Consider the following 62,693-nt stretch of genomic DNA (forward strand, 5'->3'; position numbering starts at 1 on the left):
TTCAACAGGTATTAGTAAGTCAACCTCTATCCACTCTTAGCCACCCTTTTCTATGCCATTACAGACATCACCTATATATATATATTAAAATAAAAATGAAAGCATTGCATCCAATGTGGACTTAAAGTGAAGTCTATTACGTATAATAGTAAATCATGTATATCAATTAACATAGTCCTCACATAATAATATATACGTATAATATTTTTTCTTGTCAAGATTGTTGCAAAATTGAAGAACTGAAGAGAAACCAGTGATGGTTCCAAGAGTGAAACTGAGAGAATTAGAAAGAATAGAGTGATACTGCATAGAACTCTTTATATTTAGTGATTGTACATTAGTGAATGTTGTCCTTAGAGATTTTGATACACTAATACTATTTATAATAGCTACCTAGAGTTAATAATAAAATTTTGTTATGAGTAGAGAGTAGTTATAACATAATTCAATACTTGTTATTTTGATTTCTTAGAGTCCAAGCTATCATTATCCTTCACATCTATCTCCCTTCAAACTAAGCGAGGACCTTAGAGCCACTCAAAGTTTGTCACAAAACTTCTAGAACCGATTGATAGAGTGCTTTGATGAATATGTCTGCTAATTGATCTTGTGCTGGGATGTTATTTACATAAGGCTTTTGAGTAGTGACTTATTCTCCCATAAAATAGAGATATAATTCAAAGTATTTTGACTTGTTATGCAGTATTGGATTGGTTTCCAATAAGCAAACACTTTGATTGTCACAATATATGGTGGGAGAGATGAAAAGTAAAATGTGTAACTCACGTAAAAGATTTTGGACCCATATCAATTCTGCTTGAGCTGCTGTTAATGCTCGAAAATTGACCTCTATGCTAGACCTACTCACAACATGTTTTTTTTTTTTTGCTTTTCCATGTTATCAAATTGGTTCCCAAATACACACAGTATCATATTACAAATTTTCTATCATCATAATCTACTCCCGAATCTGCATTTGCAAGAAAAGTATAAAGTCAGTACATTTAGTAAAAACATTAGTCCTTGATTCCTGGTACTTTTGATATGTTGAAGGATTCTCTTCATGGAAAGATAGTGATTGAGAGTTGAATTATGCATATACAGGCAGGCCCTACTAATAGGATAAGTGAGGTCTGGTCTTATAAGTGTTAAGTATTCGAGAGCTCCTACTATGGACCTGTATAACTTAGGATCGGTCATTCATACTTAATTTAGAAGAAGAAATGTTGAGTTAAGAAATTAACTAAATTAATTAATGATGACAAACATTATTTTTGAGCAAAATAAATAATTAATGTTGATCAATTATATCTACTAATTAACTAATTGTTTATTGTTGCAGGCCAAATGGTAATAGCCCAAATGGAATAAAAGGCATTCAACAAAGAATATTGGGCTGAAAGCAAAATAAAAAGCCCAAGCAAAAGCAAAGGAAGAAGCCAAAGAAATCAGATGGGCCAAACGGGTTACATGATCCAAACCCGAATTGATTTTCATTTCCCACCATAATGCTCCAACCAAAGCAACGTTCTTCTTCCTTCTAATCAAGTCACATCAAGATTTCAGAAAAAGCAAGAAAGAGAAAGAGAAGAAAAGCTTCTTCCATAAGCCATTAACCAAAGAAGCAAGAGAGAGAGAGTTGAAGCTTGAAGCACAGAAGCTAAAACAGAAATCCCAAGCTAAATCAAGCTTAAGAAAGGTAAACCATATCATCTTGCATGAATCAGATCTTCATCCTTTTCTTCCCTACTCTCTGCTCTATCCGAAAATGGCTGTGAAGGAAAAATTGCTATCTGCCCTATTCTGCTGTGCATCTACGGTCTTAATCAAGACTTGGGGACCAAGTTGGTATTCAAGGGTTCAGATTTTAGTTGACTATTGGAAAACAAGTTCAGTTACATATTCATGGCTTTCGGTCAAGTTGAAAAAGTCAGAAGGAAAGGTTCCAATTTGATGATTGAAAAGAAAAAGTGAATCTGTGGTTGGTGAAGCTCAAGGCTCAAGATGTTGACCTTGGAGGAAGAACCAAGGAACATGCAGGGAGATAAAAGAAGAGCTTGCTGTTCATTCAAGGTAAGGAGAGAAAACCAGAGTTTGAGAAGTTGAGTTCTGTGAAGTATTCCCTGTGAAGTTCCTCTACTTGGACAATGCTCTCTATCAAAGAAGCATTCTGCCAACACTGAAGAACAAATTCAGAGGTTTGCAAAGCTGGTTTTTCACATAGCTTAGAGGCTGTTGATGAAGTCAATCTCCTTCATGTTTTTCTGATTGTAATGTACTTTTCTAAGCTTATCTTTCTGTAATTTCTTGAGAGAAAAGGCAAAGTGAGAAAGCTTAAGAAAAAAGCCATGAGTGAAAAGGTTGAGAGATACACTTGAGAGAAAAGCCTAGAGTTAATTTTCAGATTTCTGTAGGTTGGTTAATTGTCTTGTATCTTGTACTTGTTTGGTTTCCCTTTCTTAGTTGGGTTAGCACTAAGAGAAGATAGTTAGGTGTTAGCATAGCCAATGTCAAGTTAGGCTAGAACTTGAGTGTGAAATTGGTGTATGTAATACTGATAACTATAGTGAAATTCTTCCATATTTGTGGAGGAGACTGGATGTAGGTTGCATAGCACAAAGCAACCGAACCAGGATATATGCTGGTGTTAGCTTCCTCTCTCTGTCATGTTCTGTTTTCTGTTTTTCATGAGACAAAAATAAATTGTCTCATAAATTTCCGCTGCTGAGTTCAAACAGAATCAGATTCGTAGCTCTGCTTAAAAGGGGTCAAAACAGCAACTGTAAAAGGAAGGCATAGATTCAACCCCCCTTCTCTAAGCCTATCACAACCTTCAATTGGTATCAAGAGCTAAGGTCTCAAGAATCAAGCTTAACCGCTTGGAGCAAAGATCCAATGGCGAATAACTTGGGCACAACCACAGTTGCCTACACCCTCACTGAAGGTCAGTCAAACAACCGACCACCTTTCTTCAACGGGAAGAACTATTCCTACTGGAAAGAAAGGATAAGGATCTTCATCCAATCCATTGACTACAACCTATGGAAGATCGTTGTGAGCGGTCCAAAGATCCCAACAAAAACAAGTGCTGATGGAGTGGTGACTCCAAAAGAAGAAGCTGAATGGAATGAAGATGATAAGAAGAAGATAGAGCTGAACGCTAAAGCAATCAACCTTCTTCACTGTGCTATCAGCTTTGAAGAGTACCGGAAGGTGTCTAGATGCAAGACAGCCAAAGAAATCTGGGAAAAACTTCAGGTTACACATGAAGGCACCAAACAAGTCAAAGAAACGAGGATTGATATGCTGCGAAAAGAGTACGAGATGTTTAGCATGAAGGATGGAGAAAGCATTGATGAAGCGTTTGAGAGATTCTCAATCATAATCAACAACCTTGATGCTATGGGTACAAACTATGCAGAACAAACCTTAGTGAGAAAACTCCTTAGAAGCCTCACAAAAGAGTGGGAAAACACTGCCACTGTCCTAACCGAGAGTAACAACATAAGTCCCGTAACCTATGATGAGCTGAGAGGAAAACTCCTTGCCTATGAAGCCACACACACAAACACAGACTCAAAGAAAAAGGGAATAGCCCTCAAGTCACAAATAGAACCGAAAGAGAGTGAGTCTAGTGATGATATTTCAGATGACGAACTTTTGTTTTTTGCTAGGAGATTTAGAAGGATGATGAAGAACAAGAGCAAATACAAAGGTTCAAGTTCAAAAGAGCACAAGATGGACTTGAGCAAAGTGACGTGCCATCATTGCAAGGAGGCTGGACACTTCAAATCAAACTGTCCAAAGCTCAAAAAGGAAGACAAAGGGAAGAAGGAAAGGAAGAGAGTACTCATGGCAGCTTGGGAAGATCTTGAGAATGACTCAAATGAAGAAGAAGAATTTGAAGGAGATGACAAAGACTGTTTCATGGCTGGAAACAACAATCTTGATGAGGTAAATTATTATGATTTGACCATTGAAGACTTGCATGTTATTATTGATGATCTCACTTTAAATACCTCAAAACTGCTTGATAAATACAATAGTTGCAGATCTGAAAGAGATGTGTTAAGAGCTGAAAATGATTTCTTAAAAGAAAAAGTAAAGGAAACTGAATGTGCTTTGGACATCATTGAAGAAAACAGATTTTTAAAATCAGAACTTGAAAAATTAAAAGGAAAGCACATTATGGATCCTTCTCATGAGTTAATTGCTGAAAATGAGAGATTAAATGATAGGATTAAAAGACTGAATGGTGACTTGGCAAAATTTGCACAAGGTTCTAGTAACTTGGACAAATTGCTTGCAAGTCAAAGACCATTGTTTGAAAAATCTGGTTTAGGCTACATAGCCAAGGAAGATGCCGTTTCCAACACTTCCTCTATAAAATTTGTGGCCTCTTCATCAAATACCAAATCAGTACCAAATAAATCAGGTATCGGACATGTTTCCACTTGTGAAGAAAAATCTGATGAAGAATACACAAATGAAACTGAAATTTCACCAAGAACTGGTCCGAGTTCAAACCGACCAGGTTTGGGCTATGTTTCAAAAAATGAGGTTATTTTCAAGAAACCACCATTTTACAACAAAACCTCATATTCGAAAGGCAATAATGTTCAAAAAAATTCTGGTGAAAATACTTTTGCAAAGAGGAATAACTTTAATAAAAATCAGTTTGTTAAAAGAAATGCATCTCCTCCAAAAACCAGAAAATTTCAAAGCTTTAATCATTTCAAGCAATATAACTCACCTCAATTTCAGCGGCACACATCAGAAAATCATTGTGTTAATTGCAAGAAATTTGGTCACTCATATGCACAATGCTTCATTGAAAAGAGAGTTGTAGGAAACAAAGTTTACAATGTTGTTTGTGATTTCAATGCTCTTGGGCAGCCAAGATGGATTAACTTCAAAGGATCCAAATTAGTTTGGATACCTAAAGCTACTTGAAACTCTTCATGCAGATTTGCCTAGCATCCAAGAACAAAAAGGACATGTGGTACATGGATAGTGGATGTTCAAGGCACATGACTGGAAGGTCAACTTACTTTATCAAACTGAATAAGTATGATGGAGGTTTTGTGACTTTTGGAGATGATGGTAAAGGTAAAATCATTGCTGTTGGAAAAGTAGGTAATGAGCAATCTACTTTCATTGATGATGTGCTTTTGGTATGTGGCTTAAAACACAATCTTTTGAGCATAAGTCAGCTGTGTGATTTAGGATATTTAGTTGTTTTCAAAAGGCTTGAATGCTGTGTTGTAAATGAAAAGACAAATGAAGTGATGTTTGTTGCCAAGCGTTTCAATAATATGTATGGACTTACTCTTGATGAACTAAAAGATCAAAATGTAGCTTGTCTCCACTCTAAAGATTCTGAAAAGTGGTTATGGCACAAAAGATTGGGCCATGCAAGTATGTTTCAAATAAACAAACTTGTAAAGAAAGAATTAGTAAGAGGTCTTCCTTTGATAAAGTTTGACAAAGACATCACTTGTGATGCTTGCCAAATGGGAAAACAAACAAAAAGCTCTTTTAAACCAAAGGAAGACATCTCTACTAAAAGACCACTTGAGTTGCTACACATTGATTTATTCGGTCCAACAAGAACTCAAAGCCTAGGTGGTAAACACTATGGTTTAGTAATTGTGGATGACTATACTAGGTTTGGTTGGGTTTTATTTCTTGCACACAAAAATGAAGCCTTTTCGGCCTTTGAACCTTTTTGCAAGAAAATTCAAAATGAAAAGGATTTAAAAATCTCTTCTATAAGAAGCGATCATGGAACTGAATTTGAAAATAATTTGTTTGAATCCTTTTGTGAGGAATATGGAATATCTCACAACTTCTCTTGTCCAAGGACACCACAACAAAATGGTGTTGTTGAAAGAAGAAATAGAAGCATACAAGAGATGACAAGAGCTATACTTTGTGAGAGTAATGTTCCAAAATTCCTTTGGGCTGAAGCGGTTAACACGGCTTGCCACATTTTGAATAGAACAATCATAAGGAATTTTTTGAAGAAAACCCCTTATGAACTTTGGAAAGGCTACCCACCAAACTTGGATTACTTGCACATCTTTGGATGCAAATGTTTTGTTTTAAATAACAAAGAAAATTTGGGAAAATTTGATCCAAAGGCTTATGAATGCTTGTTTGTAGGATATTCCACAACTAGTAAAGCATATAGGGTTTATCATCAAGATGCTAGAATTATTGAAGAATCCATACATGTTACATTTTGTGATACTAACTTGGTGCAAAGCTTTTTGGAAGATGGTGATGCAGAAAATCAAGCTCAAAAGGAGGATGAAACTGATCAGAATCATGGAAAAGAAAATTCTGAACAAGCTGAACCAGAAACAGCAAATGCTGAAAATTCAAGAGACAATTCCATTTGTCTCATGAATCTGAAGGAAATTCTGCAGACAGCAGCATACAGATTCCATTGGTGACCGAATCTGCCTCCAGGTCCACTAGACCTCGTGAATGGAGGTTCTTAAAGAATTATCCTGAGGAATTTGTCATTGGGGACGTCTCTCATGGAGTGCAAACTAGGTCTTTCACTAGAAAGGCAAATGAAGGATCAAACATTGCCCTTCTTTCACAAATGGAGCCTCAAAACGTCAAGGAAGCCCTTAATGACCCATCTTGGATTAAGGCTATGGAGGATGAGCTTCTTGAGTTTGAAAAGAACCAAGTATGGACGTTGGTTCCAAGGCCAAGCGGAAAGAAAGTGACCGGCACCAAGTGGATATTCCGGAACAAGTTGGGAGAAGATGGTAGCATTGCAAGGAACAAAGCTAGGCTAGTGGCACAAGGATATGACCAAGAAGAAGGAATCGACTTTGATGAATCCTTTGCCCCTGTTGCCCGAATGGAAGCCATAAGACTTCTCTTGGCTTATGCTGCATTTTGTGGTTTTAAATTATACCAAATGGATGTGAAATGTGCATTTTTAAATGGTGTGATAGATAGAGAAGTATATGTGGAGCAGCCTCCGGGTTTTGAAAATAAAGAGCATTCTAATCATGTTTTTAAATTGTCTAAAGCTCTCTATGGTTTAAGACAAGCTCCTAGAGCTTGGTATGAGAGACTTAGCTCTTTTCTTTTGAAAAATGGTTTTCAAAGAGGCACCACTGATACAACTCTATTTATCAAGAAGTCTAATGATTCTTTTATTTTAGTCCAAATATATGTTGATGACATTATTTTTGGATCAGCAAATGAATCCCTTTGTACTGAATTTGGAAAACTCATGACAAGTGAATTTGACATGAGTATGATGGGTGAACTTAATTTTTTCCTTGGGCTGCAAATTACACAAACTGAAAAGGGCATTTTCATTCATCAAGAGAAGTATGCCAAGGAATTAGTTAAGAAATTTGGTATGGAAAATGCCAAACCCATGGGAACTCCCATGCATCCAAATTCCAAATTAGATAAGGGAGAAACTGAGAAAGATGTTGATGAGACTAGGTATAGAGGAATGATTGGATCTCTTATGTACTTGACTTCCTCTAGACCCGATATTGTGCAAAGTGTTGGATTGTGTTCTAGGTTCCAATCCAAACCAAAAGAGTCACATCTTTCTGCAGTTAAAAGGATCATTAGATATGTTCATGGCACATCCAATTTTGGTCTTTGGTATCCTAAGATTGATGATTTTTCTGTAGTTGGGTATTGTGATGCAGATTTTGCTGGTGATAGAGTTGATAGAAGGAGCACTTCTGGTTTATGTTGCTTCCTTGGGAAGTCCTTAAATGTATGGTCAAGTAAGAAGCAACCAACAGTGGCCCTTTCCACTGCAGAGGCTGAGTATATAGCTGCTTCTTCTTGTTGTTCTCAGCTTTTATGGTTAAAAACACAGCTTGCTGATTACAAGTTAAATGCTGAAAATATTCCCTTAATGTGTGATAATATGAGTGCCATCAATATTTCTAAAAATCCAGTTTTGCACTCTAGGACTAAGCATATTGAAGTGAAATTTCACTCAATAAGAGAACATGTCCAAAAGGGGGATATTTGCATTCAATTTGTTAAATCAGAAGAGCAATTAGCAGATATTTTTACAAAACCATTGGCTGAGGATAGATTTTGCATGCTTAGGACTTGTCTAGGAATTTTGAGTTATGACTCCTTGTTTGAAAAACACTGATGTATTTGCTGGAGCTTTTTGTCTCATAAACAGGCATGAGACAATTCTGGGCAGGTGATGAACGTTTCCATCTAGTCCGTGTGATCTGGGCTTGTTTCAAGTGAATCTCAATCTGGGCCAACCTCATTACTCAGATCAAACGTAGTCCAAGTGTACTTCATTGAATTCATACCACCTCAAGGCCCAAATGTGAATGTTACAATCTTGTTTGTTTTTTCTTTTGTGTTTCATAAAAGGCTTTCACTAAATGTTTTGTGGCCCAAAAGGTTTTCAAGAAAATTTAATTTTGGCCGAAAAAGGTTTCAGGTTATTTTTGTTGTTTTCAAATTTTTTAAAAAATCAAACAAAATCTTTCTTTTATGAGGTCATGTCTTGTCAAGTCTTTTCAAATGGTGATGCAGTTGCATGGTTTTGGAAACTTGCTTTTGGGTACGGTTACCAACACTCCCTCTCTTCCCTCCATAACTTCTCCTCAACCCTTCGGTTTCTTCCCTCTCACACCACTATGAGGAAGAAAGTCATTGCAAAAAGGGCTCCTCGTGAAAAGATATACAAACTGCCCACAAAACCTTCCACTCGCTCTCAAGACCGAACCTTCACACCTTCTCCTTCTCCTCCAACCTCTCCTCCTAGGTGTGACCCCATGGCACGAACCAAGACTACTCCAAGGTTCCCTGCCTCTGCCAAACCTACTCCACCACCAAAGGCAACGCCTTCCAAACCTGCCTCCTCAAAACCTGGCTCTTCAAAGCCACCCTCATCCAAAGGGAAGCGTCCGGCGACGGAGGAACCTGTTCCCGAGCCACAACAACCCAGGGCAAGGTCAGTACCTGTGCGTTCACAGAGAGGTAAAGCTCGAGTTCCTCTCTCATCTGTTAGAGAACCTGAAGTTGATCCTTTTGCTCACAAATCACACTATATGACTTCTCACTCTGATTTTAACCCCCATCGTTTCAAATCTGCCATGAACCACGATTTCTATGATGGAGTTATTAAGTACCGTACTCTATGTCCATCTTTTCTGGCTGACTTACCTGATTTGAAAAAGAAAGGTTTTCCTTTTGTTGCAAACTTGGAATTTTTAGACTAGAATCACCTTTTTGACATCAAAAAACCTGTATATCCTCAGTTGGTCAAAGAATTTTATGCGAACATGACTTATCATGAAGGAAGTGTGCATTCTTATGTTAAGGGCAGAGACATCTTTTTAAATAATGAAACTGTCAGTGATGCATTGAAGTATACTGATGTTGGGCCTTGTGCTTACACTTCGGTTAAATGGGATGAAGGTGTTGGAATTTCTTATCTAGATGCATTGGCTCACATTTGTGAACATGTTTCTTTAATTGATGGAATCACACCCACTCACAAAGCCCTAGGATATGAACGTGCTCAATTACACCGCATTGTCAACCACATTTTGATTCCTCAAAGTGGTTCATATCAAAGGGTTTCTTACACTGACACACTTGTTTTATATGCCATTATTACAAAAACAGAAATTTCTTTTGCATACTTGATGGCTAGATACATGTTTGATTCTGTTCGAAGTACAAAAGATAAAGCACTTCCTTATGGCATGTTTCTAACTTGCATATTTGAGTATTTTGGTGTTGACTTGACCAATGAGACATATGAAAATAGACATTCATACCTAAAGGGGGGTGGTTCAGTGAAACAGAACAAAGGACCCACTAGATCTGAAAGAGTCGTACTAGATGATGAGGATGAAGAATGTGTCCATGAGGATTCTCCTGCTCCTTCCACCGAGGGTACTTCCATTTCCACTGGGAAGAAATCCACTCTGCTGAATGTGGTCAAGGATGTAGCTCAAGAGTTTGTGTCTCAATCAAACCACATGATTGCCTTGAGCAAGGAACAAAGGAAGTTAGCTAGCAAGCATGAGAACTTTCTGAAGAAATCAAGGGATAGAGTGGCTGTACTCATGACCTTCATTGATAACCTTAACAATGATGAGGACATTACCACTGATGTTGAAGAGGATGCTGCCTCGGAAGGAGATGGTTCTGATGCCTAAGATTTGTCTCATGAAGAATGCTGCTGCTGCTCTCATTTTGTCTCATGAATTTTATTTATTTTGCATCTGTTGAACTTGTTGGATGACTGTAATAACTTTAACTACTGCTGCACTTTTGATGGTTTAGTTAGAACTTTTCAACTACTGACTAACCTTTCCTTGCAGGGTTTAAATTGATGTTTTTTGTTGATCTTTTGAGTTGTCCACCCTTGATGACAAAAGGGGGAGTAAGGATAGTATTTGGTATTTTTTGATGTTAATGCAGCTACTAGTAGTTCATTCGAATTTTTTGTGATGTAGCTCAGTTGATATCTCTTAGACAAAATAAATGTGTATAGCTTTCTTTAAGTACAATGCATAAACAGGAACAAAGAGGAAAGCATGAATCCAGGGGGAGCTAATCTTCAAAAAGAAAGGGGGAGCAACATAAAATCAAAGGGAGTTTTTTTTTCTAAACCTAACTCAAACTTATTTCCTTTTGATTATTGCTTAAATCATGTTTGTCATCAAGGGGGAGATTGTTGAGTTAAGAAATTAACTAAATTAATTAATGATGACAAACATTATTTTTGAGCAAAATAAATAATTAGTGTTGATCAATTATATCTACTAATTAACTAATTGTTTATTGTTGCAGGCCAAATGGTAATAGCCCAAATGGAATAAAAGGCATTCAGCAAAGAATATTGGGCTGAAAGCAAAATAAAAAGCCCAAGCAAAAGCAAAGGAAGAAGGCAAAGAAATCAGATGGGCCAAACGGGTTACATGATCCAAACCCGAATTGATTTTCATTTCCCACCATAATGCTCCAACCAAAGCAACGTTCTTCTTCCTTCTAATCAAGTCACATCAAGATTTCAGAAAAAGCAAGAAAGAGAAAGAGAAGAAAAGCTTCTTCCATAAGCCATTAACCAAAGAAGCAAGAGAGAGAGAGTTGAAGCTTGAAGCACAGAAGCTAAAACAGAAATCCCAAGCTAAATCAAGCTTAAGAAAGGTAAACCATATCATCTTGCATGAATCAGATCTTCATCCTTTTCTTCCCTACTCTCTGCTCTATCCGAAAATGGCTGTGAAGGGAAAATTGCTATCTGCCCTATTCTGCTGTGCATCTACGGTCTTAATCAAGACTTGGGGACCAAGTTGGTATTCAAGGGTTCAGATTTTAGTTGACTATTGGAAAACAAGTTCAGTTACATATTCATGGCTTTCGGTCAAGTTGAAAAAGTCAGAAGGAAAGGTTCCAATTTGATGATTGAAAAGAAAAAGTGAATCTGTGGTTGGTGAAGCTCAAGGCTCAAGATGTTGACCTTGGAGGAAGAACCAAGGAACATGCAGGGAGATAAAAGAAGAGCTTGCTGTTCATTCAAGGTAAGGAGAGAAAACCAGAGTTTGAGAAGTTGAGTTCTGTGAAGTATTCCCTGTGAAGTTCCTCTACTTGGACAATGCTCTCTATCAAGAAGCATTCTGCCAACACTGAAGAACAAATTCAGAGGTTTGCAAAGCTGGTTTTTCACATAGCTTAGAGGCTGTTGATGAAGTCAATCTCCTTCATGTTTTTCTGATTGTAATGTACTTTTCTAAGCTTATCTTTCTGTAATTTCTTGAGAGAAAAGGCAAAGTGAGAAAGCTTAAGAAAAAAGCCATGAGTGAAAAGGTTGAGAGATACACTTGAGAGAAAAGCCTAGAGTTAATTTTCAGATTTCTGTAGGTTGGTTAATTGTCTTGTATCTTGTACTTGTTTGGTTTCCCTTTCTTAGTTGGGTTAGCACTAAGAGAAGATAGTTAGGTGTTAGCATAGCCAATGTCAAGTTAGGCTAGAACTTGAGTGTGAAATTGGTGTATGTAATACTGATAACTATAGTGAAATTCTTCCATATTTGTGGAGGAGACTGGATGTAGGTTGCATAGCACAAAGCAACCGAACCAGGATATATGCTGGTGTTAGCTTCCTCTTCTCTGTCATGTTCTATTTTCTGTTTTTCATGAGACAAAAATAAATTGTCTCATAAATTTCCGCTGCTGAGTTCAAACAGAATCAGATTCGTAGCTCTGCTTAAAAGGGGTCAAAACAGCAACTGTAAAAGGAAGGCATAGATTCAACCCCCCTTCTCTAAGCCTATCACAACCTTCAAGAAACCATTGGTGTTAGGATTGGATTAGCCATTAACATATAAGTTCTAGTTAAAAGATTAGTTATATACTTGTTTTGTGTGAGAATAAGGTTATGTTGTCCAAGAAAAATAGCTTCCAGACCCAAAAAGCAGTTAAATTGACCAAGGTCTTTAAGAGAGAATATACAATTAGGTTTGCTAATTAAATATTGTAATTCATCTTTATTATTCCCTGTTAGGAGAATATCATCCATGTAAGAACATAAGAGAGTAATAGAGTGAGGAGTGTGTCTTACAAATAGAGAGGTCTATTTTGGTGCTGGTGAAGCCAAATGTCATTAAAGTGGCAAAGAGGGTGTAAAATCAAGCTCTTGGTGCTTGTTTGAGTCCATATATCACTTTCTTGAGTCTATACACCAAGTGATAATGCATTAGTGAAGTCATGAGGCTCTTCCATAAACACTTTTTCATGTAGTTCTTGATGAGCGGATAATTTATACGCTTTTTGGCATTATTTTTAAGTAGTTTTTAGTAGGATCTAGCTACTTTTAGGGATGTTTTTATTAATTTTTATGCAAAATTCAAATTTATGAACTTTACTATGAGTTTGTATATTTTTCTGTGATTTTAGGTATTTTCTGGCTGAAATTGAGGGACCTGAGCAAAAGTCTGATAGGAGGCTGACAAAGGACTGCTGATGCTGTTGGATTCTGACCTCCCTGCACTTGAAATGGATTTTCTGGAGTTACAGAACTCCAAATGGCGCGCTCTTAATGGCGTTGGAAAGTAGACATCTAGAGCTTTCCAGCAATATATAATAGTTCATACTTTGTTCTAGGTTAGATTATGCAAACTGGCGTTCAACGCCAGTTCCATGCTGCATTCTGGAGTAAAACGCCAGAAACACATCACAAACCAGAGTTAAATGCCAAAAACACGTTACAACTTGGCGTTTAACTCCAAAAAGAAGCCTCTTCACGTGTAAAGCTCAAGCTCAGCCCAAGCACACACTAAAGTGGGCCCTGGAAGTGGATTTCTACATTTAGACTTATTTCTGTAAACCCTAGTAACTAGTCTAGTATAAATAGGACATTTTACTATTGTATTAGACATCTTTGGATTATTTTTGTTCACCTTATGATCCTTTGATCATATTTATGGGGGCTGGCCATTCGGCCATGCCTGGACCATCACTTATGTATTTTCAACGGTGGAGTTTCTACACACCATAGATTAAGGATGTGGAGCTCTGCTGTACCTCGAGAATTAATGCAATTACTACTATTTTCTATTCAATTCAGCTTATTCTTGTTCTAAGATATTCGTTGCACTTCAACATGATGAATGTGATTATCCGTGACACTCATCATTATTCTCACCTATGAACGCGTGACTGACAACCACTTCCGATCTACCTTAGAACGAGCGAGTATCTCTTGGATTCATTAATCAGAATCTTTGTGGTATAAGCTAGAACCCTTTGGCAGCCATTCTTGAGAATCTAGAAAGTCTAAACCTTGTCTGTGGCATTCCGAGTATGATTCAGGAATTGAATGACTGTGACGAGCTTCAAACTCACGATTGTTGGGCGTGGTGACAGACGCAAAAGAATCAATAGATTCTATTCCGACATGATCGAGAACCGACAGATGATTAGCCGTGCTGTGACAAGAGCTTTTGGACCTTTTTTACCGAGAGAATGAGAAGTAGCCATTGACAACAGTGATGCCCTACATACAGCTTGCCATGGAAAGGAGTATGAAGAATTGGATGAAAGCTGTAGGAAATCAGAGATTCAACAGGAACTAGCATCTCTATGTACTTATCTGAAATTCCCACCATTGAATTACATAAGTATCTCTATCTTTATTTTATGCTTTATTTATTATTAATTTCGAAAACTCTATAACCATTTATTATCCGCCTAACTGAGATTTACAAGATGACCATAGCTTGCTTCATACTAACAATCTCCTTGGGATCAACCCTTACTCACGTAAGGTATTACTTGGACGACCCAATGCACTTGCTGGTTAGTTGTGCGGAGTTGTGACAAAGTGTGATTCACGTTTAAAAGCGCTACCATGTTTTTGGCGCCATTGTTGATGATCACAATTTCGTGCACCAAGTTTTTGGCGCCGTTGCCGGGGATCGTTCGAGTTTGGACAACTGACAGTTCATCTTGTTGCTCAGATTATGTAATTTTCTTTTTGTTTTATTTTCAAAAAAAATTTTCAAAAATTTTTACTTCTGTTTTCGAAAAATTATTCTAAATTTTTAAGAATGAATTATAGTGTTTCATAAAGCATGTTGAAGCTTGGCTGGCTGTAAAGCCATGTCTAACTCAATTGGATTGAGGCTTCCCCTTATCAGTATATGAAGTTGGATGAAGTATCAGCTGTTGTATGTCTGATTTGTATGCTAAAGTTTGGCTGGCCATTGGCCATGTCTAGTGTTTTGGACAGAAGCTTTCACAAAAAGCTTGGCTGGCTATTAAGCCGTGTCTAATTCTTGGACCGGAGCTTTAGACTAACATTGCAAAGATTCCTGGAATTCTTGTTAAAAATTCTGAATTTCTTATTTTATTTTTCCTATATGTTTTCGAAAAAAAATACAAAAAAATATTTTGTGTTTCTTGTTTGAGTCTAGTGTCAATTTTTAAGTTTAGTGTCAATTGCATGTTTTAAAAATTTGTGCATTTTTTTTCAAAAATTTCATGCATGATGTTCTTCATGATCTTCAAGTTGTTCTTGACAAGTCTTCTTGTTTGATCTTTAAATTTTCTTGTTTTGTATTTTTTGTTGTTTTCCATATGCATTTTTGCATTCATAGTGTCTAAACATTAAAAATTTCTAAGTTTGGTGTCTTGCATGTTTTTCTTTTTCTTGAAAATTTTTCAAAAATAATTCTTGATGTTCATCTTGATCTTCAAAGTGTTCTTGATGTTCATCTTGACATTCATAGTGTTCTTGCATGCATTAAGTGTTTTGATCCAAAATTTTCATGTTTTGGGTCATATTTGTGTTTTTCTCTCTCATCATTAAAAATTCAAAAATAAAAAAATATCTTTCCCTTTTTCTCTCATAAATTTCGAAAATTTGAGTTGACTTGGTCAAAAATTTTTAAAACTTAGCTATTTCTTATAAGTCAAGTCAAATTTTCAATTTTAAAAATCTTATCTTTTCAAAATCTTTTTCAAAAATCAAATCTTTTTTATTTTTTTATTATTTTCGAAAAATTTTTAAAAATTTATTTTCAAAATATTTTTCTTATCTTTATTTCAAAATTTCGAAAACTTTACTAACAATTAGTGTAATTGATTCAAAAATTTAAAGTTTGTTACTTTCTTGTTAAGAAAGGTTCAATCTTTAAATTCTAGAGTCATATCTTTTAGTTTCTTGTTAGTCAAGTAATTAATTTTAATTTCAAAAATCAAATCTTTTCTAAAATATCTTTATCAATCATATCCTTTCAAAATATCTTTTTCAAATCATATCTTTTTCAAAAATTTGATTTCAAAATATCTTTTCTAACTTCTTATCTTTTCAAAATTGATTTTCAAATCCTTTTCAATTAACTAATTGACTTTTTGTTTGTTTCTTATCTTTTTCAAAACCACCTAACTAATTTTATCTCTCTAATTTTCAAAAACTTCTCTCCCTTTTTCAAATATTCTTTCTAATTAACTAATTGTTCAAATTTTAATTTTAATTTCATTTCTTCTCTCAATTTTCGAAAATCACTAACTGTTTTTCAAAATAATTTTTGAAAACTCTTCCCTGTCATCTCCTTCTATTTATTTATCTACTAACACTTCTCTTCCACTCAAGAATTCAAACCCACTCTCTTCCCCCTTGTGTTTGGATTCTTACCTTTTCACTTCTTCTATTCTTTTCTTTTTCTACTAACATAAAGTAATCTCTCTACTGTGGTAAAGAGAATCCCTATTATTATTTTATGTTCCCTTCTTTTTCATATGAGCAAGAGTAAGGACAAGAATATTCTTGTTGAAGCAGATCCTGAACCTGAAAGGACTCTGAAGAGAAAACTAAGAGAAGCTAAATTACAATAATCCAGAGACAACCTTACAGAAATTTTTGAAAAGGAAGAAGAGATGGCAGCCGAAAATAATAATGCAAGGAGGATGCTTGGTGATTATACTACACCCACTTCCAAATTTGATAAAAGAAGCATCTCAATCCCTGCCATTGGAGCAAACAATTTTGAGCTGAAACCTCAACTAGTTGCTTTAATGCAACAGAACTGCAAGTTCCATGGACTTCCATCAGAAGATTCCTATCAATTTTTAACTGAATTCTTGCAGATCTATGAGACAGTTAAGACTAATGAAGAAGATCCTGAAGTCTACAGGCTCATGCTTTTCCCTTTTACTGTAAGAGACAGGGCTAGAACATGGTTGGATTCTCAACCTAAAGATAGCCTGGACTCTTGGGATAAGCTGGTCACGGCCTTCTTGGCTAAGTTCTTTCCTCCTCAAAAGCTGAGCAAGCTTAGAGTGGATGTTCAAACCTTCAAACAAAAAGATGGTGAATCCCTCTATGAAGCTTGGGAAAGATACAAACAGATGACCAAAAGGTGTCCTTCTGACATGCTTTCAGAGTGGACCATTTTGGATATATTCTATTATGGTCTATCTGAGTTCTCTAAGATGTCACTGGACCATTCTGTAGGTGGATCCATTCACCTAAAGAAAACGCCTGCAGAAGCTCAAGAACTCATTGACATAGTTGCAAATAACCAATTCATGTACACTTCTGAGAGGAATTCTGTGAGTAATGGGACGCCTCAGAGGAAGGGAGTTCTTGAAATTGATGCTCTGAATGCCATATTGGCTCAGAACAAAATGTTGACTCAGCAAGTTAACATGATTTCTCAAAGTCTGAATGGATGGCAAAATGCATCCAACAGTACTAAAGAGGCATCTTTTGAAGAAGAAGCCTATGATCCTGAGAACTCTGTAATGGCAGAGATAAATTACATGGGTGAACTCTATGGAAACACCTATAATTCCTCATGGAGAAATCATCCAAATTTTTCATGGAAGGATCAACAAAGGCCTCAACAAAGCTTTAGTAATGGTGGAAGAAACAGGCTTAGCAATAGCAAGCCTTTTCCATCATCTTCTCAGCAACAGACAGAGAATTCTGAGCAGAGCCCCTATAGCTTAGCAAACATAGTCTCTGATCTGTCTAAGGACACTTTAAGTTTCATGAGTGAAACAAGGTCCTCTATTAGAAATTTGGAGGTATAAGTGGGCCAGCTGAGTAAGAAAATAACTGAAACTCCACCTAGTACTCTCCCAAGCAATACTGAAGAGAATCCAAAAAGAGAGTGCAAGGCCATTGACATAATCAAAATGGCCAAACCTAGAGAGGAAGGGGAGGACGTGAATCCCAATGAGGATGATCTCATGGGACGTCTCCCAGACAAGAAGGAGTTCCCTATTGAGGACCTAAAGGAATCTGAGGCTCATATAGAGACCATAGAGATTCCATTAAACCTCCCTCTACCATTCATGAGCTCTGAGAACTATTCTTCCTCTGAAGAGGATGAAGATGTAACTGGAGAGCAAGTTGCTCAATATCTAGGAGCCATCATGAAGCTGAATGCCAAGTTGTTTGGTAATGAGACTTGGAAAGGTGAACCTCCCTTGCTCATTAGTGAACTAGATACATGGGTTCAGCAAACTTTACCTCAAAATAAACAAGATCCTGGTAAATTCTTAATACCCTGTACCATGGGCACCATGACCTTTGAGAGGGCTTTGTGTGACCTGGGGTCAGGTATAAATCTTATGCCACTTTCTGTAATAGAGAAGCTGGAGATCTTTGAGGTACAGGCTGCCACATTCTTATTACATATGACAGACAAGTTAGTAAGACAAGCTTATAGATTGGAAGAGGACGTGTTAGTAAATGTTAAAGGCCTTTACATCCCTGCTGATTTCATAATCTTAGACACTAGGAAGGAAGAGGATGAATGCATCATCCTTGGAAGACCCTTCCTAGCCACAGCAGGAGCTGTGATTGATGTTAACAGAGGAGAGCTAGTCCTTCAATTAAATGGGGACTACCTTGTGTTTAAAGCTCAAGGATATTCCTCTGCAACCATGGAGAGGAAGCATGAAAAGCTTCTCTCAATACAGAGTCAAACAAAACCCCCACAATCAAACTCTAAGTTTGGTGTTGGGAGGCCACAACCAAACTCTAAGTTTGGTATTGAACTCCCACATTCAAACTCTAAGTTTGGTGTTGGGAGTCCACAACATTGACCTGATCACCTGTGAAGCTCCATGAGAGCACACTGTCAAGCTAGTGACATTAAAGAAGCGCTTAATGGGAGGCAACCCAATTTTTATTTATCTAATTTTATTTTTATTTTATTTTTTTCTTTTATGTTTTATTAGGTTCATGATCATGTGAAGTCACAAAACAAATACTAAACTTAAAAACAGAATAAAAAATAACAGAAGAAATAGCACACCCTGGAGGAAGAGCTTACTGGCGTTTGAACGCCAGTAAGGAGCATCTGGCTGGCGTTCAACGCCAAAACAAAGCATGAATCTAGCGTTGAATGCCAGAAACAAGCAACAATCTGGCATTTAAATGCCAGGATTACACCCTGAGGAGAGCTGGCGTTAAACGCCAGAAACAAGCATGTGCAGACTGGCGTTGAACGCCCAAAACAAGCATAGAACTGGCGTTTAACGCCAGAAACAAGCATCAATCTGGAGTTAAATGCCAGAATTGCATGCAGAAGGCATTTTACACGCCTCATTGGTGCATGAATGATAATCCTTGACACCTCAGGATCTGTGAACCCCACAGGATCCCTACCTACCTCAATTTACCTTCTCTCTTCTTCACACAATCCAATAACACTCTTCCCCAAAAACCCTTCACCAATCACCTCAATCTCTCTTCCCCATCACCTCTTCACCACTCACATCCATCCACTCTTCCTCATAAACCCCACCTACCTTCAAATTCAAAATCCCTTTCCTACCCAAACCCACCCATTATGGCCGAACCTTAACCCCTCTCCCTCCACTATATAAACCCCTCTTTCCTTCTTCATTTTTACACAACACAACCCTCTCTTCTCCCCCTTGTCCGAATACACACCTCTCTCCCTCTCCTCCATTTTTTCTTCTTCTTCTTCTCTTCTTTCTTCTCTTGCTCGAGGACGAGCAATATTCTAAGTTTGGTGTGGTAAAAGCATAGCTTTTTTATTTTTCCATAACCACTTATGGCAACTAAGGCCGGAAAAACCTCTAGAAAAGGGAAAGGGAAGACAAAATCTTCCACCTCCGAATCATGGGAGATGGAGAGATTCATCTCAAAGGTCCATCAAGACCACTTCTATGAAGTTGTGTCCAAGAAGAAGGTGATCCCTGAGGTTCCTTTCAAGCTCAAGAAAAAATGAGTATCCGAAGATCCGACATGAGATCCAAAGAAGAGGTTGGGAAGTTCTAACCAACCCCATTCAACAAGTCAGAAGCCTAATGGTTTAAGAGTTCTATGCCAATGCATGGATGACTAGGAACCAGTGACGGATCCAGAAAATTTTGATAGTGGGGGCGAAATATATAATATGATAATAATTTTTATAATAAAAATATTACATTTACATAAAAAATTAGCCATCAAATTATCTACTATAAATTTGTGTATAAATACATATATCATTTAACTTATTTTTAATGTGTATTTTGTATTTTAAAATTTGTATTTTAAGATTTATTCTGTACAAATGATTATTTTATGTATACGTAGCATAATTGTTGTTATAATTATATTTTGTTATTGTAAAATATGATTAGGTTTTAAAATATCTAATTACAAATTTAAATACTAAAATAGTAATTTAAATAATAACATATAATTTAAAATTTAATTTTTTACATTTCATATTTTAAAACATTGATAATATAATTGAAATGTCTTTTTTTTTGTATATGTTGTTAAACAATCATTTAAAACTCAACTTTCATACAATTAGCTCTCGATGATATTATTCATAGTTGAAAAAGTTCATTTAATTAGTGTAGTTATTATAAAAAAACTAAAGCTAATTTTAAAAGAAGAAATACAAATGGATAGATAATATTCTTTCGAGTCAATTTCTAAGAAAAAACATCAATCTTATTTAAATTTGAAACTTGATCATTATAACGGACATCTAATATAAAGTTCTTAATTTGGCTATCAAGTATCGAAAGTTAAATAAAAAATTATTGTGGGATCAAATTTAATAATTTAGTGAGGACAAATAAATATTATTATTATATACTACTCAATAAAATTTCAAATTGTAGTGGGGGCGCTTGCCCCCACACCCTAAAGAGTGGATCCGTCCCTGCTAGGAACCATGATCAAAGTATGAACCGAATCCAAAGAATTATCTTACAATGGTTCGGGGGAAATACTTAGATTTCAGTCCGGAAAATGTGAGGTTGGCATTCAACTTGCCTATGATGCAAGAAGATGCACGCCCCTACACTAGAAGGGTCAACTTTGATCAAAGGTTGGACTAAGTCCTTATGGACATATGTGTGGAAGGAGCTCAATGGAAAAGAGACTCAAAAGGCAAGCCGGTTCAATTAAGAAGACTGGACCTTAAGCCTGTGGCTAGATGATGGTTGGAGTTCATCCAACGCTCCATCATCCCCACTAGCAACCGATCCGAAGTTACTGTGGATCGGGCCATCATGATCCATAGCATCATGATTGAAGAGGAAGTAGAAGTTCATGAAGTCATCTCTCTTGAATTCTACAAAATAGCCGAAAAGTCCTCCACCATGGCAAAGCTAGCTTTTTCTCATCTTATTTGCCATCTATGCTACTCAGCTGGAGTTATCATAGAAGGAGACATTCTCATTGAAGAGGATAAACCCATCACTAAAAAGAGGATGGAGCAAATAAGAGAGCCCATTCATGGATCTCAAGAGTCACATGAGGAAGCTCATCATCAAGAAATCCTGAGATGCCTCAAGAGATGCATTTTCCTCCAAACAACTATTGGGAACAACTCAACACTTCTCTAGAAGACTTGAGTTATAACATGGACCAACTAAGGGTAGAGCACCAAGAGCACTCCATCATTCTCCATGAGATTAGAGAAGACCAAAGAGCTATGAGGGAGGAGCAACAAAGGCAAGGAAGAGACATAGAGGAGCTCAAGGACGCCATTGGTCCTTCAAGAAGAAGACGCCATCATCACTACGGGTGGACTCATTCCTTGTTCTTATTTCTCTGTTTTTCGGTTCCTATGCTATATGTTTATCTATGTTTGTGTCTTTACTTCATGATCATTAGTATTTAGTGTCTATGTCTTAAGGCTATGAATAATTCCATGAATCCTTCACCTCTCTTAAATGAAAAATGTTTCTAATACAAAAGAACAAGAAGTACATGGGTTTCGAATTTATCCTTGAATTTAGTTTAATTATATTGATGTGGTGACAATACTTTCTATTTTCTGAATGAATGCTTGAACAGTGCATATTTTTTATCTTGTTGTTTATGAATGTTAAAATTGTTGGCTCTTGAAAGAATGATGAACAAGAGAAATGTTATTGATAATCTGAAAAATCATAAAATTGATTCTTGAAGCAAGAAAAAGTAGTGAAGAACAAAGCTTGCGAAAAAAAAGTGGCGAAAAAAATTAGAAAGAAAAAGAAAAAGCAAGCAGAAAAAACCAATAGCCCTTAAAACCAAAAGGCAAGGGTAAAAAGGATCCAAGGCTTTGAGCATCAATGGATAGGAGGGCCCAAGGAAATAAAATCCAGGCCTAAGCGGCTAAATCAAGCTGTCCCTAACCATGTGTTTGTGGCATGCAGGTCCAAGTGAAAAGCTTGAGACTGAGTGGTTAAAGTCGTGATACAAAGCAAAAAGAGTGTGCTTAAGAGCACTGGACACCTCTAGCTGGGGACTTTAGCAAAACTGAGTCACAATCTGAAAAGATTCACCCAGTCATGTGTCTGTGGCATTTATGTATCCGGTGGTAATACTGGAAAACAAAGTGCTTAGGGCCACGGCCAAGACTCATAAAAGTAGCTGTGTTCAAGAATCAACATACTTAACTAGGAGAATTAATTAACACTATATGAACTTTGAGTTCCTATAGAAGCCAATCATTCTGAACTTCAAAGGAAAAAGTGAGATGCCAAAACTGTTCAGAAGCAAAAAGCTACAAGTCCCGCTCATCTAATTAAAACTAATATTCATTGATATTTTTGGGATTTATAGTATATTCTCTTCTTTTTTATTCTATTTGATTTTCAGTTGCTTGGGGACAAGCAACAATTTAAGTTTGGTGTTGTGATGAGCGGATAATTTATACGCTTTTTGGCATTATTTTTAGGTAGTTTTTAGTAGGATCTAGTTACTTTTTGGGATGTTTTTATTATTTTTTTATGCAAAATTCACATTTCTGGACTTTACTATGAGTTTGTGTGTTTTTCTATGATTTTAGGTATTTTCTGGCTGAAATTGAGGGACCTGAGCAAAAGTTTGATAGGAGGCTCACAAAGGACTGCTGATGCTGTTGGATTCTGACCTCCCTGCATTCGAAATTAATTTTCTGGAGCTACAAAATTCCAAATGCCACGCTCTCAACGGCGTTGGAAAGTAGACATCTAGAGCTTTCCAGAAATATATAATAGTCCATACTTTGTTTGAGTTTAGACAACGCAAACTGGTGTTCAACGCCAGTTCTATGCTGCATTCTGGAGTAAAACGCCAAAAACACGTCACAAACCAGAGTTAAACGCCAAAAATACGTTACAACTTGGCGTTTAACTCCAAAAGAAGCCTCTGCACGTGTAAAGCTCAAGCTCAGCCCAAGCACACACCAAAGTGGGCTCTGGAAGTGGATTTCTGCATTTAGACTTATTTCTGTAAATCATAGTAACTAGTCTAGTATAAATAGGACATTTTACTATTGTATTAGACATCTTTGGATTATTTTTGTTCACCTTATGATCTTTTGATCACGTTTATGGGGTCTGGCCATTCGGCCATGCCTGGACCATCACTTATGTATTTTCAACGGTGGAGTTTCTACACACCATAGATTAAGGGTGTGGAGCTCTACTGTACCTCGAGAATTAATGCAATTACTACTATTTTCTATTCAATTCAGCTTATTCTTGTTCTAAGATATTCGTTGCACTTCAACATGATGAATGTGATGATCCGTGACACTCATCATTATTCTTACCTATGAACGCGTGACTGACAACCACTTCCGTTCTACCTTAGAACGAGCGAGTATCTCTTGGATTCCTTAATCAGAATCTTCGTGGTATAAGCTAGAACCCTTTGGCGGCCATTCTTGAGAATCCAGAAAGTCTAAACCTTGTCTGTGGTATTCCGAGTAGGATTCAGGGATTGAATGACTGTGACGAGTTTCAAACTCGCGATTGTTGTGCGTGGTGATAGACGCAAAAGAATCAATGGATTCTATTCTGACATGATCGAGAACCGACAGATGATTAGCCGTGCTGTGACAAGAGCATTTGGACCTTTTTCACTAAGAGGATGGAAAGTAGCCATTGACAACGGTGATGCCCTACATACAGCTTGCCATGGAAAGGAGTATGAAGAATTGGATGAAAGCAGTAGGAAAGCAGAGATTCAACAGGAACTAGCATCTCTATGTACTTATCTGAAATTTCCACCATTGAATTACATAAGTATCTCTATCTTTATTTTATGCTTTATTTATTATTAATTACAAAAACTCCATAACCATTTATTATCTGCCTAACTGAGATTTACAATATGACCATAGCTTGCTTCATACTAACAATCTCCGTGGGATCGACCTTTACTCAACTAAGGTATTACTTGAACGACCCAGTGCACTTGCTGGTTAGTTGTGCGGAGTTGTGACAAAGTGTGATTCACGTTTAAGAGCGCTACCAAGTTTTTGGCGCCATTGTTGATGATCACAATTTCGTGCATCAGTTCTCCATTTAAAAATACATTGTCAAAATCAAATTGTCACATTTACCAATCATTTAACAATACTAAGGGAATAAGAATTTGAATTGTTTGTGGCTTCACCACATGGGAGAAAGTTTGATCAAAATCAACTCCTTCCCTTTGGTAAAAACCTTTGGCTACAAGCCTAGCCTTATATTGACCTATGTGCCCTTCTTGGTTTTTCTTGAGAGAAAAAACCCATTTACTACCATTGATAATAACATTGGGAGGAAGTGCTACTAGTTCCAAAGTCTTACATCTTGAAAGAGTATTATATTTTGTCTCCATTGTCTTTCTCCAATGTGGATGTTTGAGAGTTTGATGTGCTATTTTAAGAAGATTAAGAAAAAGTTGGATCTTTATTTGAGGTTGTTAGTCGTGACAAGTGAGATGAGGGTTTGTGTTGTCCAGATTTGGACCTTGTTGTCATAGAATGAGAGTTAAATTTTTGGGTTGGTGGTGGTGGTGGTGAGGCTGCAGTGACTTGAGGTAGTTTAATTTCAATGCTTGAGATTGGTATTTGGCCAAGAAAAAAAGAATAAGTATGCTGAGTTGTTGGAGTTGTTGATACTGTAATGGTTGAAATATTAGAAGGTAAGTTTAAGATATGTGGTAATGATTGAGAAGTAGTTTGTTGTGGTAAAATCTGTTTTGATGATTTTAGAGTAGGGACAACTACGAATTGATGAGTAGAATAAGTTTCTTTAGAAGAATCAGAAAATTGATTAGTGTGAGCTTTAGAAAATATTGTAGAGTAAGGAATTTTGAGTTCATCAAATACTACATTCATAGATATACATGGTTCTGAAAACCGGACCGGACCGGCCGGTTCAACCGGAAAAACCGGGAACCGGTCAGTTAACCGGTCCGGGTAAGCTCAAAAACCGGCCAGCAAAAAACCGGTAAAAAACCGGTCGAACCGGCCGGTTAACCGGTAAACCGGTCGAACCGGCCAATTTTTTAACGGTTTTTTAACGGTTTTTTATTAAATTAATATATTTAAAATTATTTTTAGGTTTTTTAATAATTTTATTTAATATTTAATTAAACCGGTTGAACCCCGATTGAACCCCGGTCGAACCATTGAACCATTGAACCAATAACCTCACCGGTTCATTGACCGGTCCGGTTCTCGCAACCTTGTAGATATATGAAGCTTACCATATGGAGACAAATATTTGTAGCCTTTATAGTTAAAATCATAACTCAAAAATAGACAAATATGTGACTTATAATCAACCTTGCACTTATTATATAATCTTAGTAGAGGATAACAAGTGCATCCAAATTCTTTTAAAAAATTATAATCAAGTTATTGATGAAACATTTTTTTCATATGGAGTCTGATTTTGCAAAGTTAGTGTTGGTAATCTAATTATACAATAAGCTGCAATCTGAGAAATTTATTAGCCCATTATCTTATTTAAATTTGAGTTAAGAGGGTTTAAACTGTTTGATTAGGATTAAAAATTTGACGTTCTTAATTTGGAGACTCGCAGATAAGATTTGAACTCAACAAAATTATTTGTCGTATGAAAGTCCAATTATTTTTTGAAAAATGTGTATCGGTATCATAATTAATTGTACACACTCATTACAAGAAACACCGTTAAAATCGACGGCCAAATCGATGGTTTTGCCGTCGATAATATTAAAAATTGACGCAAAATCAACGGCATAAGTTGTCGCTTTTTACCGTGTCAATTTTTTAAAATTCTAATAAAATCGACGGTTTGCTGGGCCGTCGATAAGTTTTCAATAAAAACGACACCATTTTCGTCGATAATATGAGTTTAAGATTTTTACATATTCAATAAAATCGACAAAAAGTTGCCGTCGATAATATTATATAAAATCGACAAGGCGTCTGTCAATATTTGATACATTAAAATTGATAAAGTAGTCGGCGATTTAATTATTAAGATACCGACAAACATGTCGTCAATTTTTTATTTTCTTTTGTCTATTTTAAATTTAAAAAGCGACAAGAGTGTCGTCGATTTTAATAGCCATATTTTTTTCATTTGAAATATAGTAGACATTTAATGCAAATAAACTTTTAAATATAAAATTAAAATTTATACTAAATATTAATAATGAGGCAACTAAACTTTTAGATATAAAAATAAAATTTATGCTAAATATTAGACAATGAATTTATAAACTTATCAAAATAATAAATAATCTTTTAACATAAATATTCAAGACAACATAAATAACTAAACTCAAACTTATATTCTTCTAAATTGTTATCCACTAATAATACAAAATATTCAAAGCAAAGTAAATAACCTTACTCATACTCGTCTAAATAGTCTTCATTTGAGTCATCGAGATCAACAGAAATATCCTCCATCTGAGAATCCTGGTGGCTGCAGGATAAGTAGGAGATATGTGTGATGATTGATCATTGCTATACACAGCAACAATGTAACAATGTTGTACAAAGATATGTGCTTCAAATCTTCACTATTTTCCAATTGTCACTTCTAGGATCCAGGATTTTTCTCTCCTTAGCTAAATTTAAACCTCAAATTTGGTGAACTTCCTTCTGCTTTACCTCGCCATCAGCCAAATTAGGTGTTTCTAATGTAGTTTCATGTTTTTTACTAGTTTCCCGTTTGATTTCCCACAGCTTAGTAGTCTTCCCAATTGCAAGAATCAAATCAAGTTGTTTTTGCTGTTGTTCCTACATGAACATTCAAATACAATCATGTCAAACGTGATGAGTTGATGGTATATTCCACCCAGCCAAAAATAACAAGAACAATTGCTAGCATGTATGCACTACCCGTGGAAAACCCTTTTATATTGAATTTAATTAGGTTTTGTCATGTAAATAAGAATTGTTAACTGTCATACTAACTGTCTAAAAAAAACACTGTAATTGGATATGGAAATACCTGATAGAATGCTAATATAAGGGAATTTTGCATTAAGATTAAGTCATTAAACAAATAAAAATTTTATCTATGCCTAGCTCTAACATTTAATCTATATTGTAATTAAGAGAAGCATTTAATCCACTGCCATTAAACTGAGTACACAAAAGTAATATCATTATAGTAATTATATATAAAACTATGTCGAGCTTTTTCAAAACCAGATGCCTCTCTTACATTTATGGGTTACAATTTACAAATAATCCATCAAGTAACACTCTAATATGTTATCTTGAAAGTGCATGCAATGTGAATCAATTAGACATACAGCACAAACCCGTTTATCCATACTTGTATATAATTAAGACTTGGAGACTACTGTATCCATAATTGTTTAAGATTCAGACATGTCCACTGCACTGTAATAAAGGCCATTTATCCATATTCATAAGGTCCTTGAGATTGTGCAAAGAAACACCAGCATTTCTTGAACTACAACATTAGGTATTGAAAATCACAGAAATTGCACATAACCAAACTCTCCTACATTACAAAATTCGGTGGTCTTGCGTCCCTTGCCTTGGAGCCTCTGATGCAGCAAATAAGTTGTCAACGTGTTACTCAAAAGAATCTACCACATCGGTCTCTGGGTCTAAGTTTTCATCGCCTGACTTCGAGTTTTGAGCATCATTCGTGCAAGTCTGTGGAGCAGACAGTGATTCAATACGGGGCGGTTGAACGAGGCGTAAAGATGAGGTTGCGGGAGCACCAACACCACTGGAGGAGGAATAGGCAATGCACTTTATGCACGGATGAAGCTGCAGCAGATCCTGTTTTAGGTTGCTAACATGCTGAGTCTAACTTTTATTTTTTCGTGTAACGACCTATTCTGCGCATCTTAATAAACTAAGTACCACCAAGGATATTACTAATATTATTATCAAAATATTAAAAAAAAAAAACAAAAATTCACCAGCATTAAATATCAGCAAATAATTTGAAACGTTAAACAAAAATATCTCAACTTATATTTGAAAAAAAAATAACAATAGGCTTAAAATTTTTTGCATGGAGCAACATGCCTTTTCAATAGCTTAGTCAATTATACTTTTCTGAATAAACAGCCTCAATATGAAATAATAATAAATTGGTATTCAAATAAAATAAAATAAAATACCTCTTAGTGAGCTTCTCAATTTTTAAATATATAAAACATATAGATCTTGAAAAATTACAATAAGCAACTATATATGCATGAACATTCGAATGTACATCTAAAAGCAAGAGTTACGATTTTGTTGCATAAACACTAGAGACATTATCAAAATTCAAATCAAAACCAAAGACATGATTAAAAATAAAAGTATATGCAAGTTAATAAATCTAAACTTTGAGTTTTCTACCCAAGTATTAATTATCTTTTAAAAGAAGAAAAAGAGGAAAACGTCGACCCGAGCCGACAACTCTAGAAAATTACAAACCAACTCAAATGTCCAAATAGCCGCCCAGCTATTTGGATGCAGTTGGGACGGCGCGGTCAAAATCTAATTCAGGAGATCCATCTAAAAATCAGAGAAGGACAGCCAAACCCACAAACTTGGTAAACAGAGGCTCATGCGCACAAATCCAGTCCAGGACATGCGGGGAGGACTCTCTTCGCGCACTCACGAACACCCCGCCTCAGGATTTGCATAACCAGGCACTCCCAAGCAGCAAGACCGATCCCACCCGCTCTCTCGCTCGGGGCAATTGTTATGGACCCGGTTCCAAGTCCCCTTTCCCCAAGTCATCATACCCGGGCCCAAGCCATTGTCATAGCCCAACCCGGCTCGGGAAGCATAACAGCCCAAACCAGTATTCGAAATTCAAATACTCTTTTTTATCTTAGCTAACAAGATAAGACATGATAACAAGTACGCTGCTCATTCTACTCACATACACCTCATAGATTCATTCTGATTTAAGTGTCCGAGTGTCTTTGCAGGTACTACCCCCGGCTCTAATCAGATGATCCGACAACCACCTTGACTTGCAAATTTCTGATCCATATCACTACCCGTATTAAAAACTTTTAGTACATCTATTAACATAAAAATATTTTAAAATTTGGTAAGCTTAATTATCTATATAATGTGATATAATTCAACAATTAATTAAATGAATAAAGTTTTTTGTGTATTCCTGTATATATGCACAACTCATCTACAAACAATATATGTTTTTGGATTTTAATCCCCTACTTTTTGCCTTTTTATTACGAAAAGTTTTCAACTTTTTAAACTCAAATTACTAAGAAGTTACTAAACAATAAAAAATTTAAAAAAGAATAAACAAAAAAAATCAAAAGTATATATCAACAACAAAAGAAAATTTTGCTTTGAAGAAATAATAATTTAATTAAATATATTATATTATTTAATAATTTTTAATTATCAATTACACTACACGTCAATTTTCACCTATCACAATTTATTATCTTTTGCATAACATGTATTTCTATCTCTATCAAATATTCAAACCTCTTCCCCCTGTTATGTCCTTGATTTTGATTACATAAAACTCAGAGTATATGTATTGCTATCTCCATCAAATATTCAAACCTCTTCCCCCCTTTTATGTCCTTGATTTTGATTACATAAAACTGAGAGTGAAACCTCTTAGTAGTACAAATTAAAAAAAAAAACGTTTGATAAAACTCAAATATATTTTTCAATCTCTTGCAACCCTCTCATTCCCTCTCTGTACTCTGTCTCTAACCACCAATGGCATCATCAACTCTCTCTCAAACCCTCCTCCCCATTTCCTCCACCACCACCTCAAACCCTCCATCCACCGCCACCGCCCAGGTGGCCCTCCGAGGAATCCTCGCAAACTCCTCCGACTCCGTCCGCCACGCCCTTAGCCGCCGTCGCCCCTGGTCTGAGCTCCTCGACCGCTCCTCGTTCTCGACGCCGCAGTCCTTCTCCGATGGCACCCTTCGTCTCCGCAAGAACCTCCCATACTTCCGCATCAACTACTACGCCGTCGTTTTGCTCACCGTCGCTGTATGTCTCCTCTCCAACCCTTCCTCCCTCGTAATCCTCCTTCTCCTCCTCTCCGCATGGCTCTCTCTCTACCTCCTCCGTCCCTCCGACATACCTTTGGTCCTTCTTGGACGCACCTTCTCCGACTTCGAGACGCTCTCACTCCTAACCGTTTTAACCGTCTTCGTTGTGTTCCTCACTTCCGTTGGAACCGTTGTCTTCTCCGCCATGCTCGTTGGTGTCTCCGTCGTCGTCGCACATGCAGCGCTTAGGGTTCCGGAGGATCTGTTTCTTGAGCAGAAAGAGGGCTCCCAATCTCAGCCAGTTGGTTTGTTTTCGTTCCTCCGCGGTGCCGCTATCAATGCTGCAGTGTCTGCCGCTGCGGCGCCCAACACAGTTGCTGCTCGTGGTTGACGGTTCTCTCTTCCAATTCATTTGAAGAACTCTAAAGGAGGTGACTATACATATATCGTCTTTATATGAACACATCAGCCACTATAAAGAATAAAACAAAGAAGGATTGTTTGATGCGTAGAAGAAGATGGAATCTATTCTTTTACTTTTGAGTTTTATATCTAAAATTTAGAAGACACTTATAGCACGCACACACCTAAAAAATAAAATTTCAGAATATTAATTTATTATTTTAAATCTTTATTTCATGGACGAAAATGTATTATTCTCATCTATTTTTGTGGTTATGATACTCGTGATGAACCAGGGAAAGAGCAGCAAGGTCTAGCTTTCAGAATAAAATTATAAAAAGAAAAAATAAACTAAATAATCTTATGTAATTTAATATCTATAAATTTATATATATAATATTTATAATTATATATTTATTATATCCAAAATTTTATAATTATTCTAACGCTAACTAATAAATAATAAATAAAGTAATTTTCATTTTGTTAATTTTTTTTATTGTATCTCAATCATTCTTATCTTTTTCTAGCTACTCAAATAGATATAAATTCATTTATTAATTAAGTTAATAGCAGACAATATGTAATTATGTATACAATATCTCTTGTTTCTGGCCACCAAAAAAAATATCTCTTGTTTCTCCTTTATTTTTTTTGAAATACAAATCAGCAAAGCTAGAAACAAGTTAGTAAAATTTTAATATTGTTTACAAAATTTGATTGTAAATATAAATCACATTTATATTTTTTAGATATTTAAGACTTTTCTACATTCCTATATATACTATAACACAGGTGGAAAATAGTGGCAAAATCTTAGGGTCTGTTTCTAAAATCGTCGCAAATTAATAAGATAGCAACGGTTTAAATTAGCACTTATGAATGTGCATCAAATTTGATAGGTTAATCATAGTTTTGTGGAGAAATGTTGCTAAGTCAAACACTTTATAATACATATATAATATAATTAACATCATGTTCTTTTTTCATTATCAGAAACTCGCACGAAAGAAGAGTGGAAGGAAAAAAAATTCCTATACAAAAATGGTCAATAAACAAATAGAACACAATATTTTAGAGTAAAGTATTGTTTTTGTCCCCAACGTTTGGGGTAAGTCCTATTTGTGTTCCTAACGTTTAAATCGTCCTATTTGTATCCTTAACGTTTATAAAAGTAATTCAATATTATCCTACTATCAATTATACTAACAAATCAGATTATATTTTTCAATTATTCTCACTTGGATGTATTCATTCTCAATTAAATCTCACTTGGACGTGTTCGATTTTAATATTATACCCACTATTTGTATTTAGATTCAATTATGTCCCTAGAAAAATGAATTATGTAAACGTTGTAGGAATTAGTTTCAACTTTTGATGAGCTATTTTTCGGAGTGGATCATCGATTCTATCCTAGACATTTGTATTCTAACTTCAAGAAGAGATTTTTAAAACTCAAACTAAAGCGTTCATGATGTGTAATTGACGGTAGGATAACATTGAATCACTTTTAAAAACGTTAGGGATACAAATAGGACGATTTAAACGTTAGGGACACAAATAGAATTTACCCCAAATGTTGGGGACAAAAACAATACTTTACTCCAATATTTTACATTGGTTGTAAACAAGATAGAATATAATCAAAACTATGTATTCATGTATATGAAAAACCATATATATGCACACGGTCTCATATCTCTCCTCCCTAGAAGAGAAGCAAATTAAATTGAGGATGAAGTTACTTGGATGAAGCTTTACCCTTCTTCTCCGAGAGGTACCTAATAATCATATCAAAATATCCATCAATGTAAGCTCAAATATATAAAATGGAATTATTAGCGGAGGTACTCCATACTAATAAAACTTGCAAAACTAAAATAAATCCGTAGAAATTATATAAGAGACAGCAATATATAATGCCAAATTCAAAAAATGTTGTCAATGGAGATAAAAATTAGTGCCCAATGCGATGCAAAAAGTTCACGCAGTCTTTGAATGTTGTTGGTGGTGGCCAATACTGGTGGAGAGCCTGCCGGAGATGATTTGTGTGTGTGAGAGAGATATGTTCGAAAATGAGGAGGAGAGGGTTCGCAGTTCAAATTTAGGGCAAGATTACTGTCAGATTTATCGATGAAAAAATCTGACGATAACATTTTGAAAGTGACCAAAATGCAGCATTGCACTAATTAGGAATTACCAATGAATAAATTCAATATTAAATTCTACGGTAATCTCGACGACAATTTTTCATATTATTTTTTATTCAATTATTACCAGTAAATTTACCGTCGAAAAACTAAATTCGACAGTAAATCCACCGCTAACGTCCAATGATAAATCTGACGATATTTAACATTTTTTTTGTAGTGCTTACTCTTGATGATGATGTGAAATACTCAATAATCGTTTCCCACATTTCATAGAAGTATTTGCAATGAACTGCCTTGTTCTTAAAGCTTGTATGTAAAGATGCAAGAAGTAGTCATGTCATCGGTGACTTATCTTGGAGTTTCCATTTCTTGTAAGTTTTTTATTTTGTCTTTGCATCGATGACTTTGCTGGATCTCCTGAATTAATCATTTGTTCAAGGATGTTTTTCTTAAAGTAGCCTTTAAGATTCTGACTTTCAACTATGATGATTACAGCTTGTTTCCATGTTAGAAAATTGTTTTCGTTGAGCTTGTCTGAGATCATTGGTAGAAGATACTTTGAATTGGAAGGACTAGCTAAGATCATTGCCATAGTTGCAACTATGTGGTTTTGGATACCATGTCAAGATTGCTGCAGAATTGAAAAACTGAAGAAAAACTAGCAATGGTTCCAAGATTTGAAGGTAAGAGAATTATAAAGATCGAATAGAGTGATACTGAATAGAACTCTTGTATTTATTAGTGAATGTACATGAATGAATGATATCCTTAGAAATTGTGTTGTGATACACTAATGCTATTTATAGTAGTTAGACTAAACAGAATAACTACCTAGAATTAGTAATAGAAATCTGTTACAAGTGGAGTAGTTATAACATAATTCAAGTCTTGTTATTCCGATTTCTTTGAGTCTAAGCTATCACTATCCTTCATATTCCTATTTTTAACTTTTTATAATTTTTTTTTTGTTTTCGATGGTATCCCTCAACTGGATAGGTCAAGGACTAATCCGTCACAGTACTGAACTCCATTTAAGGGTTTGTCGCTGGCCAATAGATTGCTGCATGCACAAGGCAGGATTCGAACTCTCGACACTTGCTTAAGCAGACTAGTGAGCTAACCACTAGACTAACCCAATTTGGTTAACTTTTTATAATTAATATTAGACACGGGATACTAACACCTCTTAGGTCATAATCTTTAGGCTTAATGCGAAATTCACATTGAACTCCGATCCAACAAGTTAATGAACATGGCCTTCTAAGTTCGAAGCCCATATTAATAAAAGTTAATTAATTAATATAGCCACCTTGTCGTTAAAGATGGTTAATGGTGGATGGCGAATCTAGTTTGGTCCTATGGTCCTCCACACCTTACTACCCCTATTCCTTTTCCTTACCATCCAACATAAAAATACTTATTTGACGAGTTCTTGATTAATGTCTAAGAAATTCAATTCAACTACTCTCTCTTTGGCTTAGCTTTTCTTCCCTTTTGTCTATGTACTTTCTCATTTAATTTTTCGTAACATTCTTGCTCCAAGAGGCTTAATTAACCATCAGGTGAACTCATTATCTTTCTTATTAGCCATCATGTTACCGTTCTAAATCAACATGGTAGATGTGATTGTCTTCTACTTGAGGAAATCTTTTGCTATATTTATATATATAAGGTGAAGTTGTATTGTTTCTTTGTTACTCAGCGATGCTTGATTGCTTGATCATTGGCCTAACCAATCATAACCATTGTTTATTAGGTGTTATTTATGCTATTACATTTGTCTTAAAAGTTTCATAAGTTGATGTTCTTGTAAAGAACTACAATAATAATAATCAAATCTGACCTTATTCTAACAAGTAACTGAGCAATAACATTTTTCTTTCTCCTAAACTCAATTAAACAAGAAAAGAAAAAGGAAAAGAAAATTCTTTCATAATAATATTATATATTTATATTATTGATATGATACATTATTTATTATACAACTACAAGCATATTATTATCTATACATATAAAATTATCTATTAAATCAATCACTCATATAAAATATACATTAAAAATAAATTAAATAACATATATATTTATACACAAATACATTATAATTAATTTAGTAGCAGATTTTTGTGTACACATAAAATTTTTGTTTATCATATTATTTAATTGCCTAACTTATGTTCATTGACAATATATATCAGAATTGTTCAAGCATCGACCAGGATTAAAGATCAGGTCATGGGTTCCTCTTTTCGAGCATTTTTAAATAGTCCAGTTGGTCCCAAAACAACACACTTCTGGGGACCTGTTGCTAATTGGGGCTTTGTGGCTGCTGTATGTCACACTACTTTCATTCTCTCTATTTATACTTATATAGTGAATTTTTTTCAAGAGAACAAATTACACTACTGATTTAATTTTCCTTACAATTTGATCCAATTCAATTTGACTCTCTTAAAATTTAAATAATAATATACTTGATACTTTTGCATTTTTTTTAAACAAGATAGTAAATACTGGAAAAATATATTTATATGGTGCATATACGTTGCTATTATGTTTATCATTATAGTAGTTATAATAAGAGTATATATCGTCTCCAACTCTAATAGGGGACAAAATGGTCCCTGACAACTCTAATAGGGGACAAAATGGTCCCTGATCTCCTTTGTTCAGAAACGACACTGTTATCTCCCAATTTCTATCATATCTTGCATAACACTAATAGTCTAACACTGTAACTTCAAGCTACACAATGCACACTCTATAACTTTAATGTTCATAAGGAAAAAAATCATCAACTTGTTCTCAACAAATTCATACTCAGAAAATTAATGACTATGTTTCTCAACTACTTGTCGTCTTTCATGGATCCTATGAATCTAGACAACAAGTCTGATCTGTTAAGACTCGTCGTCGTCGTTGTCATCTCTCTCCTCCTCTGCCCTATCATCTCCATGACACCACATTGTCCACCACTCTGATCGCTTCCTTCAGCGTCTTCTTCGAACCAATGTTCAGTAATCACTTTAGTTTCCATATAAGCCGCAACGGCGACATTGCTCGTTGTACTGATAGCTTGGATGCGAGGTCGAAATTGTCTGCTAACTTGGACTCCGAGAAAGAAGGAATGAAGCACTCGATGTCTATTTCAAATGAGAATTTGCATATGATGTCGAAGGAGAATCTTCTCATGATGTCTTAATGTCCAAAAATCTATATTGTTTGGTAGAGAATGGAGAAAGGTGTGCCCTGAGGTTAGTTGTGGAAATTGGTTTTGAGGATGTTGTGGATGTTGTCATGGTTGGAGGTGATGTTATCGAAGACGTGGAAGTGAATGCTTCTGGTGGGTGAAGTGCAGAGGAGGTAGATGTACCAGTCACAAAGATTTAGGAAGTATGTGGTCCATGACATGTTGAAGTAGGTGCGACACGTGTGGTAATTACACCACCACTAACTTTTAGCACCTCATGACCGTACTAAGAAAAAGATAGAAAAGAAGACTATGAAGGTGAAGAATGAGAGTATGAATATTACGGTTATGCCAGGTATGATAAAAATGGGAAAGAATAATATCATTTTCGAATAAAAGGGTCGGGAATCATTTTGTCTTTTGTTAGAGTTGTCAGGGATCATTTTGTCCAATGTTAGAGTTGTTAGGGACCATTTTGTCTTCCGTTAGAGTTGACGGGAGCTAAGGACCTAAGTGACTGACGGAATTAATTGTTAGGGACCAATCGAGTAATTAATTTTAATTGAGGACTAAAGTGTCTGGTTTGAAATTCTTTGAAGACCAAAATGGGTATATACTCTTATAATAACTATATAATTTTAGTAATACTTAAAAAATATTATTAAAATTAAAATAATATTATTTTTTATAATTTAACAGTATTTTCAATTTGAAAATAAAAATAAAAAATGTTAGAAAAAATATATTTTTAATTTTAGCAATACTTTTTAATAATTGCTAACGTTATTTAGTTACTGTACTCATAGATACCATAGGCTCCTATTTATATACTTATTTCAGTGTATGTTATTTGAACCGGCTATTAAATTTAAGAATAGAACAGATGAAAATAAAAAACGTGAATTATACAATTGAATCAATAGTTACAAAGTGTGTGTCTAAAAACTTGTACACCAATTCTAAATAGAGCAATACTATAGAATCGATCATCATAATTTATTGTTTATAATCAGCAATTAACTAATAATATTTAAAAGTATTGATTAAAAATATGATATTAAACTAAAAATATGAAGTTATTAATTAAAAATATTGATTAATATAAATTAAAATTGTTAATTAATTTTTAAATTTTTCTCATTATAATATACAAGTAATATTTTCCATATTTGAATATCCATTCAAACTTTACATTAACTTACCCCAAAGAAGGCTAATAATTAGGGGAGTAGATCATCATGTCATATGAATTTTACGAAGCCTTATCTTTAAGCATCTCATTTTCATATGATACCCTATTATTCTAATAACCACTATCAAAAGGTCTCATCTAAAATAATCAACATTAAGACTAAATCTTTTCATCTATATGTTTGGTTTAAAGGGATTGGCGGACATGAAAAAACCTGCAGAAATGATCTCTGGCAACATGACAGCAGGTTGAAAATTATAATCTGGTTATTATTTTTGCTAACTTGAAATAATATAATGTTCTTATATGACATGTTGAAACTAACATTAGTTTGCGTCTTTAATTTCTTGATTTTAATTATAATGTTTGATAGTGCAGTGATGTGTGTGTACTCAGCATTATTCATGAGATTTGCATGGATGGTAAAACCAAGAAACTATCTGCTTCTTGCTTGCCATGCATCCAATGAGGCTGTACAACTATGCCAGCTCTCCCGCTGGGCAAAAGGCAATGGGTATTAACCTAATTACTTACCATCCCATTATAATATATATATATATATATTATATGGTTTAGAAGATTTAGGATTTATATCTCGGTATCAAATATATGTCTACAATATTTTCCTAGTAGTATTAAAATAACTTCATTTCATCTTTTTGTTATTTTAAACTTTTTATTATTCATCTTAATCTCATACCCATTGTAATGAACCATATCATATATTGCAGGGCCGGATTTAAGTAGTGCATTATTGTGGGGGCACTGACTTTTCAAAAACTTTCATTTAGTGCAAAGTAAAAAAATTTATTTGCCCCCATAGTATATACATGAATTTGACCCTACTCACAATTTATTCTCTTGGTCACAGTGTCCCTACATAAATGAAAAGAAAATTAAAAGATCTCACCATATTATAAAATATTATATTAATTATTTAATAAAAAATAATTAAACTCTTATAAAGTGAAAGTTAGTTTATATGTAGGTAGAGGAAATTAAACTCTTATGTCTTATTGCATTTTTTTTATTCGCGTGGTTAACTTTACTTGAAATAAGAAGAAATTATAGCCAAAGTAGTAGTTCTTTAGTAGTGTGTGTATGGACTATGATTTCACTGTTACTTTTATCAACAACTTCTTATTTTGTTTTATATATTGATTTTGAAATTGTATTTGATTAATGAATTTGATTTTGATTTTGTGACGTTAGATTGTTAATAGACTATTGTTGGTACTTTAGTATTTGGTGTTTTGCAAGTTGCAGCATCTTCAGAGTTTAGTGTTTGGTATTTTGCAAGTTGCAACATTGTCAGAGTTTAGAATTTTTCAATTTTCTTTTTAATTTATTAAAGGTTGATCTTTATTTTGTTGTACTTTTTTAATTTATTCAATTGTTATGCATTTATTTTGTAATTATATTCTTGTGTATTTTTTTATCTGTTATTATTTAAATGATTATTTTTAATTTATTAGTTAGTTAATTTAAAAATTAATTATAATTTATAATAATAAAATATAATTATAAAAATAATTATTATATCATATCATTTTTATCTCCATTAACAAAATTTTTTAGATCCGTTACTGAATATTGCTGTCTCTTAGCTTCTTATAGTATTGTTGTCTCTTATATAATCTCTGCGTGCTTATTATAGTTTTGCAAGTTTTATTAGTATGGAGTACCTCTACAAATAATTACATCTTATATATTTGAGCTTACATTAATAGACATTTTGATATGATTATTAGGTACCTCTCTGAGAAGAAGGGTGAAGCTTCATCCAAGTAACTTCATCCTCAATTTAATTTACTTCTCTTCTAGGGAAGAGAGATATGAGACAGTGTGCATAGATATGATTCTTCATATACATGAGTACATAGTTTTGATTATATTTTGTGTTGTTTACAATCAATGTAAAATTTTGTGTTCTATTTGTTTATTGACCAATTTTGTATAGCAATTCTTTTTTCCTTCCACTCATCTTTCGTGCGAGTTTCTGATATTGAGAAAAGAACATGATGTTAATTATATTATATATGTATTATAAAGTGTTTGACTTAGCAACAATTTTTCATAAAACTGCCATTAACCTATCAAATTTTGATATATATTCATAAGTATTGATTTAAACCGTTGCTCTCTTATTAATTTGCGACGATTTTAGAAACGTACGCTAAGTTTTTATCGCTATTTTTCACCTGTATTATAGTATATATAGGAAGGTAGAGAAGTCTTAAATATCTAAAAAATATAAATGTTATTGTATGAAAGAACATGCTAAAAAGACAGGATCCTATTTACTGTGTGAGGTATGACTGGGTTTCTAGTGAATACCATCTTTATGTCAGGTGAAAAATTTTCAATAGGAATCCTCTTGTTCCTCCAGTCTTTGGGTACTTTCTTTTTGGACCTCCTCCCTCCTTAGAGGGTGGTAAATGCCTAACACCAAACTTAGGTTTGATGTCGAAGAAAACTGTATGGGTTTCCAACAAAGGGGGAGGCTTGAGTAATGAGCTCTGCATGTGCATGCACCTCCTTCTCCAGAGAGTGGTAAAGGTTTATAAACCTTGAATACCAAGTAGTCTTCATGAAGCCTTAAAACCAATTCACCTCTCTCAACATCTATCAGAGCTCTCCCAATAGTTAGAAATGGTCTTCCTAGGATGATAGAGTCCTTTGCATCCTTTCCCATATCTAATATCACAAAATTTGCAGGGAGGAATATCTCTCCAATCTAGACCAAAACATTTTTCACTAGCCCATGCGCCTGCCTCAGAGATTTGTCAGCCATCTCTAATGCTATCCTTATAGGCCGTGCCTCTTGAATTTGCAGCTTTTTCATTGCGGACAAAGGCATCAGGTTAATACTTGAGCCAAGATTACAAAGAGCTTTGTCAAAGGTGATAGTCCCAAATCCCAATAGTGCATGGAATCTGAAAAGCTCCCTGGATCTGCCATCTTCTTAGGCAGCTTGCTCTGAATGAGTGCACTACACTCCTTGGTCGGTACCACTGTTTCATCTCCCTTTAAGGCTTTCTTCTCAAAGAGTAGACCTTTTATTAGTGCCATATAGGAAGGCATTTTCTCCAAAACATCGACAAAAGGAATATTTATTTGTAACTTTTTAAAGATTTCCAAGAATTGAGAGAACTGCTTGTCCTTAGTCTCCTCTTGGGCCTTCTGAGGTTGTGGTGCTTCAGGCTCTTGAATATGCGCTCTAGGTGGGGCGTGTAACAATGCAGCTTCAGCCTTTTCTGGAGTTTCTTTCTCCTCTGACCCCTTAGCAACTTGCGCCTCCTTCTTCAGTATGGATTCATTATCCGTTGTGAGGGCATTACACTCTTTTCTTGAGTTTATCTCTGTGTCACCAGGAAGAGTGTTGGGGGGTCTCTCAGGTATTCTTTTACTCAGTTGACCCACTTGTACTTCTAAATTCCGAATGAAAGCTCTAGATAGTCTCTTGCATAAAGCTATGGGTGCTCTTGGAAAGCTCTGCAACTAGAGTGGCCAAGTCAGGAGTATTCTGAGGTTGGGTGGACGCCTGCTGTTGTTGAGAAGCTTGAGATTAGTGGCTATTGAAATTGTTGAACTTGTTTTGATTCAAACCGCCCTGAGAGTTGTTGTTAAAGTTCTATTGAGGCTTCTGGGATTGCTCTCTCCATCCAATTTTAAGGTGATTCCTCTATTTTTGATTGAATGTATTTAAATAGGGATTATTACTGAATTTTTTGAAAAAATTTCTATATAATTAACTTGCTTAGGAGTGGGTTGAGCATAACCATAATTTTTTCTTAGCTGAAGTCTCCACTCATGTCATATAATGCATCTTGAGTAGTTGAATTCATTGCATATAGGAGAAAGATATAGTAATTTCATGTGATGGAAATATACTGAAATTTAGAGTTGAATTTGTGTTATAGTTGAGTTGAATTCTAAACCTATTATTGATTATATTTGGTTGATTATAATGTGTTAATTCCTCGCAGACTATTCAATTTTTTGTTTTATAGTGTAAGATATTGTTCATTGTTGTTCTATGTTGTTGTTGTTGTATAAATATTGTTGTATATATGTTGTTTTATGTTGACTATTTTATATTTTTATTTAGGTGAAACCGGTTTAATCGATTTAACCTGGAATCTATCGATTAAACCAATAACATAATGACCTAGTAGTTTGACTGGTTCGATTACCAATTCGGTTTTTGACAACTATATATGCTTCCTCAGCAAGAAGGTATTGGTGTTAGAAGCGAGCTGCCGCCTCCAACCAAACCCTCTCTAGAACCATTTTTTTCATTTCTCAGCATATGTTTTGAACTAACACGATTCAAGGTGAGTCCTACTTTTAATTTTCTTGCCTCTATTCATTCACGTTTCACTCAATTTCACTTCCTGCCAAGTTTTTGAAAATCGGTTCGAACTGTTTGGTCAAATCGATTGAGTTGTGAACTAATGAGATTCGTAATTTGGTTAAAAACTATAATAGTCAATTTTAAAAATCGTTATTAAACCGTCGAACTTACTGAGAACTGGTTTATCGAATTAAACCAGGATCTGGCCGGTTTTCAAAAATTTACCCAAACAACGCTGTTTTGTTTCAAACTCCAAAGAAACCCTAACCAAACTGCAGCACCCTTGCTCACTCACTCCTCCTTCCAGCCCCCTTCCTAAATCAGAAAGCAACCCTAGCCTTCAAACTCCAAAGGCTCAAACGGCAACCCAACCCTAGCCTCCACTCACTCACTCACTCACTCACCCTCTCTTAACCAGTTAGCCTCCCCAGTCCCGCGATTCATTAACTCATCATCAACACTCATCAGCCACCCACCACTAGCTGCAGCAGGCAGCAGCTCCCACCATCGCCGAACTCCTCTCCTCGGCCAGAGCTCACCGTCGCCGAACGTCTCTGCCACTCACCCTCTTCTCCTCGCCGTGGAATCTCTGCTCGGAGCTCTTCTCGTTGCCATCGTGAACTGCTCCTGCTCGGCTGACGTCTCTTCGCCGTAACGAGCTCTGTTCCCGGCGTCTCTCTCTTCAAGCTCCCTCTCTATATCTACGAGGTCACTGTCAGCGCCGTGTTCCTCCGAGCTCACACCCTCTGCGAGCTCACTCTGTCACCGCCGTTCCTCCATCGGCGTCTCATCAGTAGGCCACTTCTTCTTCAGCTTCATCTTTATTTTCTAGTTAATTTTTAAGATTCTGAGTTCAGTTTATGTTCTGAAATTGGATTCTGAAGTTATTGTTGGCATGAAGTTTTTTAGTTATTGCAGTTGGTTCTGTTGTTGCCGAATTTGTGTTGCTGCTTCATTGTAATTACTATTTTGCAATCATATATAATTTCTATTGTTACTGATTTTAGATCTGAAATTGTGGTTGATGATTGCTGAATTGTTGCTTGATTCTGGCAAGATTGAACGCATATCTGGTTGTTAGCGACGATTGAACCATCTTAGAGCTTTCCCTTTCATAACTTGAATCATTGAATGATTAGCTATGCTATTCTGTACTATATATTCTGTATTCGTGGTGTTGATTGAATCATTGAATACTTAGTGCACTGCTGGGTTTTTTTTGGTTAATTTTTGGAAAAAGATGATTAATCTTTGTCAAAATTGTGCTGAAATTTTGCTAAAGTTGTGATCAGCTGAAAATCTTGTTAATCTTTATTAAAATTGTGCTGAAATTTTGTTAAAAGTTGTTCAGAGTTTCTATTTGTTCATTATGATCAGTCTTTTGTTAGAGAAGAAATAAATTTGTCATCTTTGTTTTTAACGAAGAAATAGATGAACTGAATTAACTCAATTAACTAGATAAGTAGATGATCGAATATTTATTATTGGTTTGGTTAATTTAATAATTTTTTTTGTTTCTTGTGACTATCTTAAATTTCATATAATATTATAAATTTTATACGTATATGAATTTTGACCTTTGATATTTGTTTTTTTTTATATTTGACTCGTGTTGTATTTAAATGTGTTATGAGATTTAATTGGAATTATACTTTTAATTTGTATATATTTAAGATTCATATCAGAGTATATTTATATTTTTGTATATTTATTTGTAATTTGATAAGTTATTTTATTATAATTTGGTTATTTCGGATGAATCACGATTGAATCTGTTGAACCTCTAAACTGATGAACCAGTAGCTCGAGCGGTTTGATGACCGGTTTGGTTTTTAGAACCTTGCTTCATGCAATTCGATTCGCTAGTTTCCTTAGCTAAGAAAGCCTAAATCTCCTCATTCTCAGCTTAAAACAAGTATTATTGATCAATTAGTGTGGGAATATGTTTTAAACTTCGATTCATGCAGTGCCTCCACTTTTTTTGTGCATTTCATTTTAATCTGTGTCTGGGATAGGTTGGTTCGACACAATGGTGCAGTATAACTTCAAGAAGATTACGGTAGTGCCGAACGGGAAGGACTTTGTTGACATCATCCTCTCCCGTACCCAGCGCCAGACACCAACCGTCGTGCACAAAGGATATGCAATTTCCCGTCTCCGTCAGTTTTATATGCGAAAAGTGAAGTACACTCAACAAAATTTCCATGACAAGCTCTCTACCATCATTGATGAGTTTCCTCGCCTCGATGATATTCACCCATTCTACGGAGATCTCCTCCACGTGCTCTACAACAAAGACCATTACAAGCTTGCACTTGGACAGATCAACACTGCCAGGAATCTTATTGGTAAGATTGCAAAAGACTATGTGAAGCTGTTGAAGTATGGTGACTCGCTGTACCGGTGCAAGTGTCTGAAGGTTGCTGCTCTTGGTCGCATGTGCACTGTCATCAAGAGGATTGGCCCGAGTTTGGCTTACCTTGAACAGGTTAGGCAACATATGGCTAGGCTTCCGTCGATAGATCCAAACACCAGGACTATTTTGATTTGTGGCTACCCTAATGTTGGCAAGAGTTCATTCATTAACAAAATTACAAGAGCTGATGTGGATGTGCAGCCTTATGCTTTCACCACAAAGTCGCTGTTCGTTGGCCACACAGACTACAAATACCTTAGGTACCAAGTAATTGATACACCGGGTATTTTGGACAGGCCTTTTGAGGATCGAAATATTATTGAGATGTGCAGTATTACTGCTTTAGCTCATCTGAGAGCTGCAATACTGTTTTTCTTGGATATATCTGGGTCTTGCGGTTATAGTATTGCTCAGCAGGCAGCTCTATTTCACAGCATTAAGTCTTTGTTTATGAACAAGCCGCTGATCATAGTGTGCAACAAGACCGACTTGCAACCACTGGAGGGGATATCTGAGGAAGACATGAAGCTGGTCATCGAGATGAAATCTGAAGCCTTGAAGACTGTAATTGGCCAAGGAGGTGAGGCAACAAGTGATGACAGTGTGTTGTTGACCATGAGCACTTTGACTGAAGAAGGGGTGATTTCTGTGAAAAATGCAGCATGTGAGAGGCTACTGAATCAGAGGGTGGAGGTGAAGATGAAGTCAAAGAAAATTAATGACTGCTTGAATAGGTTTCATGTTGCGATACCAAAACAACGTGACCAGAAGGAAAGGCCACCATGCATTCCTCAGGCTGTTTTGGAAGCTAAAGCAAAAGAAGCAGCTGAAAAGGAAAAGAGAAAAACCGAGAAGGATCTGGAGAATGCGAATGGTGGAGCAGGTGTATACTCAATGAACTTGAGGAAGCATTACATTTTGGCTAATGATGAATGGAAAGAAGATATACTGCCAGAAATTTTGGATGGTCACAATGTGTATGACTTCATTGATCCTGATATTCTCCAAAGGGTTGAAGAGTTGGAAAGAGAAGAGGGCATAAGACAGGCAGAAGAGGAAAACGGCGAGTTTGAGATTGATGGAGCTGAGTTGACTCCAGAACAGCAAGCAGCTTTAGCTGAGATTAGAAAAAAGAAAAGCTTGCTCATCCAACAGCATAGGATTAAGAAGAGCAATGCGGAGAGCCGGCCAACTGTTCCTAGGAAATTTGACAAAGACAAGAAATTCACATCTGAAAGAATGGGAAGGCAGTTGTCTTCTCTGGGGCTTGATCCCAGTCTGACAATCCAGAGAATGCGAAGTAGGTCTGTCTCTAGGAGAGGTCGGAAGAGGGACAGGTCACCTGAAGGTGCTGATGGTGGAGACAGTATGGACGTTGATGGTGATACACCTGGCAAGAAGCAGCGCCTGAGTAGGTCACGTTCACGATCCAGGTCTGTATCTCGCCCACCACATGAAGTTGTGCCTGGAGAGGGCTTAAAGAACTCTGCACAAAAGATCAAGGCGATTAAACTTGCAAAGAAATCTGTCATGAAGAGAAACAAGCAAGCTCGCCGCGGAGAAGCTGATAGAGTCATACCAACTCTTAAGCCGAAGCACTTGTTTTCTGGAAAGCGCTCCACTGGAAAAACCGATAGGCGCTGAAAAAGGTAATGTTTTTGGCCTCTACGTCTTATTCTCTATGCATCTTGCTTTACTAAGTCTACTAAGTCTCCACAAACCTTAGATTTGATTGCATGCTTCTGTAGTTGTTGACTGCTGTCATGCCAAAGTTACTTCTGTAGTTAAGTTTATTTTATGCATACATTAGATTTCATTACATGCATGCTCTTGTAGCTGTTGAACGCTGACATGCCAAAATTTCATCACTAGTTTTTTTTCCCTTGTACATACATTTATTCTGATCCTATAAGTTGGTTCTTCATTTTTTCTTAGCAGGGGAAATTGTTTTATGCTGTTGTTGGAGAAGTTTCTCGGCATTGCTTGAGGCTGCCAAAAGTTTTGTTTCTCTATATTAGTGATACTGTGTTAGATTTAAGTATGGTAATGCTGCCAAAATTTTATTATATACCTCTGCTTCAATTTTATTTTAGAATTTTCACTGTCTGTTGCACAGCTTGCACTATTCATAGTTGTATGTTTTGTCAAATTTTGGGGACCCTATAATATAGTTATTTGAATGAATGAAGATGGTTGAGCTTTTTTAAATGTTGTCACGTAACTCGAAAGTAAATAAGTATTATTTCAGCATTCTGCATCGTTTGGTCTGGTCTGAACTTGTTCCAAGCTTTTGTGTAGTTATTGGAAGTTTAGCATTATAAGTTTAATGCCCTCATAAAAGGGTAATTTATCACAGGTATTTCGCATTATTGCAGGATCGGAAAAAAGGCCATACTTAGAGTATAATATAGGTAGTCTAACATGCTAATAATAATGTTCTGAACATTTGTGTTGAACATTATTGTCAGATGCCAAGAACATTTTTAGAATCAGAACAAAAAAAAAAAAAAATCCTCATAACCAAAAATCAGAATAAGGAATGGGTTCAGAACAAAAATAAAAACAGAACCAAAATCCAAAATAAAAAATTAGAACTAAGAACTAATAATTATAACAAAAAATCAGAATAAAAGATCATAACAGAACCAAGAACAAATAATTAGATAAAAAAAAAAAAATAGAACAAATAATTAGAAGTTAAAAAAACAGAAAACATAAATTCAACAGCTTAATTGCAAATAAAAAAAGTATAACCAAATAGTTTACCCGAGACATCTACATTCTAGATGTAAATATTCAAAGAGCGGGGTGAAAGATGTTGAGGAATGCAACTGTTTATTGCGCTGATTGCACCGCAGAGGACGACAACGGGTGCGAACTGTGCGAAGGACAGACAAGGCTTTAAAGTGTGGCTATGGGCGACGGGCGATGAACAACGGCCGCTGTGACTATGAGGGAGGAAAAGGGTGAGACAGGGACTGCGATGGTGGAGTGGCTGACCGAAGGTGAGGAGAGTGTAGAGGGGCTGAGTCTGTGTGAGGGTTGACAGAGAGACTAGACTCTAAACTGGAGTGGAGAGGACTTAGGGTCTAGAGATGACAACATTACTCGAATCTGCGGGTATCCATTCTGCTCCTACCTGCTCCGTGCGGAGACGAATTTTCTGTAAGGCAGAGTCTGGGGCAGTGTAGGACGAGGTCGGATTTAGGTAATATCCGTCCCGAATATATATATATATATATATATATATATAGGGAAACTATGTATATAGTGAAGAATGTGAACGACGTTTTAAAAAGGGAAGGTAAATTTGAAATTAAAATTCAGATTTTTAATTAATTAAATAATTATTATCAGATTTTAAAATTTGAAAAAAATTATAATTAGCACCTAAAACATTACCTACGGTTACACGTTCACATATTGTACGTTTTGCACCCCACCATCCCCCTCAATGGCGTCGATCTATCCCGCAACCGTCATCATCGTCGCAGCAAAGCTCTTGACACCGCTACCCCTCTCACCGCCGCATCAGGTTCTCCTCCAACCCTGTTAGTGATGCCATTTTGCAACCCCTCACTGGCGTCGATCTCTCCCGCAACGGTCATCGTCATCGCCGCAAAGCTCTTGATGTCGTCTCCCCCTCACCGCCACATCAGGTTCTCTTCCAACTCTGTTAGTGGCACCATTTTTGCACCCCCTCATCCCTTATCCATGTTAACATGGTTCTTGTTAATGGCGGCCATTATGAGCTTGTCGCACTCGGGTTTCATCCACGTCGTCACGAACATCGCCAGATTCAGCCTAGGTTTCCGTCTAGCATCAACTTGTTTATTATCTGGTATGCTGCCTCCTTGGGTTATTTTAGTAGGTATGCATATGGTTATTTTAATTCTTACGTGGATAGTTATTTGATTGGAATGGGTTAGTTAGATACAAGTAAAATATGTTGGATGTTCAATTTACTAGGTATGCGAATGATTAAATTTTTGAATCTTTGAATGGGGTTTTTTGGTTGGGTAATTTGGATAGAGTATTTTTTTTAACTTTATTGAGCCAAATTTCCAGTCCATTATTCACGTTGTTTAGATTTTCTGTTGTCTATCTAGCGGAACCGATAATATATGTAATTTTAATATATAGAATCCTGCTATGTAACCAATACGGGATCTGCCAACTTTTACCAACTCTTATTGGACTGGACCCAAAACTTACTAACATAAACAAATCATCCCAATTTAACCATAACCTAAGCAGTTGTGCACCGCAAGCCCCCCTCTCCCTCTCCTCTCCCATCTCACCAATAGTGCCCACAACTCTAGATAGCTGCGCCACCGCACCCCTACCGATGCCAACGAGCGGAGCCCGCGACAACACGCCGGAGTCGACAACCAGAACCATCACTGAAGAGAGCCCCGCACGTGTCAACCTCCGCACAACAATACTGGCTTCTCGTAACAACATTTCTGGGGCGGTTACAAATCTTACTGTTTTAAAATTATAATTAATGCAAATCAATACATTCCTAATTGTATTTAAAAAATAATAATTAATTATTGTTATCAAAAGTTGATAGATAATCTCTTGATACCTAATACTTTTCCTAATATATAATATATGTAAAATAATTAATAATATTGTATCATATTTAAATTTTTATTTTAATATATGTTATGTATGTGATGATGGTTATATAAAATTTAAAATTTAATTTTATTTGTTGGATTTAATAATTATAGGGGCGGGTATGGGCGGGACGGGTACTCGCAGGAATGGATTAGAGTTCAACCTTTTACTACCTGCGAGTAGGAGCGGGACAGATTCTATACAGTTATTGTAGGGCAGGGCGGAACAGGATTAGATAGAGCAAAAATCCACCCCTATCCGCCCTATTGCCACCCCAACTTAGTGTTAGATTTAATTTAATGGTAATTTTAGAATTTTGGGTTTAATATGATACTTATGCCATTTTTACGTTGTTAATTTTTGCTATTTTTATTAAATCTAGAATTATATTATTATTTATTTTATTTTTTACTTTATCCTAAAAAATATTTTTTATTAATTAATTTAAATATAACTTTTAAAAAATTACAAACACATGATATTAAAACAAGATCACAATTAGTGAAAAAATAGATAAAATAAATTGATAAATTATGTTTGTTTTCCATATACATATAAGTAACATTAAAAATGAGCAAAATTTTAAATTAAAAAGATAAATTAACACTTATAATAATTTTTTTGGTGTATAATAAAGAAAATAAATTAAGACTTATAATTATTATCCTAAATCAGTACATAGTTTGAAATTTAAAATTTATTATTAAATTTATTTAGAATTTAGAATTTATGTTTTTTGGATTAGAAATAAGGGTTAGTGTTTAGGAATTAGGATTTAGAGTTTAGTAATTTTGGATTAGAATTTTGTATTTAAGCTTTAGGGTATAGGTATTAGGATTTTGGATTTACTATTTGTTCCGAGGGTTACCTAAAACTGTAGGTCGATCTCGGATGAGATCTGTGGTGGTGGTTGGAGCTGTCGCGTTCGACTTGGCAGTGCTACTGATCCTTCGTCATCGAAGGGTGGTGATACCTGCAAGAGACTCCGATGCTTAAGTTAGCACGTGCTTTAGGCAGGTTTTTAGTAGAATCAGAGTATGAGTTATACCTGAGTGCTCTAGTGTATTTTTAATAGTGTGGAATGACTTTTCTGGAGATAAGATAGTTATCTTATCTTATCTTTAAGGGGAACCGCCTTTATCTTTCTAGGCTTTGGCTGCCTTTAGATTTGGGCTGGGTTCCTTTAGTTTGGGCCTTCTTTGGGCCTCTTATGGCAATTTGGCCGACCTCTTTGAGAAGAGGTTGGTAATGGGCCAACCTTCCAAGAGGTCGGTCATGGGCCAACCTTTAGAGATCGATCATGGGCCAACCTTCTAAGAGGTCGGCCAACCCGATCCATTATAGCTCGAACCGATGCATGAACAGTGCCCCTGCTTGAGTTCGGACCTTTCCGTGAGATCGTGCTTTCAGAGCTTCGATCTCTTTGGGGAAGTCGTGTTCAAGCATCCTGACTTTGAGTAGTTTCTCCTTGTGCGAGTCTGGTATTGCCCTTTTTAGTTTGTTGAGAAGACTTTTCAGCCTTCCGACTTGTTTGTCTTCACTGCTCGGGATTTTTAGTCATAATCCAACAGCTTTTTTAGGTAGTGTTCCGATGGGGAACCTTTTTATAGTTTGTTTGGATGACTTTTTAGCGCCGTTTTGATTTGTGATTTTTCCTTTTAAGTAGTGTCTTTTTTCAAGACTTCGTACCTTTTAGTAAAGCATTCCTGACCTTCCTCTGGCCATTTGCGAGATGTCTTTGTCCCTTTTGTAGATCTTTGTAGAGTGTTGGTACTTTGTTGTCTGACCTCTTTTGATCACTTCTGGTTTTGTCCACTTTCTGCTTGGTCGAGGTGGTCCTTGGGGCTAACTTGTCCAACGACTTTTTAGTGTTCTCTTAGAACACTTTTTAGTCAGTCTGAACAATTTTGATAGCCTTGTCGTGGAGTTGTGGCTTTTTGAGCAAAGCTGTGTCCCTTTAGCGCACGCCCTTCGTTGGTCCGACTTCTCTTGTCGATCCTTCTCGAGTTATTTTTCGTAATCCATTTTTAATCAGGGCTGGCCAGGCCTCTTTCTATGGATTACTTTTTATAACTTTGTCGCTTTGATTAGTCTGGTCTGACTTCTTCATGTCGGTCTGTTCTAAGTTATTTTTAGTAATCCATTTTTTCTCAGACCTCGTCAGACCTCTTTCTATGGATTACTTTTTATAACTTTTTGTAGCTTTCATGTCGATCGGTCTTATTTCTTCATGTCGGTTCGTTCCAAGTTATTTTTAGTAATCCATTTTTTCTCAGACCTCGTCAGGCCTCTTTCTATGGATTACTTTTTATAACTTCTTGCATTAATACGTTTTTATCACTTTTTCATCTTGCCGATCTTTGTAGAAATTCAGACGATGAATTCGATTTTCATCATGGTCGGGCGGTGAATTTGTTTTCACCTTGCCGACCTGTAGCTTTGTAATCAGGCGATGAATTTTTGCTTTCAGATTTAATGCGTCTTGGTAGAGAGGCTTTGTAGAGAATCTAGAAAGTTTTATTCAAATAGAAAAAATAGACATGTAGGCAAAAATATATACATGTGAGTGTTTACCCTTCTAAGTCGGGTAATTTTGCAGATCTTGGCTTGGTACCTCGTTAAAAAACCTTTTCAGGAAAAAGAGTGCACCTTGTCCTAAGATCTTTTATTACCCCCTAACTATAATACCTTCTTAGGTTGCAGGCGTGCCATGACCTTGGTAGCTCTCGCCCCTCGAGTTCGGACACCCTGTAGTAGCCTTTTCCTAGTACCTTTGTAACTCGGTAGGGTCCTTTCCAATTAGCTGCTAGCTTTCCTTCTCCTGGTCGACCTGTTCCGATGTCATTTCGGATTAAGATGAGATCGTTGTTGGCAAAACTTCACCGAACTACTTTCTGATTGTATCTTGAGGCCATTCGACGTTTTAATGCTTCCTCCCTGATCCGAGTTCTCTCTCAGATTTCTGGAAGTAGGTCAAGCTCTTCTCTTTGGTTTTGGGAGTTGACCTCTTCGTTGTAGTGGATCATTCTGGGGGATCCTTCTTCAATTTCTACTGGAATCATTGCCTCCATTCCATAAGCCAATCGAAAAAGGTGATTCCCTTGTTGTGGAGTGTGGAGTTGTTCGATATGCCCATAGAACTTGTGGGAGCTCTTCAGCCCAAGCTCCCTTTGCGTCCTGTAGTCTCCGCTTTAACCCGGCTAATATGACTTTGTTGGCAGCTTCTGCTTGTCCATTAGCCTAGGGGTGTTCTACGGATGTGAATTGGCTTGATATGGCTAGGCCTTTTCTTCCTCCGAAATTGATGGGCTATGCAGTATTTCCTGAACGAGGCTTCTATTATTTCCCCCGATTTGGTACTAGCTAATTTTGAGAGTGCGTCAGCTCGGGCATTCTGTTCCCGAGGTATATGGCGGACCTCATATTTCCCGACTTGTCCGAGCTGTTCCTTGGTTTTGTCCAGGTACTTTTTCATGGTAGGATCCTTTAGCTTGGTAGCTCCCCGCTATTTGTGAAGTGACTACTTGTGAATCACTGAAGATGATAAGCTTTTGAACTCTAACCTTCTTATCCAGCCTCAAACCGGCTAGTAATGCCTCGTATTCAGCTTAATTGTTCGAAGCAGGAAATTCAAATTTTAAGGAGAGTTCGATTTGAGTTCCTTGATCGCTTTCTATTATCACACCTGTGCCACTCCCAGTTTTGTTTGAAGAGCCATCTACGTAGAGATTCCATTTTGTAGGAGTTCCCGGGGTGTCAGTGTACTCAGCAATGAAATCGGCCAAATACCGCGACTTGATGGCTGTCCGAGCTTCGTATTGAAGATCGAACTCAGATAACTCAATTGCCTACTATAAAATTCTTCCAGCTAAGTCTGTTTTCTGTAGAATGCCTTTTATAGGCTGGTTGGTCCGAACTCTAATGGTGTGAGCTTGGAAATATGGGCGAAGCCTACGAGAGGTAAGTATAAGGGCGTAGGCGAATTTTTCTATCTTTTGATAGTTCAGTTCGGCTCCTTGTAGGGCTTTGCTGATGAAGTAGATGGATTGTTGCCCACCTTCCTCTTCTCTAACTAGTGCCGAAGCTATTGCCCGATTTCCAACTGCGAGGTATAATATGAGTGCTTCTCCTTCCCGTGGCTAGGTAAGAATGAGCGGTTGTCCCAGAAACCTTTTGAAATCTTGGAAAGCTTGCTCGCACTCCATCATCCATTCAAACCTCTTTCCCTACCTTAACGTGGCATAGAAAGGGGGAGATCTTATGGCCGACCCAGCTAAGAATCAGGATAGGGCTACCAGTCTTCCGTTGAGTTGTTGTACCTCTTTGACACAGGTCGGACTTTTCATGTCGAGTACGGCCCGACATTTATCCGGATTCGCCTCAATTTCTCGTTGTGTTAACATGAAACCCAGGAATTTGCCGGCTTCTACTGCAAAGGTGCATTTTGCAGGGTTGAGTCGCATGCCATACTTTCTTATGGTATCGAACACTTGGGCGAGGTCAGACAGTAATGACTCCTCGCTTTGTGTTTTTACCAACATGTCGTCCACATATACCTCCATGAGTTTCCCGATATGGTCTGTGAAGACCTTGTTCATTAATCTTTGGTAAGTAGCTCCTGTGTTTTTGAGTCCGAAGGGCATGACCACGTAACAGTAGTTTGCTTTCGGGGTTAGGAATGAGGTCTTTTCTTGATCAGGTGGACACATTAGGATTTGATTATATCCCGAATAAGCATCCATGAAAGTGAGGTATCTGTATCCAGAGGAGGCATCCACTAGAGTGTCTATGCTTGGGAATGGATAGGGATCATTTGGCCAGGCTTTATTGAGGTCGGTGTAATTAGTGCACATCCGCCATTTCCCATTTGACTTTTTTACCAAGAGAACGTTGGCCAGCCATAGTAGGTACGTGACTTCTCTTAGGAATCTTGCCTCTAGTAGAGCTTATACCTGTTCTTTCATAGCTTGGGATCTTTTCGGTTCGAGCTTCCTGCGCTTCTGCTGTACTGGCCAAGATCCTGGGTATACTGCCAGTTTATGGCACATTAGTTTGGGGTCTATGTCCGGCATGTCTGCAGCCTTCCATGCGAAGAGGTCAACATTATCCCTTAAGAACTGTATCAAGGGCTCCTTTACATCTTTCCTTAGGGTTGCCCCAATATTTGTTGTTTTGTCTAGGGCATCTTCGATATAGACTTTTCTATCTCGCCCTCAGGTTGTGGGCAAAGTTCTTCCCGGCCTTGAACTCTCCCGAGTTCAAATAGTGTTGATTTCTTCTACTTTGCCTCTAAGATTCAGAGTTTCGTTGTAGCAGCGTCGTGTAATTTTCTGGTCTCCTTTTATCGTTGCTATCCCTTCTAGAGTTGGGAATTTCATGTATAGATGTGGAGTTGAAACTACTGCAGCAAGCTGATTCAGTGTTGTCCGACCTATCAAGACATTGTAGGCTGAGCTCACGTCGACTACAACGTAGTCTATGTTGAGTGTCCTTGACCGGATTTCCCTTCCGAAGGTTGTGTGTAGTGAGATATATCCAAGGGGTTGGATCGGAGTGTATCCTAGTCCAAACAAGCTGTTCGAATATGCTCTGAGCCCTTTTTCTTGTAGGTTGAGTTTGTCGAAGACGGATTTAAACAAGATATCTGCGGAGCTTCCTTGGTCCACCAGTGTGCGGTGGAGATTAGCATTGGCAAATATGATAGTAATGACCATAGGATCATCATGTCCCGGGACGATGCCTGCCGCGTCTTCTTGGGTGAAAGTAATAGTAGGGAGGTCGGGTGGTCCTTCTCCTCCTTCGACATGATATATTTCTTTAAGGTGCCTTTTGCGAGATGATTTGGAGTTTTCTCCTCCTACGAATCCTCCATTTATCATGTGAACGTGCCTCTCCGGGGTGTGATGTGGTCGGTCAGCTCGTCCGACCTCTTCGTCCCTTCTTCTTTTTCTGTGTTCATCCGTCTTTGTGGTAAACCTCCACGAGAGACACCCGAAGAGGCGTGTAATTGTGGTATTTTTTAAGCTTCTCTCCGTGTTGATCTTCTTTTTTCTTGGACTCTTTATCTTTATCCCGGGAGGAGTAGGAGAATTCGGGTTTTGAGGTCTCTCCTAGCCGAGATTTTTCTTCCATGTTGATATACTTCTTTGCTCGTTCTTGCACTTCATTTAAAGATGTTGGGTGCTTCTTTGATATGGAGTGGCTGAAAGGTCATTCTCGAAGGCCATTGATGAGGCCCATGATGGCTGCTTCTGTGGGTAGGCTTTGTATGTCCAGGCATGCTTTGTTGAATCTTTCCATGTAGTTGCGAAGGCTCTCTCGATCTCCTTGCTTGATCCTTAATAAGCTCGGGGCGTGTTTGGCTTTGTCTCTTTTGATAGAGAATCTGGCGAGAAATTTCTTGGCTAAGTCGTCAAAGCTTGTGATGGATCTAGGAGGCAAACTGTCGAACCACTTAATTACTGTCTTTGTTAGAGTAGTTGGGAAGGCTTGGCAACAAATGGCGTCCGAGGCGTCAGTGAGATACATCCTGCTTTTGAAGTTGCTGAGATAATGGTTTGGATCGGAGGTACCGTCGTATGGGGTCATGTCGGGAGCTTTAAAATCCTTTGGAACCTTAGCTTTCATGATCTCTTTGGTGAAGGGATTTTGATCCTTGTGGGGGCTGTCATCGTGACCGGTTTGTACGGTTTTGGTTTTTAGGTCGGCTTCGAGTTTTAGGAGCTTGTCCTCTAATTCTCAGCTCGCCTAGTTTCCCTTCGAAGGTCCTTCTCGGCTTCCTGTTGATGCTCGGCCTCTTTTTCGAGTTGTTTGAGACGGTCTTGTTGAGCTTGTAATGCTTCCATGATTTCTGTACTTGGTGAATTTTTGTCTTTATTTGGTTGAGATGCATCTTTTGGTATGCTGTTTGCATTCTTATGCGGCGTCCTGTTCTCTAGATTAGAGTCATGGTCGTTGTCAAGGTTGTCCGCCATGATGATGGGATGACTTCCAGGTTCCCCAGCAACGGCGCCAATGTTCCGAGGGTTACGTGAAACTGTAGGTCGATCTCGGATGAGATCTGTGGTGGTGCTTGATGATTGGATTTTTGACGGTTTAGAATTTACAAATGAATTCTCGTTGCAAGTATAGTTTCTAAACCAATCACTAATCCTTTCATACAAAAAGTTGTTTGTCACTAAAACAAACCCCTAAAATTTATAAACCGAAGTATTCAAACCTCGGGTTGTTCTCCCTAGGAATTACAATAAAGTGTCTTGTTATTGGTTGTGAGTTATTTTGGGGTTTTGATAAGAAGCATGAAAGATAAATAACAAGAAAGTAAACTAAGGCCTAAAAAGGTCTTGGCAAGGGTTGGTGGTCAAGGATCTCTATCCTAATCACTAACCACAATATGAGAATTGGCAAGGATTAATCTCATTAAATCATCCTCTAACTAGTAGTAAAGGAAAGTCAAATGAGCTATATCAATCCTAGTCCATAAGTCCTAACTCTCCACTAATTCAATTAGTGAGAACTAGAGTCAATGGATCCCAATCATCAATTACTTGGACATTAGTAACTCAAGAGGTCCTAAGTTACCTTTCCAAGCCAAGAGTATAAAATTCTACTCTAAAATCCAACCAAGCATTTCATCAAACACTTGGAAGGCATAAAAGGAAAGCATAGTAAAATTGCAAGAAAAGTAAATCTACACTACTCAATTGCAAGGAACTAAACAACAAAAAATCAAATAAACACAATTATTATGAATTACCTCTAATTGAATTGAAAGAGAATAGGAGGAACAAAAGTAGATCTACAATAAAGTATAAGAACAACATAAAGGAAATTACAACAAAAGAATAGAGGAAGATGAATGTAACAACAAAGAATTGAAAGGTAGAAGTAGAAGAAAGCAAAGATTAAAACATAGATCTAAGAACTAATCCTAATCCTAATCCTAGAGAGAAGTGAGAGCTTCTCTCTCTAGAAACTAACTCTAACTACTAAACTAAGCTAAACTAAACTAATGGTAACTAACATGTGTTTCCCTCTTCACTCCTTGGGTTAAATAGCATCAGAAATGAGTTGGATTGGGCCCACAAGGCTTTAGAATTCGCTGGCCACGTTTTGCTTTAAGTGAACCAGGTGGCAGCAACGGCGCGTGCGCGTACTATGTGCGTACGCGTCACCATGCGCGATTCAACCATAGCAAATCTTATATCATTTCGAAGCCCCGGATGTTAGCTTTCCAACCCAACTAGAACCGCATCATTTGGACCTCTGTAGCTCAAGTTATGGTCGTTTAAGTGCGAAGAGGTCGGCTTGACAGCTTTTCGGTTCTTTCATTTCTTCATGAGTTCTCCAACTTTTCATGCTTTCTTTCCTCATTCCCTTGAACCAATCTTTGCCTCCTAAACCTTAAATCACTTAACAAACATATCAAGGCATCTAATGGAATCAAGGTGAATTAAATTTAACTATTTTAAGACCTAAAAAGCATGTTTTCACTCTTAAGCACAATTAAAGGAGAATATACAAAGCCATGCTAATTCATTGGGTAAATGTGAGAAAAGGTCTACAAAATACTCTAAATTCAATACAAGATAAACCGTCAAATTGGGGTTTATCAACCTCCCCACACTTAAACCTCAGCATGTCCTCATGCTAAACCAAGAATGAAATAAGGGATATGACACTTATTCAAAGCAAAGAAACTATATGCATGCAACTAAATGCAAAATGATTCTACCTACTTGGTTAAAAATAAATCAATCTCCAAGACATGCACAAGTAGGGCTTAAGATCATATAACGATTCATGAGTCCTACCAATTGAAGTATAAACATGAAGTTCACATAGACTTGCAAGAAGAACGCTCGTGAAAGCCGGGAATCAAGGAATTAAGCATCGAACCCTCACCGGAAGTGTTTGCACTCTAGTCGCTCGGTGTTTAGGGTTGATTCACTCAATTCTCCCCTAATCATGCTTTCCAAGATTTGTTTTTCATCTAACAATCAACAATTATTCAATGCACGCATACAATTATCATGAGGTCTTTTCTTTATGTTGTAATGGGGCTAGGGTTAAGATAGGATGCATATTTGGTCAAGTGAGCTTGAAGTTTGAATCTTTGATAGGCTTAGACTTTCCACCTAACCTATGACATCCTATACAATTAAGTTCTAACCTAACTACCCATTCTTCACTTTTCCACATACTCATGCATTCTCTTTTCATTTCACAACACATATGCATTGACTTTTATTTGAGCTTTACTTTGGGGCATTTTGTCCCCTTTTTTATTTCTTTCTTTTTCTTATTTTTCTTTCTTTTTCTATATATATATTTTTTTTCTTTTCCATATTTTTTTTCTTTTCTTTTTCTCATTTTTTTTATATACAAGAGCATCAATGCATAAGGTTTTACATTTGATCAATACATGAGTATGTACCCAATTCCCAATATTTACACTAATAATACACAACTACCCTTTTATTCACCCAATGTCCCAAGGTTCCCACACTTGAATGATACTCACACACACTAGCCTAAGCCAATCAAAGATCCAAATTAAGGATTTATTGTTTTTCGCTTTAAGGCTTGTAATGTGCTAAATTAAGAACAAAGTGGGTTAAGCGTAGGCTTAAATTGGCTAACAATGGATGATAAAAGGTAAGGCTTTTTTTTGGGTAAGTAAGCTAAATGAAATGATGGCCTCAATCATATAAATGCATGAATACACAAAATAATAGACATAAAGAATCAAACAAATCAAAGATTACAATCATAGAGAGAGAATAATACACACAAGAATGAAAAATAAGTGGTTATAAGATGTAACCACACAATTAGGCTCGAATCTCGCAAGCTTGTGTTCTTAGCTCAAAAATCATGTTCCAAAATACATTCTTTCAAGCAAGTTCAACAAAAAATTTTCAAATTGGTAGGTTGCCCTAAAACGGTTTCTTGGGAAAGAAATCATCATCCTAACCAAGTAGTCCTAATAAGAAGAAGGTAGTAAAATATGTACAAATTCTAACTAACATGCAACCTATCATGCAAATGCAATAACTAATCTAACAAAGAAAATAAAAATTTGGTGTTGAAAAAGAAAATTGTTACCCATGGAGATCGGTCGATGACCTCCCCACACTTGAAGATTGCACCGTCCTCGGTGCATGCAAAGAAGAGCAGGGTGGACGGGTTGCTACAATTGATGAGCTCCTCAAATGGTTGTGCAGATGACTTGTTTGTTGCCCCATTTAACAGCTTTTGCTTTCTCCCTTCTTGGTGGCCAACCTTGTGTGTGGAACAAAATATTTCAATTAATGTTAAACAGGTCACAAAGCACCAAGATAAAGCAAGAGAGTCTCAATAATTGAGTATAAGAATTCAACACCATTATTGAAAGGACACTTAGAAAAAAAAACTGAAAACATGCTATAGAAACAAAATGAAAATGGAAAGAGTAGAAGTATGTGAATGTAATGAACAAAAGAAAATGGAAGATGAGAAAAAAAACTCTTTTTTTTACCGACGCGTACGCGTCATGCGCGCTTACGCGTCGATGTGCATATTGGTTGAAGGATGCGTACGCGCCAGGTGCGCGCACGCGTGCATCGAGTTAGGCCGGAGGCATAATGTCGGCCCAAGTCTAGCACAACTCTCGGGTAAAAGTACCAGGAGTGTGGATCGTGCAATCGACGCGTGCGCGCACAGTGTGCGTGCGCGTGCATTGCCAATTTAAGATCATGTGCGCGTACGCGCCAAGTGCGCGCACGCGTGCACAGACTTGTGCCTTAGGCCCAATGTTCGCACAGTGCAGGCCTAACTCTCGGGTTTTTTGGCTGGAGGTGAAATTTTGCATCCACGCGTACGCGTACAGTGCGCGTCCGCGTGGATGGTCAAAAAATACTCAGGTGCGCGTACGCGTTATGTGCGCGCACGTGTGGATGGTGTTCTGTTTTTCAAAATTTTTTTTTCTAAGTTCTTGCACCAATCCAAGCCTTTCCATCCTCCAAACAGCTACCAAAACACCCTAAAACCTTATTTATCATATTATACTTCTAACTAAACTTAACAAACCAGTAAAAACATGAAATTAAACTAATTCTACCAATATTTACAAAGAAAGAAAATGAAAAGATGTTACCATGGTGGGGTGTCTCCCGCCTAGCACTTTTGTTTATTGTCCTTAAGTTGGACTTATGGGGAGCTCCTCTCAAGGTGGCTTGTGCTTGTACTCATCTTGGAACTCCCACCAATGCTTGGTTCTCCATTGTGCCCCAAGACTTCTTATTTGTTGCACCAAGTGTTGATGGAGTTCTTCACAAGCTTGGGGCTCCCAAAGTTGATCCTCATGTATACCGGGATCCCATATCTTGTTTCTACACCCATCTTTAAGTTGATCATTATTAGTCCATGTGGGTGGCATGACCTTAGAATTCTCAAAGAAGCTTCCAAACAACTTCCTAGACCCATGCAATTTGGTTCTACACTAACCATTGCTCTTGAATTTTGATCTTACAACCGTCATGAGCTGAGAATGATGTTTCCAATCACTACACAACTCTCTTATATTTTTAACTCCACAAAGAGCTCTAAGTTGACCATCATTTTCAATTAAACCATATTCAAGTGAGAAAGTAAAGCTTAGGGATAAGAGTTTTACCCACTTGAATGTTGTGTTGGACGGTGACTTGGGGAGGGAGACCTCCCCACACTTAGACAATGCAAGGTCTACTTCTTTAGGCTCTTCTTTGGTTGTTTCCACCTCTTCGCAAGCTTTTTCAATTTCAACCTTTTCCCCTTTTTCACTTGGCTTGGTGTTATCTTCAAGAACTTCATCTTGCCCAATGGGAGGTGATTCAATTTTGGATAGAAATTTATTGATGAATGAATCCATCTCTTGATCAACCTCTTCATATTCTTCAATTTCAATATACACCATGCCAACTTTTTCCTCTTGGTAGCTCTCTTTTGATTCACTCTCTTCTTCATTGTTCACCAAGGGTATGGGAGGTTGTGCACACTCTTCTATAATTTCAACTCCATGTCCAATGGGAGAGGATTCCATTGTAGAGAGAAATTCATCCATGATTAAATCCATCTCTTGATAAGCCTTTTCCAAGTCTCCAACGATGATATGCTTTGGAGGTTGTGCATCCTCCTCAACATCAATATCAAGCTTCTTGGGAGAGTGCTCAATGATGCTACATTCCCTTGGACTTTCAACATCTCCTAAATCTCTAACCACCTCTTCCTTTTCTTCAATGATCATAGGCTCCTCCAATTGTTCCAACACAAAACTTGATTCTCCCTTCTTTTCCACCGAATTTTCCAATTTCTCCTTCATGCTTTGCTCTTCTTTTGACTTTTCACATGTGGTCACGGAAGTACCTTGAGTATTCAAGCATTGGTGGGCTAAAGTGTGCACCACCTTGGTCAAATTGGTCACAAACTCAAGTGTATCCCGCTTCATAGCTTCTTTTCCTTGGAGTAACAAAGTGAGAGGATCGGCTATTGGGGCTTGGGGTGAATAGGAAGGTTCATTATTTTGGAGAGAGAGTTCATGGTAGGAAAGTGGTTCCTCTTGGTAAAATTGTGGAGATGGTGTGTATTGAGGTGGTTCTTGGGAGTAATCTTGATAGGGTTGTGGTGGTTCTAAGGGTTCTTGCTCATAATGGTCATAAGAGTATGGTATGGGGGTTTGGTCATATGATGGATATGGATCATAGGGCGGTGTTTGGTAATGAAAGGCTTGTGAGAATGTTGAGGTTCATGTTGAGGATGAGATTCATAGGCATAGATGGTGGTTGTTGAGTGTCACAAAAGAGTCATCATAGCCGTTAAATTGACATGCATTAGGATGGAAATATACCTATAAGTATCCGGATTGTTGCCATAGGAGTAATCAATTCCTTGAGGCTCCTCCCATCTTGTTGGTTCCATCCTTCGTACATGTTATCATTGAAGTGCATATTTCCTACAACACAATTAGAACCAAACTCAAAGCCAAAGTGAGAATTCATAGTGAGAGAACAAAATAAAACTAACAAAAATTAAGAAACAAACAAAAGATAAACCTATTCACAATATTCACATATGTACAGTAACCAATAACATAACACCATTGCAATTAATCCGACTTGTTGGACTTGGCAGTGCTGCTAATCCTTCGTCATCGGAGGGTGGTGGTACCTGCAAGAGACTCTGATACTTAAGTTAGCATGTGCTTTAGGCAGATTTTTAGTAGAATCAGAGTATGAGTTATACTTGGGTGCTCCAGTGTATTTATAATAGTGTGGAGTGACCTTTCTGGAGATAAGATAGTTATCTTATCTTATTTTTGAGTGAAGTCATCTTATCTTTAAGGGGAACCGCCTTTATCTTTCTCTAGACTTTGGCTACCTTTAGATTTGGGTTAGGTTCCTTTAGTTTGGGCCTTCTTTGGGCCTCTTATGGCAATTTGGCCAACCTCTTTGAGAAGAGGTTGGTCATGGGCTAACCTTCTAAAAGGTCGGTCATGAGCCAACCTTCTAAGAGGTCGGCCAACCCGGTCCATTATAACTCGAACCGATGCATGAACACTATTAATGTATAAGTTTAGGATTTAGGGTTATTTAAATTAGGGTATAGAATTTAAAGATACAGTTTGTCAAATTAAATTTTAGGATTTAGAATTTAAATTTTAGGATTTGGGTTCAGAATTTATGAATTATAATATTTTTAAAGTTTAGAATTTAGAATTTAGGATTTAAAATTTTTAAATTGTAATATTCATAAATTTATGTTTACTTTATTATTTATTTACTTTAATTTACGCTATCTATAATTCATGTAATTGACTTATTTAATAATTATAAATCTATATTATGTATTCAGTCATTAAATAATATTTTTAAATAATATTAAATGTTTAGAAACCATCTAAAAATATAAGTTATCCAGATGTCAAAATATCATATGCTAAATCATTGCTAATGTTATGTATAGTTATTACAAACTATGTTGTTGAGATATTTAATTAGTTTTATGTATAAATTATCAACTAAATTATCATTGCATAAAGCTGTTACCTAATATTGATGTAGAAAAACCAAGAAAATCGTGTAAGCAAATTA

At 36.6% G+C, this 62,693-nt stretch overlaps 3 protein-coding genes and 1 non-coding gene across 5 annotated transcripts; 3 read left to right on the top strand and 1 right to left on the bottom strand.

The window, feature by feature from the left end:
* Positions 1 to 16,817: 16,817 nt before the first annotated feature.
* Positions 16,818 to 16,925, bottom strand: LOC130977976 (small nucleolar RNA R71). Its single transcript, XR_009085642.1, has one exon. It is a non-coding gene; the product is annotated as a small nucleolar RNA R71 (small nucleolar RNA).
* A 13,040-nt stretch (positions 16,926 to 29,965) lies between these two features.
* LOC130975426 (PRA1 family protein B3-like) lies at positions 29,966 to 30,640 on the top strand. The gene has a single exon (XM_057900225.1). The coding sequence runs from the start codon at positions 29,966 to 29,968 to the stop codon at positions 30,638 to 30,640; it is 675 nt and encodes a 224-aa protein (XP_057756208.1).
* Positions 30,641 to 35,039: 4,399 nt separating this feature from the next.
* Positions 35,040 to 38,977, top strand: LOC130973184 (mitochondrial pyruvate carrier 1-like). Its single transcript, XM_057897623.1, has 4 exons — positions 35,040 to 35,135; positions 37,379 to 37,433; positions 37,565 to 37,700; positions 38,938 to 38,977. Exons 1-4 carry the CDS (start codon positions 35,040 to 35,042, stop codon positions 38,975 to 38,977), a joined length of 327 nt encoding a protein of 108 aa, XP_057753606.1.
* Positions 38,978 to 41,829: 2,852 nt separating this feature from the next.
* On the top strand, positions 41,830 to 46,189 carry LOC130975992 (nucleolar GTP-binding protein 1-like). 2 transcript variants are annotated; one of them, XM_057900713.1, is made up of 3 exons: positions 41,830 to 42,336; positions 43,559 to 45,608; positions 45,895 to 46,189. In XM_057900713.1, the coding sequence occupies exon 2, from the start codon at positions 43,573 to 43,575 to the stop codon at positions 45,601 to 45,603; it is 2,031 nt and encodes a 676-aa protein (XP_057756696.1). In that variant the 5' UTR covers positions 41,830 to 42,336; positions 43,559 to 43,572; the 3' UTR covers positions 45,604 to 45,608; positions 45,895 to 46,189. The 2 variants fall into 2 exon arrangements, with proteins under 2 accessions (XP_057756696.1, XP_057756695.1); XM_057900712.1 differs by having other exon boundaries at positions 45,898 to 46,187.
* The last annotated feature ends 16,504 nt before the right edge of the window (positions 46,190 to 62,693 follow it).

Source organism: Arachis stenosperma, chromosome 4, assembly GCF_014773155.1.
Source record: "Arachis stenosperma cultivar V10309 chromosome 4, arast.V10309.gnm1.PFL2, whole genome shotgun sequence".
Taxonomy (NCBI): domain Eukaryota; kingdom Viridiplantae; phylum Streptophyta; class Magnoliopsida; order Fabales; family Fabaceae; genus Arachis; species Arachis stenosperma.

Excerpts from the sequence above, each read along its gene's own strand:
- LOC130975426 (XM_057900225.1), top strand. The coding sequence starts at position 29,966 with ATGGCATCATCAACTCTCTCTCAAACCCTCCTCCCCATTTCCTCCACC.
- LOC130973184 (XM_057897623.1), top strand. The coding sequence starts at position 35,040 with ATGGGTTCCTCTTTTCGAGCATTTTTAAATAGTCCAGTTGGTCCCAAA. Across the intron at positions 35,136-37,378 it reads ATTGGGGCTTTGTGGCTGCT|GGATTGGCGGACATGAAAAA; the intron begins GTATGTCACACT and ends TTTGGTTTAAAG. Across the intron at positions 37,434-37,564 it reads CTCTGGCAACATGACAGCAG|TGATGTGTGTGTACTCAGCA; the intron begins GTTGAAAATTAT and ends TTGATAGTGCAG.
- LOC130975992 (XM_057900713.1), top strand. The coding sequence starts at position 43,573 with ATGGTGCAGTATAACTTCAAGAAGATTACGGTAGTGCCGAACGGGAAG.